This window comes from Camellia sinensis, chromosome 5 (assembly GCF_055761805.1).
Source record: "Camellia sinensis isolate YWXY chromosome 5, ASM5576180v1, whole genome shotgun sequence".
Lineage (NCBI taxonomy): Eukaryota > Viridiplantae > Streptophyta > Magnoliopsida > Ericales > Theaceae > Camellia > Camellia sinensis.
Genome location: NC_138965.1, coordinates 199,815,541 through 199,887,629, shown reverse-complemented (window position 1 = coordinate 199,887,629; position 72,089 = coordinate 199,815,541). Strand labels below are relative to the sequence as shown.

Genomic DNA, 72,089 nt, shown 5'->3' with positions numbered 1-72,089 from the left:
GCCTCATACTTTTGCTGGAGGTGGCCGGCCGGCCACACCCCCTAGCCGGCTGGCTAGGGGTCAAAAGGGTCAATGTGATTTTCTGGCCGGCCAGCTACTGGGGAGGTAGCCCTATGTGTGTACAACACAACCATGTAGTTGAAATTCCAAGAAAGTGGGCCCAAGGGGTTCAACAATGGCTCGGAAAGAGGGGGTCAAAAGGGTCAAGTTGACTTACTGGCCGGCCATGAACTTTTAGGGGCCTCTCATGTGTGTACATCACAGATATGTGGTTCAAAGTTCAAGAAAAAAGGTCCAAGGGGTTCAACATTAGCCCGGAAGAAAGGGGTCAAAAGGGTCAGGTGACCTTAATGGCCGGCCATGAACTTTTAGGGGCCTCCCAAGTGTGTAGATCACAGATATGTGGTTGAAAGTTGGCAACACTAGCTCCAAGGTATTCAACATTAGCCCGGAAGTGCGAAAAACGGGCGCCGGGAGGCTCCGGAAGAGAAATAACTGGTCGCTGCAACAATTGCTGGCCTCCCACCCTTCAGTGACCTTCCCTGTGATAAAACAGAGCTACCTGCCAAAAGTGAACGAAAACCGTTGCAAAACGAACGTTCCGGGGCCAAAACACGCAGTTCGGGGTCCCGAAAATGGGCTGTTAAGCACCGAAAATGGTATTCGACCTCGAAGTGGGTTTCTCAGCCCCCAGTGTCCCTCAAAAGGGATGAAATAAGATGTATGCCAAAAATCAGAGCAACAGGAGATGGTTAAGCGGTCCCGAACCGAGGCACACGGCCTGACGGCTCCGAAAACCGGGAACCGGACTCCGAAGTGGGCAAAATGGCCTACGGCCACCAAATGTAGCCTACGGACATTTGAGAGACGGTCTACGGGACCTCTCCCTTCCCTCGGAAAAAAGAAACAGAGAAAACCGAGTCTGGTTCGCAAACCGAGACAAGGCACAAAAAAGGGTTCGGAAGTCTGGAGGCGGGGCTCGCAGCCGCGACTCTGAAACTTTTGAACGAGCACATTATGGAACATCACCAAGCGCTCAATCGGTGACGTCTGAGTCTTAAGTTCAGTCAAAAATGGGGTGTCTACAGCGCACTTTATTCCTATGCGCGTAAGAGATACGGTAGATCATCTTGCCGACTTGTATATTCGGGACATAGTGAGGTTACACGGGGTTCCAGTGACGATCGTCTCAGATAGAGATCCTCGTTTTACTGCCAGGTTGTGGCAGAGTTTGCAGAGTGCCTTAGGCACTAAGTTGACCTTTAGCACGGCTTATCATCCTCAGACTGACGGACAGTCCGAGCGTACTATTCAGATACTTGAGGATATGCTTCGGGGTTGTGTTCTAGACTTTGGTGGGTCGTGGGAGAGGCATTTGCCGTTGGTGGAGTTTGCCTACAACAACAGTTTCCAGTCTAGTATCGGTATGGCACCATTTGAGGCATTGTATGGCCGACCGTGTAGATCTCCTGTTTGTTGGGCTGAGGTGGGTGATGCACCTCTGTTAGGTCCAGAGTTGGTGAGGGAAACGACAGAGAAAGTTGGGCTTATCCGTAAGAGGCTTGTTACAGCACAGAGTCGTCAGAAATCTTATGCCGACCGTAGGAGGAGACCCTTGGTGTTTGCGGTGGGTGATCATGTCTTTCTGAAGATATCACCTAGACGGGGTTTGATGAGGTTTGGGAAGAGTGGGAAGTTGTCCCCTCGGTTCATTGGTCCGTTTGAGATCCTTGAGAGGATTGGCGAGGCTGCTTATCGTTTAGCTTTGCCGCCGCAGTTGTCCGGAGTACATGACGTGTTTCATGTGAGTATGCTTTGGAAGTATGAGCCGGATCCATCACATGTGTTGGATTGGACCGATTTAGTGGTTGATGAGGATGTTTCGTATGAGGAGAGACCGGTTCGGGTCTTGGATAGGCGGGATCAAGTTTTGCGAGGCAAAACCATCCCTTTGGTCAAAGTTTTGTGGAAACACCACGGAGTGGAAGAAGCCACTTGGGAACGTGAGTTAGATGTCCGCGAGAAATATCCGGACATGTTTATTGATTTGTAATCTTATAATTAAATTCTGTTATATTGTTAAACTTAAGAGCTTTATATATGTCTTAAGTTGTAAAACATTGGGTTAGTTTTGGTAAAAGAGTGTATCTTGAAACTTGCTTCATTATAGAAGTTTAGTGTAACATTGCATTTGTTGAGTACATTGTGAATGGGTTGTATATATCATGCGATTGAATATGATATGAGAATTGTTAACATTGAAAGGAATAATGCATTATATTGATACAGGTTGAAATATATGTTATTTTGTATATGTTGTGAGATGCCTCTTGATAAAGAGATGAAGTGACCAGCATTGGGTCAAGCTGTCTATTATTGTTTTATAATATCATTGGGAATTGAGAAAAATCTGTTTTCAAAAACTTAAGCTTAATTTCGGGGACGAAATTCTTTGAAGGGGGGGAGGTTATAGCGACCCCGGTCTTTTTCCTATTTGACTATTGTGTCCGGACATAGGTTCCGTAGATTCTGTCATTGTATAATGGTTGTTGTTGTCCCTTATTTTCTCATTTGGAATTATAGGATGTGTTGGGCAGGTTTGTTTCAGGTTGGTTGGGTTTAGAAATCAATTGTTGCTGTCCAGTATTTTGGATCTTCGCTCGAGCGAGGAGTTTGTCGCTCGAGCGAGCTGTTGTTTTTGGTTCTTCGCTCGAGCCGGGGTTTGGTAGCTCGAGCGAGAGATTGCGTCTGGTTTGGACCTGTAGCTTTGCATTCTTGGCTCGAGCGAGCTTTTCTTCGCTCGAGCGAGTTAGTTCGTTCTTCGCTCGAGCAATAGTTCCTTCGCTCGAGCGTGTGTCTGGTTACAGACCTGAGGGTTTGAGTTCTTCGCTCGATCGAGCTTTCTTTCGCTCGAGCGAGCTTTTGGGTTGTTGGCTCGAGCAAGGCTTCCTTGGCTCGAGCGTAGTTTCTCTATGTCTGGTCGCTCGAGCGACCAAGTCTTCGCTCGAGCGAGCCTGTCTAGTATATATTTACAGCAGCGGGTTTTGATCAGTCCTTTTCATCTTCTTTTTGATTCCAAACCCTAGGTCCGACTTCTCCTTCTCCCTACTCACTTTCTTTCTTAGATTTGATCCACTTAGGGTGTGTTTCTACCCTAGATCCTTCATATAAAAGATAGAGGGAGTTGAGGGCTTTCATTTAATCTGAACATTTGGCAATTTGGAGCACTTTGGTAATTGGGCACTCATCTTTGTTTTCACCATTTGTGTTGTTTTCTTCGAGGTAGGGATTTCCTACTCCATTATATAGGTTTTGTTCTAAGTTTTGGTATTTTAACATGTTGGGGATACTTTGATAAATTTTGGGAAAAACCCTAGTTGTATTATTGAATTAATTTGTATGAGTAATTCATGGAATTGGGAAAAGAGGGTTAAATTCATGGAATTCATTGATTAAATGGCGTAATTGGGTAATTGGTATCATTTGTCTATTGAATTGTTGACATAGTTATTTTCAGTTTAGAAATAACTGTTTTGGGCTATCGGTGGAGGATAGTCGTGATTGTTGTAGACATTGCATGTGGATTAGGAATAACTGAAACTAATCACATTGGTTAAGTCATTAATGTTGACTATGGCATTGATACAGAAAATACGTGTATTGATTGAGCATTGCATTTGCATACATTGTTTTGTGTGTGGGAGGAGATAGGGGATGTACTCCACGGTTTAGGGGAAGATAGGGGATGGACCTCTAAACCGGATTTTGTTTGGGAGGAGATAGGGGATGGACTCCATTAGCATCACTTTTATGTGTGCTTATTTATATAGAAGTGTTTTATTGATACAGCACTAAAATGTGTATCAATCTGGAAGTATGAAGTGTTTGATTTGAGCTTGAGTCTCATTTGTTTGTTGATATTGGAAGGATGTGAATATTATATATGCGATTCACTGTTGTAAGTTTGGCCAGGTTCTGAGCCATGTTGATAAAATTGGAAAGTAAAACGTATCTTAGACAATAGTGTCATGAGATTGTAAAATGAAGTAATTGATTATCTTGGTTAACCATCTGTTGAATACTATTGCTTTATTCATTGCTTATAAGTGGTTTAGTATATTTCTACTGGGCTGTGGCTCACCCTTTATGGGAACATCATTTTCAGGTTCAGGTGATAAACTACCTCCAAGGACTTAGCTTGGGAGGGTTTGGCTTCTGGATTGGAGAAGACTACCTTTAGTTAATTGTCTTTAATTATTAGTACATGTAAACATTCAAGCCTAGGGCTTTTCTTTTGTTGAGTTAGAACTCATATTTTTGTATCCAAGTGTTGGCTTGGAAAGATGTAAGCCTGTAGGGCGTTTTATCCGATGTTACATGTAATACTTTATTTGGTAATACTCTGATGAATGAATTAATAAATTGTCTTCTTTAAATAATGCATGTTAATGATATATAATGGGTTAATTTTGAGGGCGTTACAAATAAAGGTGTACACTTTGAGACTAAGTGTGTCTTGTGACCTTTTGGCGGTAGTGTGTGCCTCGGAGCGGGCTATTGTGTTATGCACTAAGTGTAATTTATTTTGTGCTGTATAGGATGCCTACACGAGGAAGTAGAGGACGGTTGAGTAGTAGGCGTGTCGGTAGGGGCACAGCAGTTCCTTTAGCACCCGCCGTTGCAGCATCGGCTGTCGGCGAGGATGTCGCACGTGAGATTGTGAGAGCAGTGCAAGACGCCCTAGCTCGCACTGAAGGCGGCAGTGGGCATACTCTCAAGCTTACTAAAGAGGCTTTCCGTTCCAGCCCACCAGAGTTCGTGGGGGAGGTTAAACCGTTGGAGGCAGAGAGTTGGTTGGAGCAGATTACCAAGACTCTCGATATGCTCAGAGTCGAAGATGAGGAGTTGAGGGTTTCTTTGGCGACTTTTCAATTGAAGGGTGATGCGAGTTATTGGTGGAAGCATGCTAAAAGTACGGTAGGTGGCACGTGGGTTGCTTTTATCGAGGCCTTTTGGGCCAAGTATTTCCCTCATTTTGCTCGGGAAAGGTTGAGGGATCAGTTTTTGGAGTTGCACCAGGATGATACTCCTGTGGCACAGTTTGAGATGCGGTTTGCTAGTTTGTCGAGGTTCGCTCCAGAGTTGGTGGCAACAGAGGAGCGTCGTTGTTATGAGTTTGAGAAACGGTTGTGTTTCGATATTCGGGAGAAGGTAGCAGGATCCTTTTGGAAGGATTATTATAATTTAGTCGAGGCAGCAGCCCATGTGGAGGCCATGGTGATGAGTAATGATGGGGTTAAGGAGGAGACAGTTTCGGTAAGTCCTACGGTTCCTAAGTGCTCTAGGCTCAGTAAGGGGTGGAGGTGGAAACACGCTCAGTCAGGGGCTGGTTCCTTTTCTTCGCCAGAGGTTTCGAACTCTTCTGTTGGGAGGTCCGGGGAGGTGCAGGTTTCGGACCAGTCTCAGAATAGGGGGTCTGGTGGTTGTTTTGTTTGTGGTCAGCTGGGCCATGGTAGACGTTTTTGCCCTTTGCGTGTGAATTCTGCAAGTGTTTCAAAACCTAGTCAGACTCAGTCGTGCCCGTCCAGTCGGGGACGTTATCGGTACCAGAAACGTGCAGGCCGGGCTTCGAGAGCCTCGCGAGGGGCGACTTATTAGTTAGCCCTATGGTATTACCTTGGAAGGGGGACTTTTGTGTTGTTGGCCGGTGGTGTATCAGGTGAATCATCTTGTTGTTGACCGGTGTACTGTCGGATGCTGAGACACCATGTTTATGTATCGTATATGTATGCACTTTGTTGTTTGTTCAATTCTCATGTATTAGGGAGTATATATGAAATTTCGAACCCTCTATTATGTTTATTGAGAAGTTGTAAAAGGAAATCAATGATCCTGTTGTTGTTGCTTGCTTGGTACTTGTATGTTGGTTCGTGTTTTGGGCCTTGCCACTTAGTGAGTCCGTAGTGACCCCATCGGTTGTATAGGGGTAATGTTTGTAGTGTGATTGGTTATCAATTATGGGGATATGGTTTGTGAGTGAATGCTGGCAGCATTCTTCGGAGGAAGAACAGTTTGAGTTCTAGAGTAATGAGAATAGCGTTGGTCAAGATTGTCCTTCGTGATTGAGGTTGACCATGTCGGTCTTGAGTCGAGGAGATGAGCAGGCTTGCTAGGTAGCAATGGGAGGGGCAAATAATGATTCCCTTAGACACAATATAGCGATCCCGGGTTTACCCTTGTTGTACAGTGATCCGGACATGTGTCCGTGGATGTTGGTTGTTGTTTATTATCTAGTTTGCATCCTTTGTACCTTGTATATTGAGTTATGGGATGTGTTGGGCAGGTTTGTTACAGGTTGGTTGTGTTTGGGAGCCTAGTGTTGCTGCCCAGATTTTTTGTCCTTCGCTCGAGCGAGGAGTTGTCGCTCGAGCGAGAGTAGTGTTGCGTCTGGTTCTGGACCTGAGAGTTCCATTTCTTGGCTCGAGCGAGCTTCCTTCGCTCGAGCGGTCTGGATTTTTCTTCGCTCGATCGAGAACTTCTTGGCTCGAGCGAGAGTTTTCTGTGTCTGGTCGCTCGAGCGACCAAGTCGTCGCTTGAGCGAGCGTGCTTTATATCAGCGGACAGCAGCGTCTTAAACATCACTTTTTCAGTCCCTTTCTTTGATTAAACCCTAAATCCGACACCCTCTCTCTCTAAACTTGCACTCTCTCTAAGATTTGATCTCCCTAGGGTGTGAATCTAGCCTAGGGCCTTTGTTAAAAAGATAGAGGGCGTTGAGAGCTTCGATTTAATCTGAAAAAGTTTGGATTTGGAGCAAGTTGATCTTGGAGTCTTCATCTCCTTTGTGGCTTAAACTTCAAGGTAGGGATATCCTACTCCTCTCTATGGGTTTTGTCTTTAAATTTTGGTATTTTGAGATGTTGGGCTTGGTTTGGTAATTTTGTGAAAGTTTGGGGCTTTTGTGTAATTTTACAAAAGTTGAGGTTTTATTCATAATAAACCTAGATGCATGTTTGGCATGGAAAAATGGAATAGATGTTAATTCACTGATGGAAATGGGACCTAAGGGTTGAAATGGTAATTATGGAAAATGGCCTAATTACATTGTTTAATTAATTGGGATAATTAATTGGTGAGAAATGAGGAAATGAAATGTTGATTGAATATCCATTTGTGCATTTATTTTCTGTTTTAGAAATAACTGCTTTGGGTTATCGGTGGAGGATAGTCGTGATTGTTGTAGACAATGCATGATGATTAGGTAAACTGAAACTAATCAATGAAATGTGTCATGGAACTTGACGGTTGATAGAATACATTAATTGTATGTATTGGGTGATTGTATATAGAACCAATGTGTTTATATATGTTATGTGTAGAGGAGGAGATAGGGGATGTACTCCGCGGTTTAGGGGAAGATAGGGAATGTACCTCTAAACCGGATAAGTATTGGGAGGAGATAGGGGATGAACTCCGTAGACACAGCTCATATGCTTGTCTAGAGAAGTGAAGATAGAGCTCATATGCTTATCTTTGTGAAGTGTGGATACAGCTTATATGCTTGTCTGTGAATGTGGGATATTGTTGTTATACATATCTGTTGAGAATGTAGATATAGCTTTTATGCTTATCTGAATGTGAGATATAGTTTTTATACATATCTGTGGAAATGATGATAGAGCTAGCATGCTTATCTGTTGAAAAAGGGAAAATGAAAGGTAACTTAGACTCATAAGTTGTAAGACATAAATATGTGATTTATGTGATTGTATCAGTGTTGACCATCTATCAATTGCTAATATTTTAGTCATTGTCCATGGTTGGTTTAGTGTATTTCTACTGGGCTGTGGCTCACCCTATATGGGAATATCATTTTCAGGTGCAGGAAGCATGCCACTTCCAAGGACATAGCTGGGAGGCTAGTGGCGGACATACTTTTGTCGCTTAACTTTTGATGTATTACATGTAACTTCAAGCCTAGGGCTTAATGTGTAAACGAGTTAGTACTCTTTTGTTGTAACCAAGTGTTAACTTGGAAAGCTGTAAGCCCGTAGGGCATTTTGTTATGATGTTAACATGTAATACGTATGTAATGGAACTCTAATGAATAAAAGAATGTGGTTAGTTTATATGTAAATGTATGTCTTATTTGATGAGTTTAATGTTATTATTTTGAGGGCGTTACACACAATGTTGATGTGGTTCGATTTTAGGAGATCCATTGAGATTCCAAAATTTGGGGGTTTGTGTGGGGAACTCCGTGTTTGGGGTTAGTGGCACATCAGTGTGTGGATTACTGAGTATGGAGTTTATTGAGTTGATTAGTCAGCTTGTTGGTATCGGGTTTTGGGTTGACATCGGTCACCTTAAGGTTAGTCTCGTTTGTTGGAGACTTTGTGTGTTGATTAAGGAAAACTGAAACTAATCATCCGGTTGTGTCATTGAAAATGACGGTTATAATGGCACGGCAAATTTGTGTATTGAATGATCATTATGAATGATTGGATTTTTTTTTTATGCATTATGTATGTATATTGTTTGGGAGGAGATAGGGGATGGACTCCGATGATACAGCACCAAAATGTGTATCTATTGAAAGATTGATATAGCTCATATGCTTATCTATTATGAAGTGAAAAATGTTTTATATGAGTTACTATCTCATTTAATTGTTTGGCCAGGTTCTGAGCCAGGTGTATATTATTAAATCGGTTAAGTGAAGGGAGGCGGGATGAAATTGCAAAACCATGAATTTCTTATGCCTTTTGTGTTGATAGTACTGTTGTTATTTTTATTAACTATCATTATAGAAATGTTATGTTCCGTGTTGGTTGTGGCATCACTGTGTGAGTGGTGGTTGTTGATGGTATTATTTTGGAAAGAAATGGAAAACAAAATTTTCCTAGTGTTTGGGCCATTTAAATGCGTTGTTGAGAAATTGATTTAATTCAAGGGTTTTGAGGAATTCCAAATGAATGATTTTTGGCAAATAAATTGTGGATGATTATGTGTTTTGGATAACACCGTGTTTGTGAAAAACGTTTACAAAACTTTTGAGTTACGCATAGAAAATGAAAGATTTATTTCGGAATGTCAACATTGAAAATTTGACTGTCTTTGAGAAATGTCTCATGAGCAAGAAAATGTTTTTCTTATTATCTCCTCAGAAGATCTGCTTTGGTTACTTTTTAGGAATTTTGTTGTTGGGTAGTGAGTTAGCCTGAAGCGCTAGTCAGATGTTGGTAAATTGTTTCGGGAAGGTTTGGTTTTATTGTAGTTTTTCGTGTTTGAGTGTTGTCATTTGGAACGTGTCCCCTTGGTTAATCTCTTCCTTGGTAAGAGTGAATCTAAGGTTTGTAGGGAGAATAGTTTCTTTCCTAGTACTCGGGTGTTAGGTGCTGTGTGATCAGTTGGCCTTGTGCTTTTGGCGTGTTCTGAATTTCAGGGACGAAATTCTTTAACGGGGGGGAGGTTATAGCGATCCCGGTATTCCCTGTTGTCGTTTAACTGTAATCTGGACTCGGTTCCGTAGATTCGTTGTTGTCTTATCCTCATTCCTATCCCTTACTCTTTGTGTTAGAGTTTTGGGTTGTGTTGGGCAAGTTGGGAATAAGTTGGTTGTGTTTTAAAGCTTAGGAATTTTGCCCAGGCTTTGGTCTCTCCGCTCGAGCGGCAGTTTGGACGCTCGAGCGTGAATTTCCTTCTCTCAGCATTTTGGACGTCTACAGAAAATTCTGGGAGAGTGCATCCGGCGCTCGAGCGGATCTTTGGACGCTCGAGCGTGAACCTGTGTCTGACGCTCGAGCGGGGTGTTGTACGCTCGAGCGGACCTATTTTTATATCAGTCCGTGAAATCACTTTTTTGATCACTTTATGATTTCCTTTCTCTCTCTTACTTTTTCAAAACCTCCATTGGAGAGCACCTCACTCTAAAACCTAACTTTTCTCTTAGGATTGATCTAGTTAGAGTGTCTTCCTACCCTTTGGACTTTGTAAAAGTTGTGTTGATCGTCGAGGGCTTCGTTTTGATCCGAGAAATTTGGGATTTGGAGCACTTCCGAGTTTTGCTCTTCTTCTCCTTGAGTTCTACATTTGAGGTAGGGATTTCCTTGTTCTTTTTCAATACTTCGTCTATAGATAGACATGTGGTAGTTTTGTATTGCATGAAAACCATACCTATGTTGGGTTTGTTTGAAAATCATGAGGAAACCTAGAGTTGGTTGATAAAAAATGGATTTATTGTCTTTGGTTGTTCATTGGACTAATTGTGGCGTAAACTAGCACGTTGTTGTTGAAATATAGAAAAGCCCTAATTTATATGTGTCATGATAAATTAAAAGAGGGGTTTTGTTCTTTGGGCAAATACTTGTGTATTTTAGGTCTCAAATGAGGTCTTTGTGTATATTGTTGCAGATTGAACCTTTCTGGTCAACGTGAGAAAGAGGGAGAAAAACCCTAACTTAATAATTATGACTTAATTTGCATAATTAATTTGGAAGGTTATGAAAGGAATGGAATTGATTTTGGGAAAATGAGAAAAGTGTTTTTGAAATAAGTGGTGGAACATGTTGATTTTGAAAGTGAAGAATGAAACTTTAACTCTATGTGAGTCATAGAAAATAATTATGGGAATTGGATTGTTGTATCATGCATGTCGAGTGCACATATTTGGGGGAATTAATTTGTAGCTACCATGCTTGGGTTGTTGATGGGTTTGGGACCTCATGATAATTGGATTTGTTAATAGATGTACAATATACATGCATCTAGAGGTTTTGTCCTTGGTCATCGGTGGAGGATGACGTGGTTGTGTTAACTTGTCGTGTATGCATTATACCATTAATGATTGAATGTCGTATGTGATAAAGTGTTGAGATACATTATATATGTATGCTTGCTCAGGAGGAGGTAGTTATGTGTTCATATACTTTAACACATTGCTTGCATCTTGATGGTTTGTGTATATGTGTTACACATGTTGGTTATGCCTTTTTGCATTTCGATTGGTGGTGATATACCTTGCGCTAAGAATCAGAGGTACCGTGACCTTCCAGCTAGCGCCTGGAGAACTGACTGCGCTGAGAATATAAGGCACCATACCCTTCCAGCTAGCGCCTGGTAAACTGGCATGTTGTTGTGAGAGGTGTATCTTTGGCTTACTACGCACATGGCTAGTAGAGCAAAGTTCTGTTGTTGATGTTCCAGTGTGTCTGGGAATATCATGGATTGTGTTGATTACGGTTTTGGAGGGCCGAGTTGCTTCATTGGTTTGTCTTATGCATGTTGGTGAGTTGTTATCTCCCCTTTTATAACGATGCATGTATTGATTTGATTGTATCAGGAAGAAGCCAAAATGTCATTTTTTGTCTTTTGGAAAGTATGAAGGAGAATGGATATTTTTAAGAAATATATATATGTTTTGAAAAGGTATGTCTGTGTATGTTTGGAAAATGGAAGAGAGTAGTGGGCTTAGTGAATTTATTTCCTAAAGTATTGTTAATGTTATGAAAGATTAGGAACGGGGATTAATGAGAAGAAAAGAAAATTGAATCGCCTATGGCGTTGATTGAAATGGTTGTCTTCAAGAAAAGTTCATACATATATATATATATATATATATATATATCGTGTAAATTGTCACATTACTATTCTAGTATGAGAATGAGCATTCATGATCATAGCTATCTGTAAGTTGTTATTGTTGAGGGCCATGCTGAGATCCCTACTGGACTATATGTTCATCCCACGTTGTTGAATCTCTTTCAGGTGTTTAGCAGGATGAACTACAAGATTTGGGTCTTCTTATCTGTTGGCCACGGGGCCTCTTTGTTGTAGGCGGAACGCCATGTATATGTAAAAGGGTTGTGCCCTTCATTTGATTATTTAATGTTGTAAGCCTGAGGGCAACTTATTCAGAATACTCATGTTGTATTTAATTAGCATTCGAAAGAGAGAATTGTTGTTCATTCCTTTTAGTTGAACATTTGAGTTTATTTCCGCATGTTGCCTCTGAAATTGAATTAAGTTAATGAACTTGGTAATGACTTCGAGTAATAAAAAGTGGGCCGTGACAAAAACACTCTCAATCTCTCCTACCCTCTATTAATGTTGACATTTAATGTTGATTGTCATTATGTTTTGGTAGTTCTTATGCATCAAGATATTGACTATCATTATATTCATATTAATTTGAAATGAATTTTTATCATTGTCTTGTCAATTACATGATATGGATATTCACATCATGCAATTGAAATGAATATTCACATCATTATATTCACATTAATTTGAAATGAATTTTTGTCATTGTGTTGTTAATTACATGATGTGAATAGTCATACTAAAACATACGAATGTGAATGTTCACATCACTATGTTAGATGAGAGAGAATGTTCACATGTTGTGAATGTTCACATGTTGTGAATGTTCACATCACTACATGTTGTGAATAAAAATGTGTTATCAATTAAAAATATAATGAACGTTATTTTAATGTGTTGTCAATTAAAAATAAGAAGTTTCACATGTTGTGAACCTTCACATCACTACATTAGATGAGAGAGAATTTTTCTGAAAGATGTTGTGAACGTTCACATCAGATGAGAGAGAATATTCACAATATTTTTTATGTGTTGTCAATTAAGAATGTATTCACATCAGATGAGAGAGAATGTTCACATTATTTTTAATGTGTTGTAAATTAAAAATATATTCACATTATATAATAATATAAAATAATGACATCAATATTATTTATTTTGTGTATGAAATTTCCTATGCCTTGGTCCTTTCCCTTCTCTCTTCTCCCCGAACATTAAATATCAACATTAAATATCAATATTAAATATAAGGGCATAAGAGTCTAAGAAAATAGAATAATGCTATATGCACTAATTAGTGTACACACTAGTGTACCAACTAGTGATGTGGTATAATTTTAGAGGTTTTGGGTATTTGTAATTTGTATAATACATAAGGTCAATAATGATATCATTACACTAGTGTGTACACTAATTAGTGCATGTAGCACCACCGAAGAAAATAATGTCAATCAAGAAAAAGAATTTTATGGAATAAAAGCATAAATACATGGGACTAAGTGGTTTAAAGAATTCCTTCATGGATTTTTGGGGTTAGAACACTTCTAAATGGGATTTATCAATAAAAAGCCCCAAAAAAATTCCATCCTTGATCATCACAATATTAATTTTTTATTTTCTACATGTAAAAAAAAAAAAGAAAGTGGTTGTCCAATGACTTAACTCAGCAACGCAAAGCTAGCCAGAACCTACAAGTTCACTGGTCTAGCTTGAGTTCAAGTTCTGAAGCCATCTTTCAACTTTACCATTATCCAACCACTTTGGTGCCCTCGCTTGAGTCATAAGCTAACGCTACTTAGCTCGGCGATTATTAGATGTCTCAATCACATCTTATATTTAAACATTATGCGTTGCTTTTAAACGATGTGGGATAAGTTTACAATTATACTACTTCCAATATTTAAACTTTACACTATCTCTTTTCTAATTAGATTATGAACGATGTGGGATGGATTTACGATTTTTTTGCTACCAATATTAAAACTTTACCCTATCTCTTTTCTTATGAGATTATATTTCCTTCTTTTCCGTAGTAGCCAACATTGTCCGCCACCATTACCGAACCCTCCCTTGTCAAAGTTTTTAAATATTTATTATGCTTTGAATATATTTTCAATTATTTTTTTGAAAAAAAAAAATCTGATCAGAGTGTTAAATTTTGTAAATATTAAAATTAAAATTATTTTTTAAATAAATTTCTAATTATTTTTTGAAAATACGATTGAATTTTAATTTTTCGTAAAGAAAACTTAGTGGAACTACGGTAAGTATTTGGGTCCTTTTTTTTGGGGAGGGGTCATTTTTTATTAACTTTTTTCAAAACACTTTGCGTTTTAGAATCTACTCGACTATATGGACCAAATAAATTATAAAAAAAAAAATTGAAAACAATTCATTAAAAATAAAAGTGAAAATAAGTTGGTGATATTTTTAGATCATTCTACACTAGATAGACAAAAAATTTAAAATCTTTGAGGCAAATTTAAAAAATATAATATTCAAATGAAAAAAAAAATGAGTTTTTTTGGTTAGTTGCGAAACCCACGGAATGTTATTGATTGAAATAGAAAAAATCATCATTTTTATGTTTTGTAATCATCACCAAGGACTAATTCACAGGGTGCGAAAGTATATTTAGATTTTCAAATTTTCAAGATCCATCCATGATCATAACAGTACTAATTTATTTATTTTATAAATGAAAAATAAAAGTTCATCCTTGATCATCACAATATTAATTTTTTATTTTTGACTACATGTAAAAATAAATAAATAAATAAATAAAGTGGTGGTTGTCCAATGACTTAAACTAAAGCTATAGCCAGAGAACCTACAGGTTCACTGTCTAGCCTGAGTTCAACCAAGCTAGCTAGAACCTAGTGGTTTAATCGGTTTAGCCTGAGTTCAACCAAGCTAGCTAGAACCTACAGGTTCGCTGGTCTAGCTTGAGTTCAAGCGTTGAAGCCATCTATCAACTTTACCATCATCCAACCACTTTGGTGCCCTCGCTTGAGTCATAAGCTAATGCTACTTAGCTCGGCAATTATTAGATGTCTCATTCACCCCTTATATTCAAACATTATGCGTTGTTTTTAAACGATGTGGGATAAGTTTACGATTATACTACTACCAATATTTAAACTTTACACTATCTTTTTTCTAATTAGATTATGAACGATGTGGGATAGATTTACGATTCTACTACTACCAATATTAAAACTTTACACTATCTCTTTTCTAATGGCATTATGTTTCCTTCTCTTCTATAGTAGCCCCCATCGTCCGTCACCATCACCGAACCGTCTCTTGTCTTCCCCACTTACAAGGACCAACCGCCATCCCCTCTCTTCCTTTCCTTTCTCTGTCCCAGCCAGCCACATAGAAAAATTTAAAAATGCTCACATCTTAGTAAATCATTTTGGAAATCAACAAAAATAGAGGATGGATTTTGATTGAGAAGTTTATGTTGATTGTGATTAACTCGAAGTAAGATATCTGGGCTGGCCATAAATCCAAACGAAACTCTTTCTTGATTGATATCAACCACATCAAAACCCGTGGGTTTCCTAGGGTGGATGGGTGATGGCAGGAGAGGGGAAAAAACAGAGTAGTAGAGGAGGGGAAAAAACAAGATTTTTCCTAGTTTGTTTTGGGATTCTGTGTTGGTGACTAGGGAGAAGGAGTAGGGTAGGGAGGTATTAGATAAGGGTGGGTTTATCAAACAAAATGTCATATCTTTTGTTGATTCCTAAGAATTTTTTTTTATTACTATTGAAATGGATTTAAGCTCACGGGTGTAACAAGGACTTAATGAACACAAAATTTTGAAAGGGACACGTTCTGAACTTGTCATACCACACGTTCTGAACAAAATGTCATATCTTTTAAAGTTTGTGATGTTCAGTCAAAGACTGCAAGAGTTGTTGTCAACAGTGTAGCAGGTATGACAGTTCTCTTATTGCCTTATAATACATTGTTTTGTTTACAATGCATTGCATTAGGGAACAAAAAAACTAAAAAAGTCACCTTTTTTTTTCTTTTCTAATTTTGGTTTTTCTCCATCAATAGTGACGGGGCAATTCCCATGTATTCTTCAGCTCATGATAATGCCCCCAAAATGGTAACTGTAAATATCACTTACCCCAAAAAGAGTCATGTAAGAATAATTAAGGTTTCAGCTTTGGGTGAGTTCTATCTTGTAGGTTTATGTGCAATTGGAAGTTGGAACCATCCTCGAATTCAATGATGGACTTAATTGATTTGCAATGCTTAACTTGACACTCTACACTGGTATTATGTAGATTATATTGGCTGTCTGTGTTGTTTTTTGATATGCTCTTCTCTCAGACTCACAATTTTGATAGAAAACAAGTTTTTTATACCAGATTTCATTTGCTGGCTGAATTTGATGATGGAAAATGTAATTTTCGAAAATGCCTTCCAGGCCACAATGAATTGGATTTTGTCTCCGGTAAGCCGCACAAGTTACTTTGATATTATGATGGTATCAACTCCTCTGCCCTTTTTCCCTTCCAACTGTTGTTGTGTGTCATATTCAATCACACCCTAGCTTTGTCCTAAAAAGAAACTTCTAAATGGTTAACTAGTATTTAGATATAAGTTACTAATAAGCAAGACTAGTGACAGATTCTTGTTCAGAAACAGAAGAACTCTTATTTCTCCCACCCTATTGAGACTTGCCACTAAAAGCAACAATTTGTCAGTTTATAGCAAGTTCTTCCTCAATGCTTGAAGTGAAATTTAAAAGAAAAATAGAAGACAACAAGATGCCAAGATCATTCAATACCTTATTATCACTTCTTTACTATATGTTGTATGAATGAAACTTAATCAAATATCAGTATTAACTTTCATACACTTTTTTTTGGGGAAGGGGGGGGAAGGGACATTCATGCTTTGATTCCATTTTGGGACATTCTAAATTCCCCTACAGTTGCCACAATTCCATGTTGTCTGTGGGGATGTATTTTCTGAATACCAACACGTGGCATGGTGATGCCGACGTGTCAGCCGAGGTGCCACGTGTCCTGGTAGTTATACTGAGGTTACCTAGGCAAGGCCGAGGTGATCTCCGAAGATATCTGAATCCGAGATAAGCGGATAAGGGACAAGAGTCCTAGAGTAAAGAGAAGACTTTGCTAAGATAAGGATAAAGCTCTTAGGGAGTTTATCTTTATCTCTTGAAGAGTCTAAAGTTAACATTGAATTGGAGTCCATAGAAATCAGACTTCTAGTGGGACTTGGATTCAGTAAACTATAAAAGAGAGGCACCCCTGTGGGTCTAAGGTACGCAGTTTTATACTCAAGCTTATGAATTTAGCACTTGATTATCTTTGAGAGATATACTGACTTGATCGTCGGAGTGCCCCCGGGTGGAAGAGCCACCGCTGGAGCCTTTCCTTTTTGTTACAGGTCTGTTAAAGCCATCTATTCTGCCGGTGCTCTCTAGCTATTTACTAGGCGGGCAGTGTGGTCAGAAAATTACTCACACAATTTGGCGCCGTCTGTGGGAATCTTAGAAGAATAGATGGCTAGTGACGGACAGAGGGAGAACATTGGGGGCGACACTCCTGCTAGGAGTGGCAGACCAATTGATTTTGACGTTGAAGGAGACAACCACAGTACAGAAAATCATGACCAGGGTCACGGAGAGAAAGACGTCGACCAGGAGGGCGGTACTTCGAAGCGAACAGACCAAAGCAAGTATTATAACGAAGATAACCTTCAGGTATGGAGGGATAGGTGCCTACGGAGAGATGAGGAAGTAAAAGACTTGGCAAACAAGTTGGCAGACCTACAGTCAGTGGTCAACTTCATGATGCAAAATAATGTTATGCAGCCACCATACCCGCTGCAAGATACGCCGATGCCGGCAATTAACACCCAGAAGGGAGGAAAGAAAGCAATCCCCGAAGCCCCTCAGCACACCAGGAGTGGAAGGCACTCACACCGACCTTCCAGGGAAGTCGGACGAGAGGAGCCGAGGCAAGAAGAGTCCCGAAGAATGAAGGATCCAGGGCCCAAAGAACATCGGCATGTTCAAGGGCAGGCACTCTGCTTTGACACAACCCATGGAGAAAGATCAAAACGGGCCCACCACGAGGCCGAAAGCAGTGTGCCAAAAAGATTGAAGTCCAGAGATAGCCAAGCTCCAGGTAGGAGTAAGGAGGACTTGAGGGATTACCTCAAAAGGAGGTAGCAGAATGTTGAAGCCGAGGTGACATCCCCAGTTAAGCCGAGAACACCGTTCTCGGTGGAACTGGACAAATTTGAAGCACCAAAGAGATTCAGTATGCCAAGGTTCCAAATTTATGATGGTAAGTCAGATCCCAACTTTCATGTTGGACTATACCTGAACTCAATGGCATTATACAGTGGGAATGAGCCGTTGCTTTGCAAAGTATTTCCCTCATCCTTTGGGGAAATTGCATCTGATTGGTTCCATAAACTACCGAAGGGAAGCGTAAAGACATGGGAAGGCCTGGCCGAGATGTTTGTAGCCAGGTTTGTAACGAACAAATTACAGCCCTTGAGGGTCGACGCCCTGATGGCTTTAAGAATCACCAAGGAAGAAGGCCTTAGGGCCTACGCGAAGAGATACTACGAGGTGTTCAATCGAATACCCGAATGCAACCAAGAAGTGGCGGTCGTGTCTTTCAAAAATGGCCTGAAAGATGACTGCCCACTATGGAAGTCTTTGGCAAAAACATTGCCAAAAATCATGGAGGAACTCATGGCGAGAATCGAGAAGTACGCTAGAGTCGAGGAAGATACGTCGGGAAACAAAGAGATAAAGTAGGAGAAGGGAAACGGCTCACCGAAGCGAGGCCGAGGTGCCAACGGGCCGACCAAACAAGAAACAAAATTGAAGGGTAAACAGGCAGTAACTACGGTGTTCCGAATCCCTATCCATAAAGTCCTAGACCAAATACGAAATCAACCCTATTTCAGGGCACCGGCAAGAGCACCAGGGGAATTTATGGGAAGAAACGTTGGTAGGCGCTGTGCTTACCATAATGAAGAAGGACACCCAACTCAGGGTTGCAGAGCCTTAAAAGCACACTTAGAAGACCTAGTAAGGCAAGGCCATCTGAGGGACCTTGTTGATGAGGCCATGACAAGAGAAGAACAGACAAGATTGCCTCAAGCACTAGCAGCACCGCCTCCCCCAGCACAGTAACCACAGGCAGGAGGACCACGGGTGGTTAATGTAATCCACTCAAAGGTGAACGAAAGCGACATTCGGGGAGAAACCCAAAGAGTAAAACACCTGCAGCACGTGAACCAGGTCAGATACAAAAGACCTTGGCCTGAAGAATGCCAAGGACCGATGATAACTTTCACTGAAGCTGACCTGGAGTTGGTCCAACATCCGCATAATGATGCCTTGGTAGTATCCCTCCAGGTTGGGGAATGCCAAGTGAAACGCATCCTAATAGATCAAGGTAGCTCTTGTGACATCATGTACGTCAGATGTTACAAGGAGCTGGGCCTTCACCCTGACGACCTGGAACAATCTAGCAGCCCTATGGTCGGCTTCAATGGAACGCCGACATGGCCACTGGGCGCAGCAAGCGTGGAAGTACAAGCTGGTACTAAAAAGATCAAGACAGAATTTATAGTGATTGACACACCCTCGCCATATAACATTATCTTGGGAAGACCATGGTTGCATGCAATGGGGGCAATTCCCTTAACACTGTATCAACTACTACGGTTCCCAACAGAGCATGGGATTGAAGAAGTCAGGGGAGATCAACTGCAGGCAAAAACTTGCTCCATGGCAGCAATGAAGACTACTTGCAGCATTTGAAAGCCAAAAGAGGCAAAGATTGAAGACGAGGACATGGAGGTAATAGATGATGTCGGCAAGGAGCCAAACGAAAAGAGTGAAGAGACACTAAAGAAAATCCTTGTCCAGGAGGGCGACGAAGAACGCTTCTTTCTTCTCGGCTCAGGCTTAGCCGAAGAAGAGGAAAGAGAACTGGAAGATTTTTTGAGAACCAACATTGAGGTGTTCGCCTGGACACCTTACGAGATGCCTGGCATTGACCCCGAGGTCACTTACCACAGACTGAATGTCGACAGGTCGGCAAAACCTGTGATTCAATGAGCCAGAAGACCGATGTTGATGCACGTCAAAGCAGTAGAAGAAGAAGTAGATAGACTTCTGGAGGCCAGGGCCATCCGAGAAGTTCACTACCCAACTTGGCTATCCAACACAGTAGTGGTAAAGAAGAAGAACGGCAAATGGAGGGTTTGTGTAGACTTTACCAGCCTCAACAAAGCCTGCCCCAAAGACAGCTTTCCTCTGCCCAAGATTGACCAGCTCGTAGACGCTACTTCAGGGCATGAAAGGATGAGTTTTCTGGATGCATACAGGGGGTACCACCAGATTGCCATGTACCCTCCAGACGAGGAGAAAACCGCGTTCATCACCCCTAAAGGCCTGTACTGTTACAAGGTAATGCCTTTTAGGTTGAAAAACGCAGAAGCAACTTACCAAAGGTTAGTAACAAAAATGTTCAAGCACCTGATTGGCAAAACGGTAGAAGTTTACATCGATGACATGGTCTTGAAGACCAAGAAATCTAAGGGTCATCTTGCCGACCTAAAAGAGGTCTTTGATATACTCAAAACATACCGGCTCCGACTCAACGCATCAAAGTGCACGTTTGGTGTTGGATCAGGTAAGTTTTTAGGGTATCTGGTAACGAGAAAGGGCATTGAGGCCAACCCAGACCAAATCAAGGCCATCCTAGAGCTGCAGAGCTCGACGTCGGCAAAACAGGTTCAGATGCTTACTGGAAGGGCCGCAGCCCTAAATAGGTTCATCAGCAGAAGCTCAGATAAATGCAGACCCTTCTTCAACTTGGTGAAAAAAGCCACAGACTTTCTGTGGACAGAAGAATGCGAAGCCGTTTTAACCGACCTAAAGAAGTACTTGACCACAACTCCAGTTCTTTCCAATCCAGAACCAGGGGAAGAACTGTTTTTGTACTTGGCAGTTTCAGAACACGCAGTAAGTACAATACTAATCCGAGAAGAAAAAGGGGAGCAAAAAGCTGTTTATTATGTTAGTAAAACCTTGGCCGATGCAGAAACAAGGTATCTACCACTGGAGAAATTAATGCTAGCCTTAGTAATGGCTTCAAAGAAGTTGAACCATTACTTTTAGGTGCACAAGATTGTGGTCCTAACAGAGCACCCACTGAAGTCCTTGTTGCAACAAGGAGACTTAACAGGAAGGATAGCAAGATGGGCAGTAGCCCTAGGCAAGTATGACCTGGAGTTCAGGCCAAGAACAGCAATTAAAGGCCAAGTTTTGGCCGACTTCGTGGCAGAATTCACACCCAAAACCATTGAACATCGGGCTCCGTTGAGCCAGGATGAGCATTGTCCCAGCAAGCAAAAGGAATCCCAGCCTAGGGCAAAAGAACAAAGGAAGGAAAAACTCAGACCCTGCAGCATCTACATCGGTGATTCATTCAGACTGTTCGTCGATAGAAGCTCGAACCGACAAGGAGCGGGGGCAGGAGTACTGTTGATATCTCCAGATGGAGAAATAATAGAATAGTCCATCCGTTTGGGGTTCAAGGCCTCAAACAATGAAACGGAATACGAAGCATTAATTGCAGGGCTAAAACTGGCAGCAGCAGCAGAAGCAGATGAGGTAATAGTTTTTTGTGATTCACAACTTATTGTTAACCAGTCCACGGGTGAATTTGCAGCCAAGGACGAAAGGATGTCGGCATATGCAAAAGAGGTCATCAGATTGGCAGCCCTATTTCAAAATTGCCGACTACTCCAAGTCAGCCGAGATGACAACACCCACGCCGACGCGTTGGCGTACTTGGCAAGTTCAATGCAGACTGGAAAAACAAGGACAATTATGATCGACTATATGTCGGGCCCGAGCATAGAACCAAAGAGCACAGAACAGGAAACAATGTGTGTGGACATGGGGCCAAGCTGGATGGATGCAATTGTTACATTCCTGAAAGAAGGAAAGCTGCCAGAAGATCATAAGGAGGCACACAAAGTCAGACTGAAATCGGCAAGATTCTGTTTAGCAGCAGATGGACACCTCTACAGAAGGTCCTTCACTGGACCCCTTTTAAGGTGCGTACACCCTTTACAGGTTGATGATTTCCTATATGAAATTCATGAAGGAATTTGTGGAAGCCACGCTGGGGGCAGATCATTAGCCCACAGGGCCATTACCCAGGGGTATTGGTGGCCCTACATGCAAAAGGATGCTGAAGCCTACGTGAAGAAGTGTGAACGATGCCAAAGGTTTGCACCTTTGATACATCAGCCACCTGCTGACCTGAACCCAGTATCCAGCCCTTGGCCGTTTGCCCAATGGGGCATGGACCTTGTTGGGCAACTTCCCCAGGCAACTGGGCAAAGAAAATACTTGCTGGTAGCAACAGATTACTTTACGAAGTGGATAGAGGCAGAGCCTCTTGCCAAAATCCGAGATGTGGACGTTAAGAACTTTATATGGAGAAACATCATCACCAGATTTGGGATTCCAAGAGCAATAGTTGCTGACAACGGAACATAGTATGACAGCAAACTCATCAAGAACTTTTGTGCGAAATTCAAGATCAAGAATTATTTTTCAACACCAAGTTTTCCCCAAAGCAATGGGCAAGTAGAAGCATCCAACAAAGTAATTTTGGATGGAATAAAAAAGTGGCTGCAGGCAGCAAAAGAAAAGTGGGTAGACGAGTTGCCCAACGTACTTTGGGCATATCGGACTACGCCGAGAAGATCAACAAGGGAATCCCCCTTTGCCATGGCATATGGCACAGAAGCAGTCATCCCATTGGAGATCGGCATCCCAGGGATCAGAACCCAGGGAGTAGAGAATGGCACCAACGATATAATCTTAGCCCGAGATATGGATCTTTTGGTAGAACGAAGAGAGAAAGCTGCAATTCAGCTCGCAGTATACCAGCAACAGCTTGCCAGAGCTTACAACAAGAAGGTCAATCCAAGAGATTTTCAAGTTGGCGACCTAGTCTTGAGAAAAGTCGCCGGCAACAAGAAAGATCCCAGAGAGGACAAGCTTGGCCCAAACTGGGAAGGACCCTATAGAATTACTTCGGTATTAGGCAATGGAGCTTATCGGCTTGAAGATAACGAGGGCAAAGCATTGCCAAGACCTTGGAACACTTGTAATTTGAAATTCTTCTATCATTAGATGTGCAAAATTTTTGGCCGATGTCATCAATAAAATCTTTTCCCTTTTTCTTTAAAACACATACAATTGATAAAGTTACATGTTGGTGTTTTTTGAAACATGAATAATGAGAACCCAAGAAGAATTCAGGTTCACATTGGTGGCAGAAAAAAGACAGAGATTATTCCTTAATTCACTTGTTGAAATTTGTAGCAATTTACAAGTCGAAGTTAAGCCGAGATTGTTCCTTAATTCACTTGTTGAAATTTGTAACAATTTACAAGTTGGAATTAAGCTGATTCCTTATCTTCCCTTGTTGAAATTTGTAGCAATTTACAAGTCGAAGTTAAGCCGAGATTATTCCTTAATTCACTTGTTGAAATTTGTAACAATTTACAAGTTGGAATTAAGCTGATTCCTTATCTTCACTTGTTGAAATTTGTAGCAATTTACAAGTCGAAGTTAAGTCGAGATTATTCCTTAATTCACTTGTTGAAATTTGTAGCAATTTACAAGTTGGAATTAAGCTGATTCCTTATCTTCACTTGTTGAAATTTGTAGCAATTTACAAGTCGAAGTTAAGCCGAGATTATTCCTTAATTCACTTGTTAAAATTTGTAGCAATTTACAAGTTGGAATTAAGCTGATTCCTTATCTTCACTTGTTGAAATTTGTAGCAATTTACAAGTCGAAGTTAAGCCGAGATTATTCCTTAATTCACTTGTTGAAATTTGTAGAAATTTACAAGTTGGAATTAAGCTGATTCCTTATCTTCACTTGTTGAAATTTGTAGCAATTTACAAGTTGAAGTTAAGCCGAGGTTACTGTTTCTCTTCACTTGTTGAAATTTGTAGCAATTTACAAGTCGAAGCGAAACCGAGGTTATAGTTTGCACACTTATAGCAAACTACAGGTTGGTCCAACCAAAGAAGATACTTAACACTTGTTAAAATTTGTAACAATTTACAAGATAACGTTAAGCCGACATATGATCATCTATTGAAATTTGCAGCAATTTACAGGTTGAGGTAAAAGCTAAGTATATTGTTTAAACACTTGTTGAAATTTGTAGCAATTTACAAGTAGATTAATGCTTAAACATTTGTTATAACCTGAGAAAAGTTTACAGTATATGATAACACTTGTTGAAATTTGTAGCAATTTACAAGTAGGCTAGACCGAGATCACCGTTTAAACACTTGATTAAAACTTGAGAAAAAATTTGAAAAGTTAACATTGAGTAGTACATGTTTCACACTTGTTAGAATTTATGAAAAGTTTGCAGGTCAGTATCTTGCCGAAGTAAAGGTTTTGTAGCTATTATACCCGAGGTATGTAACCCCGAGAAGATTGCACAAGGAAGGAAAGAAATATGTAAATCATGCAAAAATATTCTAAGTATAGAAACCACGCAGAAGCAATCAAAAGATAAAGATTCAAGCGTTAAGAAAAAGAAAGTTGAGTTTAACATTTACAAAATTAGGAGGCACGTCGGCCACGCAAGAGCTTACATTATTCAGAAAGAGATAAAGGAAAAAAAAAATACAAGTAAGCAAAAGAAGAACATAAAGCTAAAGGTCTTCTCCTCCAGATTGTTGGATTTGGAGATCAGGTACAACCTCAACCTCCTTCTCTGCCGCTATTTCGGCGTCAATTTCCTGAAGAGTTTGTTCAACAGTCTTAACCTCGGAAGGGATGTCGGCTGGAATAGTGTCAGGAGCAGCTTCAGGGATAACCTCATCACCTTCTTCATCTTGAGTCAAATCAAGGACTTGCTCATTCTGAGGAGGGGACTTAGCCCCATCAGCATCCTTTGATCTTCTAACCAGGGCCTCATCCTCTTCCTCATCGGCATCTTCAGACTCAGATTCATATTCTCCTTCAGGTTGACTTAATGGAGGAGGAGGGGGGAACGGCAGAGGAATAGCGTCGGCTTTGCGCAGTGGCGAGTCATCAGGAATGTTTAGTTTTTTGGCAAGGGCCATCCAACCAAGGGAGAAGCCCCTGTTGCATGCCTGCATGACTTGCAGTTTGTACTCCTCAGTGACGTCGGCCATTCCCTGGGAGTAAGCCTTCTCATCAGCTTCTTTAATCTCAGCTTCTTTGGTGGCCAGAGCCTTTTGAAGCTCTTTCTCAGCCTGGGCCTTTTTGACCTCGGCCTCTCTCTTCTCGGCCTCGGCAACTTTTTTGATGGCCTCAGCAGACTCGGCCTTTTCTTCGGCTAGGGTTTGGGCTTTGGTGGCAGCCTCAGCCTGGCCTTCCAGCTTTTTCATTTTTAACTGAAGAGTTTTGCTCTCCTTTTTAAGAGCAGAAACCTCCCTCTTCATGTCGGCCAACCTCTCCCTTGTTTCAAAAGCTTGCATGGAGAGGGAGTGGGCATGTTGGATGGCCTGAAAGAACACAAGGCATAAATTGTTACAAAATTCTACAAATTAAGAAAGAAAGCAGATTGCAACACAAAAGCACTTACTTGGACAGAGTGTTGCAGCATAAAGACGTAGTTCTCATACTCACTCATCTTGGCATTTCGCTCAAGATCTCCTGGGAGGAGTAGAGCAGTACTTAGGGCCACGCCGATCTTTACGTCATCAGCACTGTCGCTGGCTAGGATTGGCTTATCTTCCAGAGTAATCTCTGGTCTCCAAGGGACTTTTGGTACTCTAGAACCCGAGGTCATCGCAGACGATGACCTCGGCTTCTTTGATTGGGTGGATTCTGATGGCTGGGCCTCAGCAGACCTTTTTGTGGAGGTAGAAGCAGTCTTTTTACTCTCAGCCAATTGAGAGATGGGCAGAGCATCCTTAGCCTTAATCTCAGCGGCTTTGGCCTTGGGCTGAGCCTTTTTAATCCTCTTCGGCTTTGGTGGGGGCATGGTTTGCGTCGGTTGAGCATCAACATCGGTGGGAAGGTCGGCCAGGAGATCTTGGGCAACAGGCTTCGGGCGACCCATCTCAGCAGTTTTGACGAGTCATCGCCGACGTTTCCTTTCTGGTATTGGGATTAAGTATAGGGCTGAAGTTGATGGTTGGTCGGCTGGATCAGAGGTTGACCCTTGGTCAGCCCGAGATGTTGATGTTGTTTGCAGAGTGGTAGCAGAGGGAGGAGATAGGTTCTTCTTCTTTCTTTTTGGGACGTCGGGCAATGTGGATTTGTATGTCGGAATAAAATTCAGCAACAGGGGAGCCTTGCGCTTATGGATTGGAAGATCTAGGAGCTTCTTTAAATCTTTTCCTGGGAAGAAGGATTGGCGAAAGTTTTTTGGTGGCTGATGAAGATCTGCAGGACAAACAAACAGACATTAAAACAGACAAAATTTTGAAGACTTGGAAAAGAAATAACTAAGTATTGACGCTGGGCTCTTACCCTTGCCCTCTTTAACTGTTCGAGGAAGAGGATAGAGGTGAACATCTTCGTCTGGACCAAATTCTCAATTTCCCGAAGCAATGACAAAATCATCCCCGGCTCCCTTGTTGGAGTCCGGGAGGTCGGCTACAATTTTGAATTCAGTAGACCTCGGCTTGAGGTAGTAGACGTAACCTTTTTCCTTCAGGTTAAGGGGGCACATGGTATAACAATATTGTACATCGGCAAGGGTGATCCTAACATTCTCCTGCCTAGCTAGGGCTATGATACCATTGATCACTCGATAAGAGTTTATGGCAAGTTGCATAGGGTTCAACTTGTAAAAATGAAGAATTTCGCGAAAAAGAATGTTAAGTGGGAGCCGGAGTCCGCACTCAATAAAAGCTACTACAGGAAAGGGCATTGAATCATCTGTGGCCATGATAGAGTCAGTATCTTTAGCTAGCCTCAGACGGACATCGGCAGGAATAGAGAACTCCCGCCTAAAGTACTCGAGTTTGGTTGGGGTATCTACCCTATGTCTCCACATACCCATAACGTCGGCCTAAAAACAGAGGGCTAGGTTTCAGAAAGAAAGGTGTTCTTAAGGGGTTATCCGGACCTCGGCGAAACCCTAGGTATATGCTGGTAAGGATTGTTTCAGTTTTCCCTAAATTAAAGGTTCTACAAACAAATCCCAAGCCTAAGAACTATGAAGATGAAGATCAAAGACACAGATCTGGAAAGGAAAAACAGAAAACAAGAAACAAAGAATGACGTTTCAAAAACGAAGAACAGAGGTATGGTTCTCAAAAACGAAAGAAATACAGAAGTAAAAGGTCAAGAACAGTGGCAAAAAAAGTATTAAAACAGTGCAAGTGTTCAAGATATGAGCAAAATCATGGAAAAGACGTATCTAGATGAATAGTTCAGCAAATTAAAGGTTTGAACAGCGCAATAATGGCAGTAAGTAAATGAAAGCACACAAAAGAAATTGGGAATAAGAGGAACAGAGGCTTACCAGAACAAATGAAGCCGGAATAAAAGGTCGCCGAGGTAAGGCAACGGTTGCAGACACTATGGAACGGCGAAAACTTCAAAAGGAGAATGAAGACGGTTGTAGAGCTTGGAGCTAGAGCAATGGTGGATTTGAGAAAGTTTAAGAGAGAGAGAAAGCCAGAAAATCGAAGAAAAAAGTAAAGAGACGAAAAGGAAGGGGGAAAAGTTTTGTAAAAAACTTGAAACGGCGGCAAAAGCAGGGAATTTATTACGCTTGGAGCAACGCACACGACAGACGGCGCAGATGGGTGAAATACAGTTTTCAGGCGCGTCACAGACACGGGCCAATGAGGATAAAACACGTGAGGGGAACGGTTGAGAAAAGGTGCATGACAGCTCATGCGCGTGGAGGAGTTCGTTTGAGTTCTTGTTCTTTGATGAAGGTACGTCGGCCTAAAATGAATGATCTTGGCCGAAGAGTTCTCACGCCGAGGTACTGGAAGAAAATACAGATATAGGTTCCATCACTTCAGAATGCCGAGGTAATAGAACCTAGGGGGCAGTTGTGGGGATGTATTTTCTGAATACCAACACGTGGCATGGTGATGCCGACGTGTCAGCCAAGGTGCCACGTGTCCTGGTAGTTATGCCGAGGTTACCTAGGCAAGGCCGAGGTGATCTCCGAAGATATCGGAATCCGAGATAAGCGGATAAGGGACAAGAGTCATAGAGTAAAGAGAAGACTTTGCTAAGATAAGGATAAAGCTCTTAGGGAGTTTATCTTTATCTCTTGAAGAGTCCAAAGTTAACATTGAATTGGAGTCCATAGAAATCAGACTTCTAGTGGGACTTGGATTCAGTAAACTATAAAAGAGAGACACCCCCATGGGTCTAAGGTACGCAGTTTTATACTCAAGCTTGTGAGTTTAGCACTTGATTATCTTTGATAGATATACTGACTTGATCGTCGGAGTGCCCCCGGGTGGAAGAGCCACCGCTGGAGCCTTTCCTTTTTGTTACAGGTCTGTTAAAGCCATCTATTCTGCCGGTGCTCTCCAGCTGTTTACTAGGCGGGCAGTGTTGTATGAATGAAACTTAATCAAATATCAGTATTAACTTTCATACACTTTTTTTTTTGGGAAGGGGGGGGGGAGGGACATTCATGCTTCGATTCCATTTTGGGACATTCTAAATTCCCCTACAGTTGCCACAATTCCATGTTGTCTATAACATTTTATATGTCAGATGCCTTTAGAAATAGTTTGTAAAATTAAGAAAAAGAAAAAGAAGGAAAGCAAAAAATAGAATCAATTTTTTGTTTGGATCATCAGTTATGAAGTAACTCCAGCCAATGAATAGAAATTTTGGCATTTTATTAACAGAAACTTTACGTTTGACAGGTGCATGGTTTCTGCAAACTCCTCTACCAATAAGATCGTCCATTGTTTTTCCAGACATGCTTCCTGGAGGGTATTTTAGTTCACAAGGAAATGCCCAAGGTAATCAATGCAACCATATCAAAGTAGAATTGGACCCAATTTACAGCCCCCAATTATCAATGCTGACCACAAACAGGCTATCACATTCCAAACCCATCTTCCATCTTCACAGCATGGGAAAACAAAATGCTTCAGAAAAAATTTTATTACAAACCAGCTACACTTTTCTCGAAACAGAATTATCCGGGATCTCAAACCCTAGCAGTGCTCTCTCTCTTCTATCAGCCCAAACAAAGAATTTGTCAAGCCATTTGACAGGAATTCCAATACTTAGCCCTTTGATCACACTGGGCACTAATGCTCATTGTGGAATCAATTAAAATTCTGAAGATTTTGTAGTTTCATCAAACAGGTTTCATTCTTCTGGGATGAATTCAATGGAACTTGACCGGCAAGGGCCTACAGGTTCAATGGTCCAGCTTGAGTTTAAGCGTTGAACCCTTCAACTTTACTATCATCCAACCATTTTGGTGCCCTCGCTTCAGTCACAAGCTAACGCTACTTAGCTCAAAATTATTAATTATAAAATGTCTCAATCACACCTTATATTCAAACATTATACGTTGTTTTTAAACGATATGGGATGGGTTTATCATTCTACTACTGCGAGAACCCAAAAATTCAAATCAAATAAATAATTAGATAATAATAATTTTACAAATCTCAAATATTTTATTGTGGATCTTTAAGTGTGAATTAAATATTATTGGAGGGTCTTTTAATTAATTTTAAACTTAAAATAAATTTATGGTGAAAGTATTTAATTTAGAGGCAAGATTCATTATTTTTTTAAAAAAAAATCGAGGGCAAGTTAGTATGTATATTTTGTTATAATAATAGTTATATTTTATTTAAATTAATGGATTAGAAAATAAAATAATATAAAGAGATAATAATTTAGAGCCTTTTGTTTAGATATATAAAGTAACCCTAGGTTGCCTAATACAATGTATAACAACAGCAACAGCAGCCACGGGGAGAGAGAGGTTGAGAGAAAAGAAAAAGAAAAAAAAAGGGGTTGCAAACAAGGAAGAACTTTTGAGTGTGTGGTATGTCTCTATCTTTCTTCTTCTCTTTGTTTTTGTTCTTTATCCTTACTCTATTATTATTTAGTTCATTGATGGAGAGGTTGTAGGTTTGTGTATTTTGTATATATATACATATACGATTAAGAAATCTGAGGAGGTAAATTTATGTATAACGAATGGGTATAATTCTTAGTCCAAAAATTCTGTACAGAATCACAAATTTTAAAAATCAAGAAACCATATCAAACGAATGAATTTTGAACTGAAATTTTTACAATAGATTAATTACATATTGAATTTCATATCTGCATTTTTTTTCATAATTTTTGGGAGTCAAAATCCATATAAAACTGATGCATTCAAATCTGTCCAGAAAACTGGTTTAGAACAGTAAATTCGGGAGTGTCGTTCTCTTTGGGTATAAATCCAAAAATTATCAAATCAGTGTCATTAGAACCGGTTACGAGTCTAATTTCTTAAATGTTTAGCCTTGCATTGATTTCTCATGTATACTAAGAGAACCATTAATTTTTTTAAAGTGCTGCAAAAAACAACCTGTTTAGATATAATTAATTGTAAATAATTATTTTGATAAGCAAATCAAGTGAAACCAATTGGGTTTGAAACTTAGGATATATTAGTTGTTATCTAGAGGGTTTTGGAATTTTTCGAATAGCGTGGAGTGAGTTTTGTAATTTTAAAAGTTAGCAAATAGATTGGGAAAGTTTGTTTAAAACTCTATTTTATCTTAAAGTTACTCTTAATTAAGTTTCGATTTGAACCCACATCTTGGGTAATTTTAGACCTTGAAGAACATGAACTTAGGTATTATTTAAGAGTAACGGTGAGTGGGGTTGAGCTATGTTAGTGCGCTTTAGTGTGGGATATTTAATTTATTATTCTCTTTAGTATTTTTAAATTAGTAGTGACGTTTAATCTTCATACTTGGTTCAGGGCACTAGTTGGACTTTCATACTCTATTCGAGAATTATATTATTTCGTTTTCAGGTGAGTAGTTTCATGCTACATATTTTTATAAATGTTTCCCTACCTTGAACTATTGGAAAATTAAATTATTGTTTTAGGACTAAATTGTTTTGATAAAATTATTATATTATCAATGGAATCAAATTATTTCTGAAACATGTGTGAACTTAGCATACTGTAAACTATTTGTTTTGGCCTCATGTTTATAATGGTGAACTACCATGTTTTGCGATACTGGTGTGTATTGATTATTGGAACCATCTGTGTATTTTAGTCCAGGGAAATTATTCCACTATGTGTGGTGACTCTAGCCACTAGGGAACAGATCCGGGTTGGGCCGTGATGACTCTAGTGCTCAATGATTGTAAGGAAAAGACCTAGGTTAGGCTAGGTGACCTTCAATCGGATCCTCTTAGAGAAAAGGCCCAGGTTGCCACCCTGAGGATGACTCTTAGTTCGGTATTGGATCCAACGGGCTTATAGCCACTACTAAAAAAAACACTTTTTGCGACCGCTACAAGCCGTCACAAATAATAAAAATACAGTCGCAAAAGACCTTTTGCGACAGCCTATGCGACGGCAAATGGGAGTGGCGAATGTGGGAGTGGCGAATGTGGGGGTGGCAAATACTTTTTGCGACGGCAAACCAACGGTCACAAATTATTCGCGACCGCCTAAACTACTTATGGCGACTGCTATTTTGCCGTCGCAAAAAACAAAGAAAAATGCTAATATGTTTTTTGGCAACCATCTTGTTACCTTCGCACAAAAATTAAAAATAAAATAAAATAAAATAAAGTGTAACGTTAAGCACTCAAGAAATAACAATGACAAGAATTCAAACAATATAGCATTGTAGTTTAATTAGGCATTTCATTTGAGTCTCAAAATTGGAGCCATATGTGAAAGTTATTACAAAAAGTTCTTTTATGACGAAAATACAATCCAAATAGAATGCTAGTAAAGCCAAAATATAGTAAAGTAGTTATTCTCAGCTTCCTGGTAATTCTCATGAAGCCGTTTTCTTGTTGAAGCCAGCCTTTCAAGGTTAAGGCTTGATTCCTTCTGTTGTCTCTGCAATTCACAGTAAAAGCAATGTGATTCACAACACTTTCTTTCTACCGCATGAAGGCCGGTGCTTGCTAAAAAGAAAATGTGGAATCCAAAAATATTTCATCTCTAAAAAGCCTAAAATTAAGTTCATTTTTGTTTTTCTTTTGGGGATGATTGAAAAAATGCAAAATCAAAAGACCCAAAAAAGCCCTCTCCACTTATTTCCTCCTCAGTTTTCTCATCAACCAAATAGAGGACAATTTAAAGGGTACCTTGCGAGGAGGGGTAGAAGCAGCTAGGGAAATAGAATGGGTCGGTTTGGCAGGAGGAGCATCTCTTCGAGGAACTACTTTTGCTTTAGGTTCTGGTTCAGAGTTGTTCTTGTCTGAACCAGAGCTCCCATCTACAACAATTTTTATTAAAAAAGACAAAAAAATGATATATATTGTATCAAATCAAATCCACAAAAAGATAAAAACAAATAGACCCAACTGAGCTAGGAATCAGATTCGGTAGTTACTGTGTGGATTTAGAGAGTAGGCAAAATCAGGAACCTGTAAAGACCACAACTTTGGAGATCAAAAGTTTGGAATTTTCACAAAAACCTTAAAATATTTTGTTTCTCAAAAAAGCGCAACCAAGTGAGGAAGCAAACGCTAATTTTTACCTGGTGGTGAAAACCGTTTCAGGTGTTACTAGGTGGTACGTTCTGCTGAGGAGAGTCTCCATCAGCTGCCAACACCCCCACCATCACCATTAATGAACCTCTTTTTTAGTTCAATTCAAACAAGTAATAATTCTATCTAGAAAGAGAGAGAAAGAGAGAGAAGGGTTTAGAATTTTGGGTGATATTACCAATGAGAGAAGAAGAAACAAGTTGATTGGGTGTATTCAACTTAACCTATTCATCAACCAAATCTTTCCATTTTCTATAAAGAAAAAGCACCATGATCTAACAACTCCCACAATTATTTGTCTATGTCTGTGTATAGTAAAACAAACAAACACACACTATTTTCTTTTCAAAATTGTTTGTTTTAGTTTCGAATCTTCAAACCTGACGAGTTGTTTAACTAATCTCCGCACATCATTCGATGGATTCTTCCACAAATGATTCACATGCCTCCCAATATTAGTTTCCTGAGACAGAGACTCTTAGAAAGAATGAAATGTTTTCGATTACCTTGAGTGCTTTCAATGTTATATCCATATCTGCAGCTTTGAAGCAATTCAACCAGGGAATCTTTAGACTGAAACAGAGAAATTATAGTTCAACAACACAATTCTAAAAATTAATACTCGTAATAATAATAATCAGCAGAAAACTAAGATTCAATAATTGAAGATTAAATTGAATGAATACCTGGTCTTGATCTTCAAGCTGTTCTTTGATGTTAAGAATTCTGGTCTCTTCATTGTCGAACAAACCTCCGTACGGATGGCTTCATTGTTCTTCATTGCCACACACACATACAAAATAAATAAAAAGAAGACAAATTGGAACAACTAGACAAATATGGTTCTATTTGTTTAACTTTATAAAATGAAAGCATTATTGGAGAAAAATTGGTTTTAAGGGCAGTAGTAAAGTTGGTTTTAAGGCTAAAGATTACATATGGCCAAACCATGTATATACCAAATGTGCTAATAAGGCATAAAAATTTCACAAGTTGAGACACAAATGTGAGACAAAGTGATACCATTTTGTGAAAATCCTCTTTGCACTTAGGCTTTCACAATATCTATTGGTTGGATTTCCCATCTCTCTCTCTCTCTCTCTCTCTCTCTCTCTCTCTCACACACACACACACACAACAATAAATTTGGTTTCAAGAATGCTTGAATTCTGTGTGTGATTCTTAATTTGAGACTAGATGTTATGCAGGTGCTTTTGTTTAATTCTAGGTCTGGTGCTTCATGGTGAATTCTTGCCAGGACTTTTATTTTGAAGGCAGATTAATTTGCTAGTACTGTCAATCATGCATCACTTTGGAGTACTATTTGGTATTTGGGAAGAAAAAATGGAAAAATCAATCATGAGTTCAACAATCACTACACTAATTAATTTAATGAAAATAGATGAAACTAATTGGGCTGAAGTTATGAAACAATCATGTAGTTAACACGACACTAAGATCAATCATGAGTTCAACAACATGCACAAGATGACAACACTGTAATCCTGAAAATTAATAAAAAGCATCATCGAATCTTCAAGTAGATTATATATGACTTACAGAATAATAGATAGATATCCAGTGGATTGGATACTGAAGGAGGGATGAGGTGGCATCTGCAGCCAAAATAGGAGAAAGAAAACAACAAGTGAGAATTAGTGTTATGTTGTTGTTATCTTTGAATGAATATACATATACTATGACATATAATAAATACACAAATTCTCCATTGCCATTCTAATAATTCAAAAAATAAAATAAAATAACATAAAGGAAAATCAATTTATAAAAAATCCAACTCTTATTCAAAATCCAAATCAATTTATAAAATAACATTATTTCTTGGTACCCAAAAAATTATTAGTGTTCATGTTGTAATCTGTTTTAAGTGGAAAATGTCATTTATCATGTTCTTGAGAGACATGAGTAGTTTAACTGTTGAACCTTCTTTTTGAAACAGATTATCTTTATCAAAAGTGTATGCCAATCTAGTTTCTGTGATATATATCTTATTTTGGAATTGATCCCTGTTTTTAAAACTGTATTTACTATCCAAGTTGCTACTCACTGAGCTATCAGCTGACTTAGTTGTTTATCATTTCCAGGCGTTAAAAGGACTTAGAGTGGACTTGTGGCGTAGTGGGGACTCAATTGCATGGACCTCTAGGACATTCATTTATTTTCTTTTAGATTGTTATGTCAAGGTTGTGCATATTCATTTTTATTTTTATTGAGGTTCATTTAGGATTATTTTGATATGTGGTGTAACGCCCTCAAAATAATACATAAAACCCAACATTCTTGACATGTATAGATATGAGAGAATAAAACTAATTCCATTCATCAGAGTATTCCGTACAAATGTATTACATGTTGACAACAAAAGTAAATGCCCAACGGGCTTACAACTTTTCAAGCCAACACTTGGTTACACAAAAAGAGAGTACCAACTCAAAACACATTAAGCCCTCGGCTTGAATTTATATGTAATACATAAAAGATATCACAAAAAGTCTTTCAGCCTCTAGCCTCCCAAGCTACGTCCTTGGAGGTGGCATACCATCTGTACCTGAAAATGATTTCCCATATAGGGTGAGCCACAACCCAGTAAAGAGATGCTAAACCAAATATAAACAATGACTAAAACAATGGCATTTGATAGATGGTTAACACTTATAAACCAGTTATAACCCAGAACAGTCCCATGACAATTATGTCCATGTTACAATCCACTTTCCTTTACTTATCAAATCATTTCATAAATATGGCTCAGAACCTGGTCAAACATTTCAATGAGACCATAACTCATATACTAACACTTCCATATTCCACAATAGATACACATATTTGATGCATCATTATCATATTAAAACACTTCCATACTTTACAAATGATACACAGATTTGCTGTATCAATACTTCAATTTAATACACATATTTGTTGTATTAATGGAGTCCATCCCCTATCTCCTCCCAAACAGGTTTGAGATTCCATCCCCTATCTTCCCTCAAACCATGGAGTACATCCCCTATCTTCTCCCACACAATACACATATTTCAAGTATATAAACAATTATCATATACAAGGATAATTCAATACACATATTTGATATATTATTCCAACTATCATATTCATTGACAAATTCAATGTGATTAGTTTCGGTTTTCTCTAATCAACATACAATGTCTACAACAATCAAGACTATCCTCCACCGATAACCCAAAGCAGTTATTTCTAAACATAAAATAAATGCATTAAACAAGTATAATATCAACATTCTCATAGGTGAGTGATTAACTAATCCAACTATACCCTTTAATCCCATAATTTCTCAATTTCATTATCCTCAACTCAATTCCACATTTCCCAAAATTAATTATATAAATTAATTTGTCATAATAACTAGGGCATTTCCCATATTTCACATATCAACCCTAAGATTTGATTTTACCAATCTAACAACAATAATTCCATTTTTCAACAACTCACATACACATAGGTTTTAATATTTGAAAACCCCTCTTTCATAAATTACATAACAAACCCTAACTTTCTCAATATTACCCAACATCACCAACTATTCAAAATGACCAAAATTGAAGACAAAACTCATAAGATGGAGTAGGGTATCCCTACCTCGAAATGAAGAGCTCAAAGGAGAAGGTGGTGAAAATCCAAAGTGCTCCAAATCCACAAACTTTCAGATTAAAACGTAGCCCAAACAACCCTCTATCTTTCTTACAAAGGACTTAGGGTAGAAACACACTAAAAATAAATGAAACCCTAGAGAGAAGGTGTGTAGAGAGAGTGAGAGCTCGGATCTAGGGTTTTGAAACCAAAAGAGATGAAAAAGTGAAGTATTTACCCATTGTTGTCTACTGATATAACACAGGCTCGCTCGAGCGAAGGATTGGTCGCTCGAGTGACCAGACACAAAGAACTCTCGCTCGAGCGTAGAAAGCCTCGCTCGAGCCAACAATGCGAAGCTTCAGGTCTGCAACCCAGAAGCACGCTTGAGCGACAGAATGCTTGCTCGAGCGAAGAAACCCAAAACATACACCTCGCTCGCTCGAGCGAAGGAAAGCTCACTCGAGCGAAGAATTACAACCTTCAGGTCCAGAACCAGACGCAGACTCAAGCTCGAGCGAAGGAACCCTGGCTCGAGCCACCATACACAAAACTCAACTCTCGTTTGAGCGAAGAAACCCTGGCTCGAGGGAAGGATCTAAGACAAAGAGCTCGCTCGAGCGACAAAAGTCTCGCTCGAGCGAAGGACCAAAATTCTGGGCAGCAACCATTTGCTCCCAATCACACCCAACCTGTAACAAACCTACCCAACACATCCTATAACTCAAAAATAAGGAATTAAAGGATGACAACAAGATGAATACAACAACAAGCTCCACGGAACCTAAGTCCGGATACAACAACTAAATGGGGAAAGACCGGGATCACTATATGTGGGCTGTTTATATCCCATATGTTTAGACGGTATTGATTACGGTTGGTTTTGACGTTTATACTTGTGGAATATAGCGATTCCCATTTTCCCTTTTTGTATTTGTTGTATTCCGGACTTTGGTTCCGTGGAGTTGGTGGTTGTGTACCTTGTTGTTATCCTTTAATTCCATATGTTTGAGTTTTGGGATGTGTTGAGCTTCTTTCGAACAGGTAGGTTGAGTTTTGGTCTCTAATGTAGTTGCCTAGGTTTTTGGTGTTACGCTCGAGCGAATCATTCTGCGCTCGAGCGGAGTTTTGGTTTTTGGTTGTCCGCTCCAGCGGGCCTTATTGCGCTCAAGCGGGTTTTACACACTCCCAGTATTTCATGTCCCTGCAAAACTTCTACAGGTGTGTTTTTCACGCTCCAACGGGTTTTCTTACGCTCGAGCGGAACGCACTCGAACGGGTATCTTGGCGCTCGAGCGGGTAGTGCTTTGGCTATGAAAGTTCTGAAAGGGGGAAATCCACGCTCGAGCGGACTGGTTTTCATGCTCGAGCGGATATATTTTATTCTTGTGTCTTGGCGCTCGAGCGGGCCTTCTTGCACTCGAGCGTGTCCAGATTTTTGTGTTTGACGCTCGAGCGTTCTATTCTCCGCTCGAGCGGCTCATACGTATATCAGTTGGCAGTTGGGCATTTTTGAATCACTTTTTACACTTTTTCTCTCTCTTACTTTTCCAAAATCGATTTTGAGAGCTCCTCTCTCTAGAATCTCCCTTCTCTCGAGGGTTTGATCTAGCTAGAGTGTCTCACTACCTTGTTGTCTTTGCAAAAGGTGTGTTGATCGTCGAGGGCTTGGTTTTGATCCAAAAAGTTTAGAATTTGGAGCACTTTGAGTTTGGACTCCATCTCCATTTGAGCTCTAACTTCGAGGTAGGGATATCCTACTCCATTTTATGAGCTTTGTCTTTGAATTTTGGCATTTTGATATGTTGGGGGTCGTTAGGTAATTTTGTGAAAGTTTGGGGTCATTGTGTAATTTTTCAAAAGATGGGATTTCAAACACATAAACCTTTATGTATGTAATACATTGGAAAATGGACTCGTGTTGGATTATTGATGAAAATGGAACCTTAGAGTTGGTGTTGTAATTATGAGAAAAAGCCCTAATTGTTGATAAACTTATTTTGGGAAATGAGAAATTGAATAAGAAATATTCAAATCAGAAAGGTACAGGATTAAAGGGTGGAGTTGGATTAATTTATCGCTCACCTAGACAAATGTTGATATGTTATCTATTTGATGCATTTATTTTCCTGTTTAGAGAAAACTGCTTTGGGCTATCGGTGTAGGATAGTCTTGATTGTTGTAGACAATGCATGATGATTAGGCAAACTAAAACTAATCAATAGAATGTGTCATCAAATATGACAGTTGGAATAATACATTAACCTTATGTATTGATTGATTGTGTGTATGATAATGCACTATGTTGTGTGGAAGGAGATAGGGGATGTACTCCACGGTTTAGGGGAAGATAGGGGATGGACCTCTAAACCGGAAGTTGTTTTCCATTGATACAGCACTACAATGTGTATCATATGTGAAGTATGGAAGTGTTTTTGTTATATTGATACAGCACCAAAATGTGTATCATTTGTGAAGTATGGAAGTGGTTTTATGTGTTATTAATACAGCACCAAAATGTGTATCCGTCATGATTTTTGAAAGTATTTTAGTGATGGGATATTATCTCATTAAATTGTTTGGCTAGGTTCTGAGCCTTGTTTTCAAACTTAAAGTTGAATAGGAAATGGAAACTGAAGTGTAACATGGATATGATTGTCATGAAACTGTAATATGACATGAATTGGAATATAAGTGTGGACCATCTATCGAATGCTATTATTTTAGTCATTGTTTATAGTTGGTTTAGTATATTTCTACTGGGCTGTGGCTCACCCTACATGGGACATCATTTTCAGGTACAGGTAGCATGCCACCTCCAAGGACATAGCTTGGGAGGCTTGAGACTGTTGGGTTGTTTTGTGTTTTTGATTGTATTACATGTATATCAAGCCAAGGGCTTTCTTTGTATAGAGTTAGTACTCTCTTTTTGTAACCAAGTGTTGACTTGGAAAGTTGTAAGCCCATAGGGCATTTACTTTTGATGTCAACATGTAATACATTTTGTAAAGACTACTCTGATGGAAAATATTTATGCTTTATTCACTTATGTTTAAGCATGCTATTGTTGGATGATTTATGGGTTTATTTTGAGGGAGTTACAACTTGGTATCAGAGCATACCGGGTTTGAATACTTTGGGTACGTGGGAAGTGATTAGTATCACAATGGGTTTGTCTCGCTTGTTAGAGACTTAGGTGTGACAGTATGTGTCTATTTGATAACATGTTTATGTGCCTACTTGGGTATAGGATTTAGTTTCTAGGATGTTGATTGGATCCTTGGGTTTCTGTGAGTCTTGTTGGAAAAGCACTTGATCAATGCTGTTTCTAACTGGAACTCTAGCAACGCCTCGGGACTATCATTATCCGGAAATGAAATTCGTAAGTGCTTATGTGTTTATGTGCTTACGTGGAGTGAATTACAATTGTCCATGCATTAGGACGTGAGTGTTATAGCTTTGGCACATTTGTAAATGTGCTAACGTTCTTCATTACCTTTATTAGGATGTCAGGACAAAGACGAGGAGGTAGACGTGGCAGGCGTGGTAGGCAAGAGATGCCTTTACCGGATGATAATCCGGCGCAGCAGGAGGGGGTTGGCCAGGCCAATGTGGCTAAGCCAGCAGGTCAGTAGGCTATGGGCGACTTAGCCCGTGGGATAGCCGACGCTTTGAGGGAGTCTATAGGTATTCTCAAAGCTAAGAATCCAGTGCAGGCTCAAGTGCAGGCCCTGGTTGTTGATGCTGGGCCTTCCTTCTTGAAGAGGGAGTTCTTCCGGTCTAATCCAGACGAGTTTATTGGGGATCCGAAGGAACCACTGAAGGCTGACGAGTGGTTAGAGCAAATGAGTAAGACGTTCGAGATGCTTGGCATCGAGGAGGGAGCATTGAAAGTGACCTTGGCATCCTTCCAGCTTAAAAGGAGTGCGGGTCAGTGGTGGAAATACATGAGGGGCCGTATTGGTGGCACGTGGGAGGCTTTTGTAGAGGCTTTCCAGGAGAAGTATTTATCTCCAGCAATCAGGGAGAAGCTGAGAGAAGAGTTTTGCCAGCTTAAGCAGCTGAGTTTGTCTGTGGCCGAGTTTGAGACTGCTTTTACTAGTCTGTCCAGGTTTGCACCTGAACTTGTGGCGTCCGAGGAACACCGTTGCATCGAGTTTGAGAAGAAGTTGAGGCGTGGCCTCAAGATGAGAGTCGGGGGTTCTATGACCCGAGATTATAGGCGTCCGGTGGATGCTGCAGCCCATATGGAGATCATGATACAGAAAGAGGAGGAAGGGCAGAAAGGCTCCAAGAGGAGCCAGGATGGTCAGGGTGATGGCAGGAGACAGAGGGGTTCTAACCCTCAGCAGTCTTAGGGAGGTTTTGCTAGATCGACCTTTCCAGTGCCGAGTGCAGGCTCGGGGAGAAGCAACCAGGGGGGCATTACCTGTTTCAAGTGTGGTCAACTGGGCCACAAGTCTACGGTTTGCCCACAGAGGGGAGGAGGTCAGCGAGCTGCTTCTTCTTCGCCTCGACCTCAGGGCCAGAGTCAGGGCAGAGGCCAGCCTTTATCTTGTTATCAGTGTGGTCAGCCTGGACACCTGAAGAGGTTTTTCCCACAGTTGAGTGCCACTTCGGGGGCATTTGGTTCTAGGCAGACGCAGAGTTATCAGCCAACTCAGTCTGTGCAGTCCTCGAGGCCCAATCCGGGAGCTTCGTCATCCCAGTCTGTGCAACGGTCCTCTGCTCCTAAGGGTGAGCAGCTGGATCAGGGGCCTACAGGGCGCGTGTATACTGTTACCGCGCAGGACCTAGTACCGGCTCCATCAGTTGTGAGAGGTACTTTTCTGTTTTGCAACTCGGTTGCTAGTGTGTTGATTGATGCGGGTGCATCTCATTCCTTTGTATCTGCTGCATTTGCATCTATTTTGGAGTTGGAGTTGGCACAATTAGCATCTCCTATATGTGTTGTATCACCTGTTGGGGGTGAATTGATTTTGAAACAAGGTTGTAGAGGTTGTGATATAGAGGTCGCCGATCGTAGGCTTCCGTTCCCTTTTGTAGTTATGCCCATGACGGGTTTTGATGTTATTTTGGGTATGGACTGGCTATCGTCATATCGGGCTGTTATCGATTGCTACCGTCAGAGGGTTATAGTATGTACCTTGAGCGGGGAGTGTTTCCATTTCTTGGGGGATCGGGTTGGTAGTGTGTTGCCACCAGTGTACGATCCGCGAGGGCGGAGTGAGCTTAGTGGTCTTCTTGCTAGCTTTATGAGTAGTGAGTGTGATGAGACCCAGATTGTATTGCCGAGAGTGGTTTGTGAATATTCGGATGTTTTTCCCGAGGATCTCATTAGTTTGCCACCTCACCGAGAGATCGAGTTCTCTATTGATTTAGTGCCCGGCACGGCGCCGATTTCTATGGCACCTTATCGTTTTGCCCCAGCCGAGTTGAGTGAGTTGAAGATTTAGCTCTAGGAATTGCTAGATAAGGGCTTCATCCGCCCTAGTGTTTCACCGTGGGGAGCACCGGCCCTCTTTGCTAAAAAGAAAGATGGTGCCTTGAGACTTTGTATCGACTACCGGAAGCTGAATCGGGCTACAGTCAAGAATAAGTACCCTATGCCCCGTATAGATGACCTGTTCGACCAGTTGAAGGGTTCACGTTGTTTCTCTAAGATAGACTTGAGATCGGGTTACCACCAGTTGAGGGTCAGGGAGGAGGATATTCCGAAGACGGCATTCCATACGCGGTATGGCCACCATGAGTTTCTGGTGATGCCGTTTGGGCTCACCAATGCACCGACAGTCTTTATGAACTTGATGAACCAGATCTTCCGGGAATTCTTAGATCGTTTTGTAGTCATTTTCGTGGACGACATTCTGATTTATTCGCCTTCAGAGGAAGAGCACGAGGAACACTTGAGAGTGGTGCTTGAGTTGCTTAGAGCCCATAGGTTGTATGCCAAGTTTGGGAAATGTGAGTTCTGGCTAGGGGAAGTCAAGTTCTTAGGCCATGTAATATCCAGGGAAGGGGTGTCTGTTGATACATCCAAGATAGAGGCAGTGCAAGATTGGGCACAGCCTAAGAGTGTTTTTGAGATCCGCAGTTTTCTAGGATTAGCTGGGTATTATCGCCGGTTTATGAAAGATTTCTCCAGGCTAGCTTCGTCATTGACTAGATTGACGCGGAAAGGGGTCAAGTTTGTATGGAGTGAGACTTGTGAAAAGTCGTTCTAGGAGTTGAAGGTTAGATTGACCACCGCTCCGGTTTTGATTATTTCGGAGAGAGGTTTGGGTTATGCGGTTTACTATGATGCCTCACGAGAGGGTTTGGGTTGTGTGTTAATGCAAGAGGGGAAAGTGGTAGCTTATGGCTCACGTCAGTTGAAAATACAAGAGAGAAATTACCCTACACATGACCTAGAGTTAGCAGCAGTGATATTTACCTTGAAAATTTGGAGGCACTACCTTTATGGTGGGAGGTTCGAGGTGTTCTCAGACCATAAGAGTTTGAAGTACCTGTTTACACAGAGGGACTTGAATTTGAGACAGAGAAGGTGGATGGAGTTCATCGAGGACTACGACTTTGAGTTGCACTATCATCTGGGAAAGGCCAATGTAGTGGCCGATGCCCTTAGCAGGAAATCCATTAGTGATGTAGCATGTATAGCCATCCGGGAGTGGGAGATGTTGGGTGCACTTGGCGAGTTTGATTTACTTCTGGGCGAATCCGTTGAGGCTGAGGCCTTGTTTTCAGTTGTTGCGCAGCCTACACTTATGACTCGAGTGTTAGAGGCACAGGGAGGTGACCTTAAGGTAGAGTCTTTCCAAGAGAAGATTTCCAGTGGGAAGGCTGAGAAGGGTTTGACGGTGTATCCCGACCAGAGTGTGAGATACCGAGACCGTTTGTTTGTGCTGGATTCTTGCCGAGAGGAGGTACTCCAAGAGTTTCACCATTCACGCCTTGCGGTGCATCCAGGAGGCACTAAGATGTATCGGGATTTGGGTCGCCAGTTTTGGTGCAGGGTATGAAGAAGGATGTGGTAGTGTTTGTGTCTAAGTGCCTTACTTGTCAGCAAGTGAAGGCCGAGCATCAGAGGCCAGCGGGTTTGTTACAACCCTTGCCTATTGCCGAGTGGAAGTGGGAACATGTCACTATGGACTTCGTTGTAGGTCTTCCGAAGACCCAGCGGGGTAGTGATGCTATTTGGGTGGTTGTAGACTGGTTGACTAAGTCGGCGCACTTTATCCCTATGCGCGTGAGAGATTCGGTAGATCATCTTGCCGACTTGTATATTCGGGACATAGTGAGGTTGCACAGGGTCCCAGTGACAATCGTCTCAGATAGAGACTCTCGTTTTATGCTAGGTTGTGGCAGAGTTTGCAGAGTGCCTTGGGCACTAAGTTGACCTTTAGTACGGCTTATCACCCTTAGACGGACGGGCAGTCCGAGCGTACTATTCAGATCCTTGAGGACATGCTTCGAGGTTGTGTCCTTGACTTTAGTGGGACGTGGGAGAGGCACTTACCCTTGGTGGAGTTTGCCTACAACAACAGCTTTCAGTCGAGTATCGGTATGGCACCGTTTGAGGCCTTGTATGGCCGACCGTGTAGGTCTCCAGTTTGTTGGGCCGAGGTGGGTGAAGCACCTTTGTTGGGCCCGGAGTTGGTGAGGGAAACGATGGAGAAAGTTGAGCTTATCCGTAGGAGGCTTGTTACAGCCCAGAGTCGCCAAAAGAGTTATGCCGACCGTAGGAGGAGGCCTTTAGCTTTTAAGGCGGGTGATCATGTCTTTCTGAAAATATCACCTAGGCGAGGTTTGATGAGGTTTGGGAAGAGTGGGAAGTTATCCCCTCAGTTTATCGGTCCCTTTGAGATCCTTGAGAGGATTGGGGAGGTTGCTTATCGTTTGGCTTTGCCACCGCAGTTGTCCGGGGTACATGACGTATTTCATGTTAGTATGCTTCGGAAGTACGAGCCAGATCCATCGCACGTGTTAGATTGGACCAACTTAGAGGTAGATGAGGATGCCTCGTATGAGGAGAGACCGGTTCGGGTCTTGGATAGGTGGGATCAAGTCTTGCGAGACAAGACCATTCCCTTGGTAAAGGTTTTGTGGAAGCATCACGGAGTGGAGGAAGCCACTTGGGAACATGAGGCGAATGTCCGTGAGAATTATCCGGACTTGTTTGTTGATGCATAATCATGTATTGAAATCTTGTAATATTGTTGAACTTTAAGAGCATTATACATGGCTTAAGTTATAAAACATGGTATATGTTTTGGTTTATGGAATTATGTTTTGGAACTTGCCTTAAAATGGAAGTTTAATGTAAACATTGCATATGCTGAATGTATTGTAGAAATCAGAATATATCATGAATTTTGAAAATGATATAGAATTGTGGAGTGTGGTATCGAAATTTGTGAAATTTCAGGGAATGCATATTCATAATGCATGTTGTGGAAAATATTGTAAATTGCCTCTTAAAAAGAGATGAGATGATCGGTAATGGGCCGAGTTGTTAAATTTTCGCATTGTAATAATGTGGGGAATTGAGAAAATCTTGTTTTTGAAGAACTCATGTTTGATTACGGGGACGAAATTCTTTAAGGGGGGAAGGTTATAGCAATTCCGGTTTTCCCTTTCTGTATTTGTTGTATTCCGGACTTTGGTTCCGTGGAGTTGGTGGTTGTGTACCTTGTTGTTATCCTTTAATTCCGTATGTTTGAGTTTTGGGATGTGTTGGGCTTGTCTCGAACAGGTAGGTTGAGTTTTGGTTTCTAATGTAGTTGCCCAGGTTTTTGGTGTTACGCTCGAGCGAGTCATTCTGCGCTCGAGCAGAGTTCTGGTGTTTGGTTGTCTGCTCGAGCGGGACTTATTGCGCTCAAGCGGGTTTTACACACTCCCAGTATTTCGTGTCCCTGCAAAACTTCTGCAGGTGTGTTTTTCACACTCGAGCGGGTTTTCTTACGCTCGAGCGAAACGCGCTCGAGCCGGTATTTTGGCGCTCGAGCGGGTAGTGCTTTGTCTGTGAAAGTTCTGGAAGGGAGAAATCCACGCTCGAGCGGACTGGCTTTCGCACTCGAGCGGATATATTTTATTCTTGTGTCTTGGCGCTCGAGCGTGTCCAGATTTTTGTACTTGATGCTCAAGCGCTCTATTCCCCGCTCGAGGGGGTCATACGTATATCAGTTGGCAGCTGGCCATTTTTGAATCACTTTTTACACTTTCTCTCTCTCTCTTACTTTTCCAAAATCGATTTTGAGAGCTCCTCTCTCTAGAATCTCCCTTCTCTCTAGGGTTTGATCCAGCTAGAGTGTCCCACTACCTTTTTGTCTTTGCAAAAGGTGTGTTGATCGTCGAGGGCTTCGTCTTGATCTGAAAAGTTTGGAATTTGGAGCACTTTGAGTTTGGTCTCCTTCTCCATTTGAGCTTTAACTTCGATGTAGGGATATCCTACTCCATCTTATGACCTTTGTCTTTGAATTTTGGCATTTTGATATGTTGGGGGTCGTTGGGTAATTTTGTGAAAGTTTGGGGTCATTGTGTAATTTTTCAAAAGATGGGGTTTCAAACATATAAACCTTTATGTATGTAATACATTGGAAAATGGACTCATATTGGATTATTGATGAAAATGGAACCTTAGAGTTGGTGTTGTAATTATGGAAAAAGGCCCTAATTGTTGATATACATGTAATACAATCAAAAACACAAAGCAGTCCAACAGTCTCAAGCCTCCCAAGCTATGTCCTTGGAGGTGGCATGCTACCTGTACCTGAAAATGATATCCCATATAGGGTGAGCCACAGCCCAGTACAAATATACTAAACAACTATAAACAATGACTAAAATAATAGCATTCAATAGATGGTCCACACTTATATTCCAATTCATGTCACATTACAGTTTCATGACAATCATACCCATGTTACACTTCAGTTTCCATTTCTTATTCAACTTTAAGTTTGAAAACAAGGCTCAGAACCTGGCCAAACAATTTAATGAAATAGTATCTCATTACTAAAATACTTTCAAAAATCATGGCGGATACACATTTTGGTGTTGTATCAATAATACATAAAACCGCTTCCATACTTCACAAATGATACACATTTTAGTGCTGTATCAATATAACAAAAACACTTCCATACTTCACATATGATACACATTGTAGTGCTGTATCAATGAAAAACAACTTCCGATCTAGAGGTCCATCCCCTATCTTCCCCTAAACCGTGGAGTACATCCCATATCTCCTCCCACAAAACACAATGTATATAAACACAGATCATATACACAATCAATCAATACATAAGGTTAATATATTATTCCAACCGTCATATTCGATGACACATTCCATTGATTAGTTTTAGTTTGCCTAATCATCATGCATTGTCTACAACAATCAAAACTATCCTCCACCGATAGCCCAAAGCAGTTATTTCTAAAAAGAAAATAAATGCACCAACTGGATAACATATCAACATTTCGTCTAGGTGAGCGATAAATTAATCCAACTACACCCTTAATCCCATACACTTCCCATTTGAATATTTCCTATTCAATTCCTCATTTTTTCAAAATTAATTATGCAAATTAATTTATCGAAACAATTAGGGCCTTTCCTTAAATCTCAATACCAACCCTAAGGTTCCGTTTTCCATCAATAAACCAATACCGAGTCCATTTTCCAATATATTGCATACATAAAGGTTTATATGTTTGAAACCCCATCTTTTGAAAATTACACAACGACCCCAAACCTTCACAAAATTACCCAACGACCCCCAACATATCAAAATGCCAAAATTTTATGACAAAGCTCATAAGATGGAGTAGGATATCCCTACCTCAAAAGATGAAACCCAACGAAGGAGATGAAAAAAACGAAGATGCTTCAAATCCCAAAATTCTCGGATCAAAATGTAGCCCTCGACGATCAACACACTTTTTACAAAGGCCAAAGGGTGAGGGATTACTCTAACTAGATCAAACCCTAGAGAGAAGTGGAGGTTTTAGTGAGAGAAGCTCTCCAATGGCTGTTTTGAAAAGTAAGAGAGAGAAATGGAGTTGAAAAAGTGATCCAAAAAGCTAAATCTTGGAGTGATATACACGTCTCCCCGCTTGAGTGTGGAACTCCCCGTTTGAGCGTCAGACACAGACTCACGCTCGAGCGTCCAAACCCCTGCTCGAGCGCCGGATGCACGCTTCCAGAACTTTTGTAGAACCAGGTCCCCGCTCGAGCGTCCAACTCCCCACTCGATCAGAGGAACAAAATCAAAGAGTCACGCTCGAGCGTCAAAACTCCCGCTCGAACGTACGAAGACCTGCAGAGAAAATACTGGGAGATGGAAAATTACGCTCAAGCATCAAAACGCCCGCTCGAGCGTCAAAAGCTCCGCTCGAGCGTGAAGGCCAAATTATGGGCATCAACCTTTGGCTTCAAAGCATAGCCAACCTGTTTCAAACCTGCCCAACACAACCCAAAACTCAAATACAAGGAGTAAAGGATTCAAATGAGAATGAGACAACAACACATCCACGGAACCGAGTCCAGAATACAATAAATAAAGAGATGATAAATCAGGATCGCTATAACCTCCCCCCCTTAAGAAATTTCGTCCCCAAAATTAAGTACAAGTTTTCAAAAACAAGTTTTTCTCAATTCTCAATAGTATTACAACTCAACATCTATCAACTTGACCCAATACCGGTCATCTCATCTCTTTTCAAGAGGCAAATACCATATATAGCTCAACATGCATTATTAACATGCTTTCCCTTGAATTTCAACAAATTCCAATATCAATTTCCACAATTCCATAACATTTTCAATGTCAACAATATATATTGCAATTCTAAAACATCATTAACATATACAATGTTAAAATAAACTTCCATTTCAAGGTAAGTTCCACAATACTCCCATAAATCAAAACATATACAATGTTTTACAACTTAAGACATATCTAATGCTCTTAAAGTGCAACAATGTTACAAAATTCCCATTACATGGTTAAACATTAACAAACAAGTCTGGATACTTCTCACGAACCTCCAACTCACATTCCCAAGTGGCTTCTTCCACTCCGTGATGTTTCCACAAAACCTTTACCAAGGGAATGGTCTTGCCTCGCAAGACTTGATCCCGCCTATCCAAGACCCGAACCGGTCTCTCCTCATACGAGGCATCCTCATCTACCTCTAAGTCGGTCCAATCCAGCACGTGCGATGGATCCGGCTCGTACTTCCGAAGTATACTAACATGAAACACGTCATGTACTCCGGATAACTGCGGCGATAAGGCCAAACGATAAGCAACCTCCCCAATCCTCTCAAGGATCTCAAAGGGACCGATAAATCGAGCGGATAACTTTCCACTCTTCCCAAACCTCATCAAACCCTGCCTAGGTGATATTTTCAGAAAAACATGATCACCCGTCTCAAATGCCAAAGGCCTCCTCCTACGGTCGGCATAACTCTTTTGGCGACTCTGGGCTGTAACAAGCCTCCTACGGATAAGCTTAACTTTCTCCGTCATCTCCCTTACCAACTCCGGACCCAACAAAGGTGCATCACCCACCTCGGCCCAACAAATCGGAGACCTACAAGGTCGGCCATACAAGGCCTCAAACGGTGCCATACCGATGCTCGACTGAAAACTGTTGTTATAGGCAAACTCCACCAAGGGAAAGTGCCTCTCCCACGACCCACTAAAGTCAAGGACACAACCTCGAAGCATATCCTCAAGGATCTGAATAGTACGCTCGAACTGCCCGTCAGTCTGAGAATGATAAGTCGTGCTAAAGGTCAATCTAGTGCCTAAAGCACTCTGCAAACTCTGCCACAACCTAGCAGTAAAATGAGGGTCTCTATCTGAGATGATCGACACTGGGACCCCGTGTAACCTCACTATGTCCCAAATATACAAGTCGGCAAGATGATCTACCGAATCTCTCACGCGCATAGGGATAAAGTACGCCGATTTAGTCAACCGGTCTACAACTACCCAAATAGCATCACTACCCCGCTGAGTCCTCGGAAGACCTATAACGAAGTCCATAGTGACATGCTCCCACTTCCATTCAGCTGTAGGCAAGGGTTGTAACAAACTCGCTGGCCTCTGATGTTCAGCCTTCACTTGTTAACAAGTAAGGCACTTAGACACAAACACTGCCACATCCTTCTTCATACCCCACCACCAAGACTGGCGACCCAAATCCCGATACATCTTAATGCCTCACGGATGCACCGCAAGGCGTGAATGGTGAAACTCTCGGAGTACTTCCTCTCGGCAAGACTCCGGTACAAACAAACGGTCTCGGTATCTCACACTCTGGTCGGGATACACCGTCAAACCCTCATCAACCTTCCCACTGGAAATCTTCTCTCGGAAAGACTCTACCTCAAGGTCACCTCCCTGTGCCTCTAACCCTCGAGTCATAAGTATAGGCTGTGCAACAGCCGAAAACAAGGCCACAGCCTCAACAGATTTGCTTAAAAGCAAATCAAACTCGCCAAGTGCACCCAACATCTCCCACTCCCGGATGGCTATACAAGCTACATCACTAATGGATTTCCTGCTAAGGGCATTGGCCACTACATTGGCCTTTCCCAGGTGATAGTGCAACTCAAAGTCGTAGTCCTCAATGAACTCCATCCACCTTCTTTGTCTCAAATTCAAGTCCCTCTGTGTAAACAGGTACTTCAAACTCTTATGGTCCGAGAACACCTCGAACCTCTCACCATAAAGGTAGTGCCTCCAAATTTTTAAGGCAAATATCACTGCTGCTAACTCTAGGTCATGTGTAGGGTAATTCCTCTCATATATTTTCAACTGACGTGGGCCATAAGCTACCACTTTCCCCTCTTGCATCAACACACAACCCAAACCCTCTCGTGAGGCATCACAGTAAACTGCATAACCCAAACCTCTCTCAGGAATAATCAAAATCGGAGCGGTGGTCAGTCTAACCTTCAACTCCTGGAACGACTTTTCACAAGTCTCACTCCATACAAACTTGACCCCTTTCCGTGTCAATCTAGTCAACGGCGAAGCTAGCCTGGAGAAATCCTTCACAAACCGGCGATAATACCCAGCTAATCCTAGAAAACTGTGGATCTCAAAAACACTCTTAGGCTATGCCCAATCTTGCACTCCCTCTATCTTGGATGTATCAACAGACACCCCTTCCCCGGAAACCACATGGCCTAAGAACTTGACTTCCCCTAGCCAGAACTCACACTTTCCAAACTTGGCATACAGCCTATGGGCTCTAAGCAATTCAAGCATCACTCTCAAGTGTTCCTCGTGCTCCTCCTCTGAAGGCGAATAAATCAGAATGTCGTCTACGAAAACGACTACAAAACGATCTAAGAATTCCCAGAATTTCCGGTTCATCAAGTCCATAAAGACTGCTGGTGCATTGGTGAGCCCAAACGGCATCACCAAAAACTCATAGTGGCCATACCGTGTACAGAATGCCGCCTTCGGAATATCCTCCTCCCTGACCCTCAACTGGTGGTAACCCGATCTCAAGTCTATCTTAGAGAAACAACGGGAACCCTTCAACTGGTCAAACAGATCATCTATACGGGGCATAGAGTACTTATTCTTGACCGTAGCCCGATTCAACTTCCGGTAGTCGATACAAAGTCTCAAGGTACCATCTTTCTTTTTAGCAAAGAGGGTTGGTGCTCCCCACGGCGAAATACTAGGGCAGACAAAACCCTTATCTAGCAACTCCTGGAGCTGAATCTTCAATTCACTCAACTCAGTTGAGGCAAAACGGTAAGGTGCCATAGAAATCGGCGCCGTGCTGGGCACTAAATCAATAGAGAACTCGATCTCTCGGTGAGGTGGCAAACTAACGAGATCCTCGGGAAAAACATCCGAATACTTACAAACCACTATCGGCAATACAATTTGGGTCTCATCACACTCACTACTCATAAAGCTAGCAAGAAGACCACTAAGCTCTCTCCGCCCTCGCGGATCATACACCAGTGGCAACACACTACCAACCCGATCCCCCAAGAAATGGAAACACTCCCCGCTCAAGGTACATACTATAACCCTCTTGCAGTAGCAATCGACAACAGCCCGGTATGACGATAGCCAGTCCATACCCAAAATAGCATCAAAACCCGTCATGGGCATAACTACAAAAGGGAACGGAAGCCTACGATCGACGACCTCTATATCACAACCTCTACAACCTTGTTTCAAATTCAATTCACCCCCAACAGGTGATACAACACAGATAAGAGATGCTAATTGTGCCAACTCCAACTCCAAAATAGATGCAAATACAGCAGATACAAAGGAATGAGATGCACCCGTATCAATCAACACACTAGCAACTGAGTTGCAAAATAGAAAAGTACCTCTCACAATTGATGGAGCCGGCACTAGGTCCTGCGCGGTAACAGCATACACGCGCCCTGTAGGCCCCTGATCCACCTGCTCACCCCTAGGAGCAAAGGACTGTTGCACAGACTGGGACACCGAAGCTCCCAGATTGGCCCTCAAGGCCTGCACAAACTGAGCTGGCTGATAACTCTGCGTCTGCCTAGAACCAGACGCCCCTGAAGTGGCACTCAACAGTGGACAAAACCTTTTCAGGTACCCAGGCTGACCACACTGATAACAAGACAAAGGCTGGCCTCTGCCCTGACTCTGGCCTTGAGGTCGAGGCGAAGAAGAAGCAGCTCGCTGACCTCCTCCCCTCTGTGGGCAAACCGAAGACTTGTGGCCCAGCTGACCACCCTTGAAATAGGTAATGTCCCCCTGGTTGCCTCTCCCCGAGCCTGCACTCGGCACTGGAAAGGTCGATCTAGCAAAACCTCCCTGAGACTGCTGAGGGTTAGAACCCCTCTGTCTCCTGCCATCACCCTGACCATCCTGGCTCCTCTTGGAGCCTTTCTGCCCTTCCTCCTCTTCCTGGATCATGATCTCCATATGGGCTGCAGCGTTCACAAGACGCCCATAATCTCGGGTCATAGAACCCCCGACTCTCATCTTGAGGCCACACCTCAACTTCTTCTCAAACTCAATGCAACGGCGTTCCTCAGACGCCACTAGTTCAGGTGCAAACCTGGACAGACTAGTAAAAGCAGCCTCAAACTCGGCCACAGACAAACTCAGTTGCTTGAGCTGCAAAATTGTTCTCTCAGCTTCTCCCTAACTGCTGGAGATAAGTACTTCTCCTAGAAAGCCTCTACAAAAGCCTCCCACGTGCCACCAATACGGCCCCTCATGTATTTCCACCATTGACCCGCACCCTCCTTAAGCTGGAAAGATGCCAAGGTCACTTTCAATGAACCGTCCTCGATACCAAGCATCTCGAACGTTTTTGTCATTTGTTCCAACCACTCATCCGCCTTAAGTGGCTCCTTTGGATCCCTAACAAACTCGTCCGGATTAGACCGGAAGAACTCCCTCTTCAAGAAAGAAGGCCCTGCCTCAACAACCGGGGCTTGCACTTGAGCCTGAACTGGATTCTCAGCTCTGAGAATACCCATAGACTTTCTCAAAGTGTCGGCTATCCCACGGGCTAAGTCGCCCATAGCCTGCTGACCTACTGGCTCGGCCACATTGGCCTGGCCAACCCCCTCCTGTGGCGCCGGATTATCATCCCGTAAAGGCATCTCCTGCCTACTACGCCTACCACGCCTACCACGTCTACTTCCTTGTCCTCGTCTTGATATCCTAATAAAGGTAATGAAGAACGTTAGCACATTCACAAATGTGCCGAAGCTACAACACTCGCGTCCTAATGCATGGACAACAGTAATTCATTCCACGTAAGCACATAATCACATAAGCACTTACAAATTTCATTTCCGGATAATGATAGTCCCGAGGCGTTACTAGAGTTCCGGTTAGAAACAGCATTGATCAAGTGCTTTTCTAACAAGACTCACAGAAACCCAAGGATCCAATCAATATCCTAGAAACTAAATCCTATACCCAAGTAGTCACATAAACATGTTATCAAATAAACACATACTATCACACATAAGTCTCTAACAAGCGAGACAAACCCATTGTGATACAAATCACTTCCCACGTATCCAAAGTTTTCAAACCCGGTACGCTCTGATACCAAGTTGTAACGCCCTCAAAATAAACCCATAAATCATCCAACAAAAGCATGCTTAAACATAAGTGGATAAAGCATAAATATATTCCATCAGAGTAGTCTTTACAAAATGTATTACATGTTGACATCAAAAGTAAATGCCCTATGGGCTTACAACTTTCCAAGTCAACACTTGGTTACAAAAAGAGAGTACTAACTCTATACAAAGAAAGCCCTTGGCTTGATATACATGTAATACAATCAAAAACACAAAACAGTCCAACAGTCTCAAGCCTCCCAAGCTATGTCCTTGGAGGTTGCATGCTACCTGTACCTGAAAATGATGTCCCATATAGGGTGAGCCACAGCCCAGTACAAATATACTAAACCAACTATAAACAATGACTAAAATAACAACATTCGATAGATGGTCCACACTTATATTCCAATTCATGTCACATTACAATTTCATGACAATCATACCCATGTTACACTTCAGTTTCCATTTCTTATTCAACTTTAAGTTTGAAAACAAGGCTCAGAACCTGGCCAAACAATTTAATGAGATAGTATCTCATCACTAAAATACTTTCAAAAATCATGGCGGATACACATTTTGATGTTGTATCAATAATACATAAAACCACTTCCATACTTCACAAATGATACACATTTTAGTGCTGTATCAATATAACAAAAACACTTCCATACTTCACATATGATACACATTGTAGTGCTGTATCAATGGAAAACAACTTCCGGTCTAGAGGTCCATCCCCTATCTTCTCCTAAACCGTGGAGTACATCCCATATCTCCTCCCACACAACACAATGTATATAAACACAGATCATATGCACAATCAATCAATACATAAGGTTAATGTATTATTCCAACCGTCATATTCGATGACACATTCCATTGTTTAGTTTTAGTTTCCTAATCATCATGCATTGTCTACAACAATCAAAACTATCCTCCACCGATAGCCCAAAGCAGTTATTTCTAAACAGAAAATAAATGCACCAAATGGATAACATATCAACATTTCGTCTAGGTGAGCGATAAATTAATCCAACTACACCCTTAATCCCATACACTTCCCATTTGAATATTTCCTATTCAATTCCTCATTTTTCCAAAATTAATTATACAAATTAATTTATCGAAACAATTAGGGCCTTTCCCTAAATCTCAATACCAACCCTAAGGTTCCGTTTTCCATCAATAAACCAATACCGAGTCCATTTTCCAATATATTACATACATAAAGGTTTATATGTTTGAAACCCCATCTTTTGAAAATTACACAATGACCCCAAACCTTCACAAAATTACCCAACGACCCCCAACATATCAAAATGCCAAAATTTTAAGACAAAGCTCATAAGATGGAGTAGGATATCCCTACCTCAAAAGATGAAACCCAACGAAGGAGATGAAGAAAACGAAGATGCTCCAAATCCCGAAATTCTCGGATCAAAATGTAGCTCTCGACGATCAACACACTTTTTACAAAGGCCAAAGGGTGAAGCTATATAGTGGCGTGAGACTCCTCTCTCTGAGATTCCTCTCTCTCTCTCTCTCTCTCTCTCTCTCTCTCAGTTTTCCTTCATTCACCGTCTCAGATCAGGTGTATGAGAGTTATGTTTAAATTACTCTAACTAGATCAAACCCTAGAGAGAAGTGGAGGTTTTAGTGAGAGAAGCTCTCCAATGGCTGTTTTGAAAAGTAAGAGAGAGAAATGGGGTTGAAAAAGTGATCCAAAAAGCTAAATCTCGGAGTGATATACACATCTCCCCGCTCGAGCATGGAACTCCCAGCTCGAGCGTCAGACACAGACTCACGCTCGAGCGTCCAAACCCCCGCTCGAGCGCCGGATGCACGCTTCCAGAACTTTTGCAGAACTAGGTCCCCGCTCGAGCATACAACTCCCCGCTCGATCGGAGGAACAAAATCAAAGGGTCACGCTCGAGCGTCAAACTCCCGCTCGAATGTACGAAGACCTGCAGAGAAAATACTGGGATATGGAAAATTACGCTCGAGCGTCAAAACGCCCGCTTGAGCGTCAAAAGCTCCGCTTGAGCGTGAAGGCCAAATTCTAGGCATCAACCTTTGGCTTCAAAGCATAGCCAACCTGTTTCAAACCTGCCCAACACAACCCAAGACTCAAATACAAGGAGTAAAGGATTCAAATGAGAATGAGACAACAACACATCCACGGAACCGAGTCCGGAATACAATAAATAAAGAGAGGCTAAACCAGGATCGCTATAACGGGGGCCACGTATTCGGTGCTGTTTGGGATAGCCAGCGTGACCTCATCAATTTCACTGTGTCGGCATATGAAGTTATGTAACGCCATCGATGCACATATAAAGGTCACTTGATTAAAGAAACTCAACTTTTGAATATTCTGCAATGCCCCCCACCTCAACTTCCATGCACCAAATGTCCGCTCGATACAACTATGCAATGACGAATGTGCCTTATTGAACAGTTCGAACTCATTCTGTGGTATTAAATTCCGATGGGCATTTTGGTGATACCTATACCCCTTGTATGGGGCTAGGTACATTGTGTTGTTGCTATAGCCGCTATCCACCAAATAGTATTTTCCTGCAACGAACACAGAGATGTTATTCACTGTTGCCTGGTTGGTGACCATTTGGTTATCACTTTGCAGTTTATAACTACAAAACACAAAATTACTGCCAATAAGACATCGTTCGAAAAGAGTTTTTTTGGTTTATAAATGGTTGTCACCTACAATAATTTTAGGAAAAACCGTAGTGTCAAATCAGAAGTTTATATTGTAATTGCTAAAATTATAGGAGTAATTTATATTTTAATCAAATTCTAGGCTGTATTTATAATTTATTAAAAAAAATAAAAGATAAAAGATTTATAGATTAGATTGCAAGTCACAAAGCTAAGCTAAGGTCACCCTCAACGTAACTTCGCAGTATACGATTACAATAGCACAATTTTTGAACACTTGCATAATTTTTTCCAAATTATAAATATTATTTCTCCATTTTAATGAATAATTGCATCTAATATATATATGTGTATATATATATATATATGTATATGTATATATATTCATATACTTTATATTTTTAAACCATATATATATTTTTGACATCTCATATATCAAACATGAGCTCAAAATGAAACAACAAGAATTTGTTCAGTGCAACTTATTATAAATTAAAAATTGATAATCAAAAATAAAAATTAAAGTATTCATTTCTTAGTTTAAATTATTTTTACATAATAAATTATAAGCAAAAGTTTAATCAAATAATTTGCCAAAAATTTTTAGAATAAAAAAAAGTATAATCAATTAAGATAAACCGCATTAAACCGTCCCGATTACATGTAATAATAAACAAATGGAGTTCTAAAACCGATCATTGAATGAGAAGTTTATAAATACATTTTTTCACAAAATCACATGGAAGGAGATTGGGCTAAAAATATGGCCCAATTATAGATCAGCCTGTTGAACCTGAGCTTCCGACCCATACTATAAGCTTGTTTTGGTAGCAAAAATATCAATAATCACCAGCAAATCATTCTATACATGTAGGAGTTAAATTTGGGCAGATCTAACCCAAGCAACTCAAACACAGATGGAATGTTTTTAAAATTTAAATAACATATTTTCAAATTTTGTGTATAATTGGAGAAAAATTTAAAAGTCCGTATTAAATTTGAGATGAACTTTGGCAAATGCACACAATTTCATACAATTTGAAGCTCAAAATAATTGGCCATCCTAAGTCTGAGTACAAAAAATAAATAAATAAATAAAAAGAAAAAAAAAGGTGCAAAAATTTGTATTTTTCACAATTTTACATAAATACTAAATCTAAGAGCATCTCTAATGGTAAATGTTATTATAGCATCTCCAAAGACATACTATAATAGCAAATTGTCAAATTATAGCAATAATGCTACAATGATACAAAGCCATTTTGACAAATCCCAACTGAAGCCGAGGTTGGACAACTGTCTTGGCTGGTCGATCAACCGAAAGACCGGGTGGTCGACCGATGGATGAAATTTTGCTGAGTTATGCAGAAACAGAGAGCTTGTCAACCGCGGTTGGTTTGCTAGGAAGGATGAAAAAAGAAGGGAAGAAAGAAAAAAAAAGAAAGGAAACAGTTGGTTTTGGATGAATTGACACATTTGGCATTTGCCAAATTTAACAGCTCCAATGGCAAATTATTGAAGAATCACTTTTGCACCAAAATTGTTATATTAAGCAGCTCTAATAACAAATTATTGAAGGCTCTATTTAAAGCAATAAAATTTGGGAACATTAATTTGGCCTTAAAAAATGACTTTTCCCAAATCAATTGTATTACAAAATCAACGAGATTAGCATATTGATCGAAAGTAAAAATAACAAAAGAATAAAAAAATGTTTTTGATCCATTGATTTTTTTTACATGAAATTTGAAATTAGCCTTACAATTTCGGTTTTATTAATAATTTTGGGTTGTCAATTTTTACTGTCTCATTTTTGATATATTAAGCGAATGCAAAATTTTAAAAGTGAAAAAATTGTTATAGAAAATTCATAAAGAATCTCTCACTAAAATAATATAGGGTAATATTTTTACAATTAACAATCATCTTGGTATATTATTTACTTTGAACTGGTTGGAACCCCTTTTTTGTGTCTGACTTTTACATAGTGAAACTTGATTAAGCTTCATGGGTAGTCTTTGCCACGGTTCTCAAGGCAGACCCCAATGGTTGTTACCACTAGAAGACCTCCTCTTGAATTCCATTACTAGCTTTGAGAAAGCAGAAGAATTGTTTTTGAGCAACTCAGTTGGCGAATCATACTCAACAACCTTGCCTACATTAATCAAGATCCTAATGTAAGCAATTTGATATTTTCCGTGTTAGTACTACCAAGTTTAAAGCCTGTTTGGAAAGAACTTAAATAAGTAGCTTTTTTTGCTAAGAAAGCCAAAAGCAAATAAGCTTGTTTGGGATGGCTTCTCCATTAATAATAACAATAAAAACTATTTTTTAAATGCATAGTTGTAAAAAGACAACTTTTACTCTCAATACTTTTAGAAATTTCACCATGTCCCTACAAGGACTCCACAATATTGTAAGGGTAATATAATAATTTCTCACTAAAAAACAAGTTTGAAAAGATTTTAAAAAGTAACTTTTAAGCAAACACATCAACTTTTTTTAGGCTTTGCTTTGGAAGAACTAAATAAGTAGGTTTTTCTGTTATCAAAAAAAAAAAAAAAAAAAAACTTGGGATGGGTTTTCATAAAAAAGCAATTTGTTTTTAGCAATTTTGTGAAAAGATGATTTTACCTTCAATACTTTCAGAAATTCCACCGTGTCTCTAAAAAGGGCTCCACAACACAATAGGGAAAAGTATTCAAAAGCCCAAAAAAAGAAAAAATGAAAAAAAAATAATAGAAAAGTAATTGCCAAACCCCATCTAAGTATTTAATAGAGTATATAACCTTGGCAAAGCATGATAGTGAAAATGATTCCAGTAGCCAATCTTGCCTGATTATGATACAAGTCTTAGTTTGGCTTTAGTATTACCAAATTTATCTTGAAATGTCAATCATGTTTCATTATAGTTGGTTTTTCTTTGCACAGTTGAAAATATGTTTTCATAAATTTATAAGTCTTACCTTCATCAAGAACCAGAACAAGGTCATTGTCAATGATGGTGGGTATCCGATGGGCCACTGTTATGACCGTTCACCGGCTTGTTTCTTCTCTAATTCTCCATTGAATTACATTGTCTGTTGCTGTGTCTACTAATGTCGTGGCCTCATCCAAGACCAATATTTTCCTCCTCTGTAGTAGCACCCGAGCAGAACACACAAGCTGCCTTTGTCCCATGCTCCAATTTTCTCCATCTTCCGCAACTGCACCACCAATTCAAAGATAATGAAAAATATGTAATATAATACAAACTACATTGAAAGGCTCAATATTTCTTAAATTAAACATTAAAATGTCAATCACGTAACAATTACTCTCTAAAGAATGCAAAACTACAATAGAAAATTGTAGTATATATGATATATTTATCTTATAAATATTTCAAAACATATTTAGAGTACACAAATTGTGGTCTAAAGAATGCAAAAACTTTGTTATTATAAAGGGATTCATCACATAGGACGTGTTTAGAAAAGGTTCAAGAAGTGTCGGTAAAGTGTTCGATATTATGAATTTAATTTTTTAATTAAGACACATTTTTAGGAGTGTCCAAAAAGTGTTGGTGCTGGACACGAGTGTCAAATCCTCTGCTAAAGTGTTCATGCTTCTTAATGGACAACTTAGTAACAGGAAAAGAATGTGTGCTCGCAAGCGTTTAGAGGGGTGGATTTTCGCACTTTCCATACCTGGCATATCAAGAAGCCTTTGATCGTGTCTTACAATATAAATAAATTTTAAAAATTAAACCCTAAACCTTAAATTGTAAAATAAAAATAATAAATTTTAAGAATTAAACCTAAACCCTAAAATAAAAAAAATAAATTTTAAGACTTAAACCCTAAACCTTAAAATAAAAAAGATAAATTTTAAGAATTAAATCTTGAGCCCTAAAATAAAAATTAAAAAAAAAATTTATCCCTAAATCCTAAAATTAAAAAAAAAAGTAAATTTTAAGAATTAAACTCTAAACCCTAAAATAAAAATAAATAAATAAATAAATAAATAAAAGATAAAATTGTGCCATTTTAGGAACAGCAGTGACCTCGCTTCCACTCTAATGACACATACAAGCATTCACCACTTGTGATCTACCCATTTTCACACAAATTTCTCACACTTGCAATGCAACCTCTTATCTTCGTACAGTTTTCAACTTTTCTTCACATCCAATATTATTTCATAAAATAACAAAAACACCAAAACACAAAATGAGTGACGAAGTTTCAGGCATCTCCATGCATCTTCATAAAAAGTTCTCCTAAATATCCAACTTTACACTCATCAATTTGTGTCAAAAAGAGTCCAGAGGACAGCCCAGTGTACAAGGCTCTCATAATAACTACAAAAACTGAAAAAAGTATAAACAACCTTGCAAAAAACACACATAAAGCTGGCATGCACCCGACACTTACAAAACCCCATTTTAATAGAATCATCATGCATTGAGTCTTTTTTTAACAGTTATAAACTCCAATTTGGCATCCATTAATTTGTGGAAAAACAGAAAAGAAAAAAAGAAAGAAAAAAAAAGTCCCATAATTACTTTAAACTGCTTATTTTTCTAAGGAAAAAAAAAAATCCCTCTCCACAATGCACTAGTGCACTGTAGTATTAAGAAAACACTATATAGCCTCTTGCAAAAGCTGGCCAGAGACCAATCATTCAAGCGCCAAACAGGCCAATGCCCACACCAAAACTCGCAACCTTCAATCACAAACCATGCAGCAATCGTGAAACAAACATTAAGAAAATGCAGAATATGCAAGTGCTCGAGGAAGAAATATAGCGACCCCGGTCTTCTCCCATTTGATTATTGTATCCGGACTTAGGTTCCGTAGATTCTGTCATTGTATAATTGTTGTTGTTGTCCCTTATTTTCTCATTTGGACCTATAGGATGTGTTGGGCAGGTTTATTTCAGGTTGGTTGGGTTTAGAAACCAAGTGTTGCTGTCCAGAATTTTGGATCTTCGCTCGAGCGAGGAGTTTGTCGCTCGAGCGAGATGCTATTTTTGGTTCTTCGCTCGAGCCGGGGTTTGGTAGCTCGAGCGAGAGGTTGCGTCTGATTTGGACCTGTAGCTGTGCATTCTTGGCTCGAGCGAGCTTTTCTTCGCTCGAGCGAGTTAGTTCGTTCTTCGCTCGAGCGATAGTTCCTTCGCTCGAGCGTGTGTCTGGTTACAGACCTGAGGGTTTGAGTTCTTCGCTCGATCGAGTTTTCTTTCGCTCGAGCGAGCTTTTGGGTTGTTGGCTCGAGCAAGGCTTCCTTGGCTCGAGCGTAGCTTCTCTGTGTCTGGTCGCTCAAGCGACCAAGTCTTCGCTCGAGCGAGCCTGTCCAGTTTATATACACAACAACGGGTTTTGATCAGTCTTTTTCATCTTCTTTTGATTCCAAACCCTAGGTCCGACTTCTCTCTCTCCCTACTCACCTTCTTTCTTAGATTTGATCTATTTAGAGGGTGTTTCTACCCTAGTTGCTTTATTAAAAATATAGAGGGAGTCGAGGGCTTTCATTTAATCTGAACATTTGGCGATTTGGAGCACATTGGTATTTGGGCACTCATCTCTGTCTTCACCATTTGGGTTGTTTTCTTCGAGGTAGGGATTTCCTACTCCATTTTATAGGTTTTGTTCTAAGCTTTGGTATTTTGATATGTTGGGGATACTTTAGTAAATTTTGGGAAAAACCCTAGTTGTATTATTAAATTAATTTGTATAATTAATTCATGGAATTGGGAAAAGATGGTTAAATTCATGGAATTGGGGAATTCATTGATTAAATGGCGTAGTTGGATAATTTGAATCATTTGTCTATTGAATTGTTGACATAGTTATTTTCAGTTTAGAAATAACTGTTTTGGGCTATCGGTGGAGGATAGTCGTGATTGTTGTAGACATTGCATGTGGATTAGGAATAACTGAAACTAATCACATTGGTTAAGTCATTAATTTTGACTATTGCATTGATACAGAAAATACGTGTATTGATTGAGCATTGCATTTGCATACATTGTTTTGTGTGGGAGGAGATAGGGGATGTACTCCACGGTTTAGGGGAAGATAGGGGATGGACCTCTAAACCGGATTTTGTTTGGGAGGAGATAGAGGATGGACTCCATTAGCATCACTTTTATGTGTGCTTGTTTATATAGAAGTGTTTTATTGATACAGCACTAAAATGTGTATCAATCTGGAAGTATGAAGTGTTTTGATTTGAGCTTGAGTCTCATTTGTTTGTTGATATTGGAAGGATGTGAATATGATATATGTAATTCACTGTTGTAAGTTTGGCCAGGTTCTGAGCCATGTTGATAAAATTGGAAAGTAAAACGTGTCTTAGACAATAGTGTCATGAGACTGTAAAATGAAGTAATTGATTATCTTGGTTAACCATCTGTTGAATGCTATTGCTTTATTCATTGCTTATATGTGGTTTAGTATATTTCTACTGGGCTGTGGCTCACCCTTTATGGGAACATCATTTTCAGGTTCAGGTGATAAGCTACCTCCAAGGACTTAGCTTGGAAGGACTTGGATTTTGAAGACTATTTTTAGTTATTTGTTTTTCATTGTTAGTACATGTAAACACTCAAGCCTAGGGCTTTATTTATATTTGAGTTAGAACTCATACTTTGTGTCCAAGTGTTGGCTTGGAAAGATGTAAGCCGGTAGGGCATTTACTTTGATGTTACATGTAATGCTTTTGTTTAGTAAGACTCTGATGGATATTATAATGAATTATTAAAGTGTTTTCTTTAAATAGTGCATGTCAATGATATATATAATGGGTATATTTTTTAGGGCGTTACAAGAAATCACAGTGATAATTCAAATATCTTCTGGCACAGTAAGAGCTGATGCTGTCTATGTCAAAGTTTAGTTTCAACCCAAAACTTCACACAGGCCCTAATCTACACAATGTAGCTCATCAGACTACATGCCTCTCGCAAAAAGTTACAATCGTGACGAGAAAGAAGTGCTGACATTCCAATAGCCGGAAAAGAAAGTTTGAACGCCGTGAAACGACAAGAATAATGAAAAGATGGTACACTATCTTGAAATATTTTCTTCCTTTTACCTTTTTCCCTTAAATTAGGGGAAAAGAAAAATATATAAAAAAAAAATTTAAAAAAAAAAAACTGCACTACTACCAATAATGAATTTCAAATTACAAAAAAAAAAGAAAAAAAATTAAAAAACAAATATATTGAGAACCTATTGAAACTATACACAAGAATGAAGACAGAGCAACACAAGGAATGTTTTTGATTCTGTGAATGATTACCTACACTCCCACACAAAAGGGGAACTATAACTAAAATGGAAGAATCATTCTGAATAACGAGATTGATAAACACCCATTGCTGCTAATGCTTTGCTAATCTGCTAACCTGTTAAAGTTCATATATCCCACATGGCCTGAAAAATGGCCAGTCTGTGCTTCAACCAATTACCAAATCCCTCTCTAGTGGAGAATTATGCAAAACAGCATCTAGCATTGGACTGCCAAATATTTTAGGCGAATTCTTGAAGGACCATATCCGGTCCTTGGGCCATGGTCTCTGGGGCTGCTTTTCCTGGTGAAACAACAGAAATGGACCAGTTAAGAAACTAGTTTGTCTCAAGGACACAAGCTACTGGATAATCAAAATATACATGAAGTAAGGCAATAACAACTACAAAATGACCCCACTGGTGCAATTTGATCCTCCAATCTTAAGGGTGCCTCAAACTACTTGATTCATCTTTTGGCCCATTGTACAAAATGAACCCTAAACCAACTCCATCCATCCAGATGCCATCACGACCATCCTGGGTTGGCTTTGCCATGGTTGCATAATGCCACAACCAACTTAAAGCTCTCCTTGTTTTAAATTAATAAAAATATTCAACAACCATCCACCATAACTAGCAGAATTTTTTTTTTTTTGTTTTTTCTCACATTTATTTATGCCTTTGGCACATTTAAATTCATTAGTAATTTGCAATACAATCAGGTTGTCAGTTTAGTATTCCTGTAGAGTTCTCGAGCAATTCAACTATAAATTCTCTAATAAAGAGTTTAGAAACATTTATTACATAAAATATTTTAGGAGCTCCATTATAGAGTTAGTCAAGAGGTTAACGCTAATATGTTTTATTACAATTTATGGAACAAATTTGACTGCCCGGGGTATATTTAGACCGGTTAATACCAGTTATAGTACTTATATTACAAGGAAGCCAATCATAAGCAACACTAAAGTGGAATTTTAAAAGAAAAATTACCAATATGATAAAGCTCGGTGTTAGGGATCTACTACTAAAGAAGATGTTAGGGATCTACTACTACAGAATATCACAAATTGATTAAGTCAACTTGTATTCTAGAAACATAAACAAATAATGACAAAGCAAACAAAAATAAAGCTTATCATCCTTGCCAACATGAATTTTACAGTCCTTGGGCCATAAACACGATGTCGAGATGGCTTCTGGACCTTGGCATAGAAGGAACCAATGTCAGGTAACGACAGACAACCCCTAATCGCTCTGGCTAGGCTAGAATCTGTGGCTCAGCAGCACTAGTCTGGTTATGCCAATAAATCAGCTGCCCTAAACAATAATTTTCACCGTAATTCTTGCGATACTCCTGGAAACCTGACCCCAATTTATTAGTGTACTTGGGGCCCAGGTCTAGAGGACTAATGGAAACAGGTGGGGAAGTTACAGCCGTGTATTCCTGCAGGCAAAAGTAAAATCTGATTTAAGCCAAGAAGGGCCAAACAATTACAACTTTAAGTTACTCGAATTTCCAAACCAAAAAAGAAGAAGAAGAAGAAAAGTATTATGATAAGGCCCACCTTTACTCTAAAGAAGCACTTTGTATGAGCATATATGTGAATCAGATCAGCAGCAGCATCATGCCTACACTTATATGTACATGGAAGATTTCGTACTTCATCCCTCAGCCTGAAACAAGAATGAACAAGGTCCATGAGATTTGCTTGTTCCACCAAGTAAATATACTCACATGAATTAAGAGTGCACGAAACTCACCATATTAAAGATCTCCGAAGCTCCTTCTGGATGTCATCAAAACCATATGGATCATGAGCACGAATCTTGGACTTAAGGTCATTTAGCATGCTATCATCCATATGAGGTGCCATGCACTGAATAAGTTCGTCTACAAGTGATCCCTCCGCTTTCCAGAGAAAGGACACTGCTGCTTCAAGACTCAACCTCTCCAGAGGTGGCGGAGCTTTCTTTGGGTCACCAAAAACACATCTCATGACATACCTCACCTGTAAAAGTCATTCAAAATGTAAAAAATATAAAATCACAACTGCTTTTCATCTCTTATACTGAAAACCTCTAACCCAAGCACCGAGACGTCGATCAGCCTACTATGTGGGTGTTTGGGAAGTGGGTTTTTTTGTAGGTTTTTTTAGTTGTAGGATATTATTGGAGAAAAAAAATTGTGTGTTTGGGAAGATTGTTGGGTTTTTTTGGGGATTGGATGTGATGTCCGTGAGAGAAAAAGTGAAATGATTATGGGGTTTAATGTGATATTTTGTTTGGATTTGTTTTTTTTGGTTTTGTAACCAATTTGTCTTTTAGTGAAAAAAAACAAAAATCCTCCTTCGCAAACAGCGCTCATATCTCATGGAGACATGAATGAAAATTTGTCTCAAGATCACTCGGTCCGAACTAATAATAAACAGAAGTAAAATGCATAATTAATTTTCAACTAATTCACCGTCTGGACTGGAAGGACCCAACTCCTTGTGTTGAAATTATGGTTCATTTACACAGGCACCATCTTTGATAGTTCATATATCATTCATTCAGATATGATGTTTTTAAGTAGTCACATTTAGTGTCTGAAACTCAATAACAAACATGCTCCCATTCTTATGAAACATAAATGTATTTAAAAACAACATACCTTGTCAAGAGTAAGAGCCAAATTTTGAAGCCTTTGGTTGTAGACTCCCTCTGCCTGTCTCATACAAAAACAAAAGGGATAAATATCAACAATAGTTAACAGCAAGAATACCTCTCAATATATTACTCTAATCCTAAGTTCACATGGAAAACAAAGACGAAGGGAGAATTTAGTGTGTATGTGTGTTGTTGGAAGGGAAGGGGTGCTGTCAGTAAGATTCACCTGGACCTCAGCATCACTTTTTTCAACCTCAATGGAGATATCTGCAAAGTATTTCCTCTTTTCTTCCAAATTATGCCTCAAAATCTCCTCAGGAAGCTTAGTTCGTTCAAAATTTATAAATCTCACCTTCACATAAGATGAATGTTTCAGATGAACAGAATCTTTTAAAAGGCTAAACCCATAAATGCAAGCTAGATATAGCATAGATATATACCAGACGAGCTGAGTAAGCAATCAGCCAACCCGGCCATCCCCCAATTAAACAACTTCCCAAACCAGCCCTACCCAAGTCAATATAATCTTCTTCAGATACAAAATTTAATTCACAAGCCCCTAGCAACAAGTGATGTCGATCCAGTATTCCATGCCAATCCTTCAGAACCTAGTGAATATTAGAATAAAGTTAAATGAAAATATAACTGACTTAATTTCAATAGGAAAGGAATAACCACATTTACCACCACATGAAAATACTAAAAGTAAATAAACATGGATGGTTTGCTGTAGAAACTGCTCCCACTCTGAGCTTACTTTAAGGAAAGATAGGATTGTGCAATACCACTGGTTCTGAAGCTTGCCGTGTTATTTCGGAAAGGGGAAAGGAATTCATTATAGATTAAGAGTTGAGTAAGGGGGGCAGAGCTTGAAGCTCATCAGCCGCAGGAACAAGGAGTGAATCCTCCAAAAATGGAATGAGCTTACAACAGCCAGAATGCTAATGAAGCAAGCCCCTTGTACAAGGCCGGTTGAACCCCAAACTCCACGGGACCAACTAAAACTTTCTTTTCCTTTCCTTTTGCTTTTGTTTTGTCCAGTTGACAAAACTTGATGTGATATTCAGATTTGGAAATTACAGTTAAGAAAAACATATTCAAGCCTGTACCTTCTGAAAGGCTCCTTCACCCGTCAGATTCAAGTAGCTCCCACGGCAAACTTGGCTCCCACATAAACAAATTGATGCTTCATATTCTTCTTTACTCTGCAGCATAATAAGCAGACATACATTGCCAGCAATATTATAATAGTTTCTATTAGCAATCACATAAATTATCACCCAGAATAGAAATAGAAATAAAAGCTTAACAAGCTCAAAACACACACCTCCGTAACAGAATTATAATCAAATGTGATCTCTTCACCATATTCAATTGGCCGTACTGCATAGATTCCAATCTGGTACTGACCATCAACAGCAGTAACTCTGCTTTCACAGAAAGGAGGAATGAGTATGCAACATTCAGACAACCACAACTAGTCAATCATGAAGGGAAAATTTTATCAAATGATATAGAGCAAACTTGTTAAAATAAAATAAAAATAAAAAAAAGAAGAAGAAGAAGCAAACAAACAAACAAACAAACATAAATCCATCAAACATACTAGGGGTGACGGTGGGGATGGAGATGAGGATGGGAAAAGTGGGAGGAAGAAGTCAAGGAGAGCCCCAACAATGAGATTCGAATAATTGCAGGATTTTTTTTTTTTTTTGCAAGTTCTTGAAACAATTATACAATACAACTAAATGGTTTTTGGGGTCACTTTTTGTTACTTCTAATTACTTCTTTGATAAGATGTTTGTCACTCAAACCAAGATAGAGCAATTAACCAAAAAGGGCAACAAGCTTCTGTCTACAATAGCACAAAATATGAAAGCAAAATTTGACAAGTATTGGAGGAATGGGGAGAAAATCAATCTACTTGTTTATGTTGTTATGGTTCTTGATCCCCTAAAGAAATTTAAATGTTTGAAATTTTGTTTCTTACAATTAGTTGAAAAAGTGGGGAGTGAGATGACAGGCGGATGATTCAATAAGTGTCCAAATGTCTAATTTGAGTGAAGCTTCTGGGACGAAGGTGGATGATGATTGTAATAATCTACGTCTTCTAATTGCTTCTCAATTTAGATTTTTTTTGGAGGAGAAATATACTAGCATGTGTAAGTCTGAAGAAGATAAATACTTGGCCAACTTGTGTGAAGCTTCTAATGAAGAGAATTTTGATATATTGGGATCATGGAAGGCCAATTCTTCGAAGTAAAGAGTGTGGTCCCAAGTAGCACACGATGACTTGACAATACCCATCTATACAGTTGTTTCTCAGCCTTTTGTTTGGGAAGACACACACTTGATCCATTCCGTAATTCATATCTCCCATGATGCTAGAGATTCTGATTTGTGCACAGATTTGACTTCATTGCTTCTGAGTTGGCCTTTAGTACAGGACACATAGTTGATCCATTTGATTTATGTACACAATTGGCTTCAAACAACATATCCCATTTCTCTTCGAAAGGCAATGGATGATGTTGAGTAATTTATATAATACAAATTTTGGATTATTTCTATAAGTATGTTATGTACTATTCAATGAAAACTCTCTACTAAATATGTATATAAATATATAAAATTATATATATCATATAATCATATTAAATGAAATGAATCTTACTATTCCCAATTAACTATTTTAGCAATAAGATTCACAATTCCATTCGTGATTTGACAATAATAGCTATAATTCATAGCTTCAAACAATCACAAAAATCAACAAAATTCCAAGATGCAAAAATGAAAAATTCAAGAGATTCAATTTGCTAACCAATTTTTAGTTTTTATCTCTCCTAGGGGTTATCTGTATAAATTTTCTGAATACCAACAAAAGCATACACCCACTAAGAATCACGGACACGGAAATTTTCAAAAAATGTTTTTCAAAAAATGCAGAACATGGGCATGTGCGCACAAAATATAAAATTTTATATATTTGTTATATGTCATATATATATGAAAATATCATTCCAAGAAAATAAACAAATATAATATAACACTAATTTCTATAAATTGACATTGTTTTTCTTTTTATCATCATATTCTAAGTTATTTTGTTTAAACTTATAATTAGTTTCATGTGTCTAATCAATGAACACGTGTGTTTAAATAATGGAGACGTGTGTCCTCCAAGTCTCCCAAGAGTGTATGGGACTAAATTTTTTTTTAAAAAAAACTAAGACACATTTGGATGAGTGTCAGACACGCCAAGAAGTGTCCAACACGAACACGCCACATTTTTAGAAGTGTCCGTGCTTCTTAGCCACCCACAACACGAACTCAAAGATGATGTTTTAATGCTATTCAACACACAAATGGTCCAATGGGAGCAAGAATTTCCAAGAACATTTTGTTTCCAAGCAAAAGAGTCGTTTTCAAGTAGTGTACAACCGATTACATATTAGAGGAGCCAAACAGGCAGGTTTAGGCCGGTCAAAATAGGTTATGCATTTAAAACAACTCAGCCCAAATCTGCCCATATAATAAACGGGCTTAAATGGGTTGCTTTGGACTGAACAAATGAACATGAACAACACATTTACTTCATTAATTTTTATTTCAAAAATTACAACAAATTTTTTCAGTGAATTTTAAATAATAAAAAAAATTAAAAAAAAAACAACTTATTTTGATTTTTTTAAAAAGATTTTCATATAAATAATAATAATAATATAAAAATAATTAATCTTTGCAAACTTCTTGCTATTTTTACTTTTTGAGAATATTACAGCAAAAATGAACAATGAAAAAATGGAAACACAGGCTCTTGATTAAATCAACAAGAACATAGAGGATGTTATTCTCCGAGCTAATAGATTGGGTGTTCTACATTGCTTAAGGTTGCTCTCCCTCTACTTCTTTCTCGATCCTCTACTTCATTATAGGATTCACTGGGTTTGTCTTCAGGTTCTCAAGCTATTCTCAGACTATGTGGTGCTGGTGCTGCTGCTGCTGGAGGTGGAGTAGCGGTGGCAGCAGCAATGGTGGTGTTGGTGGTGGTGCTGGTGCTGATGGAGTGGCAGCGACAGTGGTGGTGGAGTTGTAATGGAGATGATAGTGTTGGTGTGGTGGAGGAAGTGGTATCCGTTTAAATGGTTTAAACGGATACCATGTCCAACCCATTTAAGCCCAATTTTAATTGGGTTTGTAAAATGCAACCCATTTATAAATTTGGACAGGTTTAGACCGGCTTTTAATGGGTGTAATTGGAGACAAAACTTCAAGTTCATTTTAAGCAACAATATATACATGCTCACTATTGATAAGTTGAATAGTTACTTCTAAAATTTTGTATTTTTCCTCTTTGGAGATACACTTTCTAATAATGTGTGCAACAAAAAACACCATCAAAAATTCGTGGATAAGCAATCATACAGCCATGCATTTCACAGAATACAAGTATATATCACTTACTTTGCTTCACAATTAGGGCGACATGAATGACAAATTCGACTTGCGTAGTTTGCTTTGTGCATCGCATCAACAACAACTAAATCATACCCATCAGCATCACCCTGGCAAATAAGAGCACACGATCAAATGAACAAGTTCAAACAATCAAGAAGAAACACAAGGTCGTAACAACTCAAGCACAAAATTTGTTCAAGTAAAGCATAAAGTGCACCTTTGGCCGCTCAAGATAAATGTTGTAGAACTCTGGCACTGGATCTTTAGAACTTTTTTGCAAAGAACGAATCCCATCTTGATTCTCAAACCATTTCCAACCAGGATAAACCTATAACCATAAAAAGGAAAATAAATATAAAAAAAAAAGAAGAGAAAAAGACCTTAACAAAAGTTTCAGCATCATAAAACTTTTTAAGGAACTCTAGTACAAAGCAACCAGCGCCAGTTAGAAGATATGTGAATGCATTTCAATCCATATTTGTTCTACAAAAATAATAATAAAAGAATGAAAATGGCTCCATCAAAGTTATACAAATCTCTTCTCTAGGGTAATAGGATAAAGCATAAGAAAATACATGGAAAATATTATGAAAAAACTAGTTTTGAAACTAAGAAAATGTATCATATTCCCAAAACTACATGTGGACTGCACTCCCAGTGCCATTTATCTTTGTTTTGGGCCTTGGTGTCATCTCCTTTCAAAAGGATACCTATGTGTTTTATTTCTAGAGATTGGAGAGCCATTTGTTATTTGTTATTTATAATTTGCTCTCCACATTTCTTTTTGGTGGATTCATTGTCCTCCCTTTTTCTTGTGTTTCTTGTCTTACTCTGTTCAATAATATTTCTCCATAGCATATCCAAAAAAAAAAAACCTGCACTCTGACTGCTCACCGTGTCATAGAATGAGGTACCATCGTGAATGCCACCTTGAACTAACTTGATTTGAGTTGCAGGATATCATCTGTCGGTTCACAAGACAAACCTAGCATGCTAAATTGTTCAAGCGAAAGTTAAGCGTCGTGTGCTTCTTAATTCTTAATCTTCAGGAAAAACAGCTTATTTTATTCTTACCTCCCAAAGTCTTCATATTTTCCTGACTGAGCAATCCTACCATCTTTCATTACCTATCAGCAAACAAAAGAGATTAGAAAAAGAAAAAACAAAAGAGAAGCAGGCCACAATTGTTGCGACAACTTAGTAACTTACCAGGACAAGATCTGTAGCGTCTAAGAATTCCAACTGATGTGTTATAAAAAGAACTGTCTTCTCAGACAAGAGATGCAGTAGACAAGTTTGCAAATTAAGTTTCAAGTTCTTAATAAATTGATCTAAATGTATAAGCAAAAAATATAAAATCACACATAATTTAAAAACAATTATTATGAAGGGGTGTTGCTTGCCTTTGAATAAGTGTGCCCCGGTATGTGCATCAACAGCACTGACAGGATCATCATGGAAATAAACATCTGAATCACCATAGATTGCCCTCGCTAATTCTATACATGTAGGAGTTAAATTTAGGCAGATCTAACCCGAGCAACTCAAACACAGATGGAATGTTTTTAAAATTTAAATAACATATTTTCAAATTTTGTGTATAATTGGAGAAAAATTTAAAAGTCCGTATTAAATTTGAGATGAACTTTGGCAAATGCACACAATTTCATACAATTTGAAGCTCAAAATAATTGGCCATCCTAAGTCTGAGTACAAAAAATAAATAAATCAATAAAAAGAGAAAAAAAAAAAGGTGCAAAAATTTGTATTTTTCACAATTTTACATAAATACTAAATCTAAGAGCATCTCTAATGGTAAATGTTATTATAGCATCTCCAAAGACATACTATAATAGCAAATTGTCAAATTATAACAATAGT

General features: G+C 39.6%; 1 protein-coding gene, 1 long non-coding RNA gene and 1 pseudogene across 2 annotated transcripts; all 3 read right to left on the bottom strand.

Moving 5' to 3' along the window:
* Positions 1-31,625: 31,625 nt before the first annotated feature.
* LOC145789172 (putative mediator of RNA polymerase II transcription subunit 26c) lies at positions 31,626-59,921 on the bottom strand (annotated as a pseudogene).
* Positions 59,922-63,491: 3,570 nt separating this feature from the next.
* LOC114266728 (histone-lysine N-methyltransferase ATXR3) lies at positions 63,492-70,952 on the bottom strand. Its single transcript, XM_082872492.1, has 11 exons — positions 70,848-70,952; positions 70,426-70,536; positions 70,215-70,315; positions 67,075-67,174; positions 66,857-66,952; positions 66,188-66,355; positions 65,974-66,099; positions 65,752-65,805; positions 64,860-65,107; positions 64,664-64,772; positions 63,492-64,542 (listed from the first exon to the last, which is right to left on the bottom strand). The coding sequence occupies exons 1-11, from the start codon at positions 70,950-70,952 to the stop codon at positions 64,357-64,359; spliced, it is 1,404 nt and encodes a 467-aa protein (XP_082728618.1). The 3' UTR covers positions 63,492-64,356.
* A 91-nt stretch (positions 70,953-71,043) lies between these two features.
* Positions 71,044-71,619, bottom strand: LOC145791134 (uncharacterized). The gene is made up of 3 exons (XR_014330851.1): positions 71,418-71,619; positions 71,283-71,335; positions 71,044-71,201 (listed from the first exon to the last, which is right to left on the bottom strand). It is a non-coding gene; the product is annotated as an uncharacterized LOC145791134 (long non-coding RNA).
* Positions 71,620-72,089: the final 470 nt, after the last annotated feature.

What these genes read in the sequence shown, in the direction of transcription:
- LOC114266728 (XM_082872492.1), bottom strand. Translation starts at nt 70,952, where the DNA reads ATGGCTCTCCAATCTCTAGAAATAAAACACATAGGTATCCTTTTGAAA. An exon ending in ATTATAATTCTGTTACGGAG is followed by an intron (nt 66,953 to 67,074) that starts GTGTGTGTTTTG and finishes ATTATGCTGCAG; the next exon opens with AGTAAAGAAGAATATGAAGC. An exon ending in TTGCTTACTCAGCTCGTCTG is followed by an intron (nt 66,100 to 66,187) that starts GTATATATCTAT and finishes TCTTATGTGAAG; the next exon opens with GTGAGATTTATAAATTTTGA.